Here is a 72,089-nt window from a genome sequence, read left to right on the forward strand (position 1 = left end):
TTTCACTCACCGATAAAAGTTCAACCCGATCAATGGAACTGGCAGGCTCGAGAACCTTCTATTCTCTAGTCAAAAGCGTAACGTGTGAAATAGAAAGTCTTCCTTTAGCTTAGCGAGAATATCTATACATCAAAAGGGAAAATTTAGTTCGTAATAATGAAACAAAATTTAATAATATTTTTGCAATATTAGCAAATATGAAAAAATGGCAACAAAAATGAAAATATGCTTATCATGCTACCAAATACAGGTTTCCTTCATTATAAATAGGGGAAGTGGGGGAGCTTCTTGTTTTATTTTTTCCCCCCAAGGTTCAAACAAGAAATGGGTGTGAATTTTGCTATAGAGCTACGGTTACAAATACACAATTATAATTTTGCTATCCAATACAATTTCTCTTCAAACAATAACCTTAAAAAACTCTTTGAAAGATTAAATTTAAGATTTATTAAAAATAAATGGATTAAAATTAGATATCTGGAAGTACATAGACTAAAATTAATTAAACTCCAAAATACAGGAATTAAAATAATATTTTAAAAAAGTCTTTTTTTTTTCTTTTTGCAAAGTTATTTTCATTCCTATTATTTTTGTTTATATCACATTTTGATTCTCGAATGTACTTTTGAAGTATATTAATGCATGTCTCAAAACACAAGGGAAAAGAATTATGTTAATGGAGGGTGAAAATCATAAATTGAAGCTTCAGGCTCCCCCAAATATTTAATCTCATTTCATTTGAGAAAATTACACCATCGATCTATTTGAGAGACCCAAAATGATAAATACCTAATTTTTAAAAAATTATTGTTAATTGACCTTTTATTGACATCATATATGTGTTAAACCATCAATTTGCCCTTCAAATTCTTTTCTTTTCTTCTTATTCATCCTCTTCTCCGACAAGCGATTTTTTTTCTGTTATCTCTCTCTTCTTCTCCGGCGAGCAACTTTGGCGAAACTGTTTTTTCTTTTTCCGTCTTCTTCATCTCTGATGTGACTAACTTTAACGAAAAACCACACACCAGCTCCATTTGTGAGAGAGGAGAGTGATTTGTGAGTGAAGAAAAAGAGAGAGAGAGAGAGCGAAAGAGAGAGGAGATGAGAGTGATTTGTGAGCGAAGAAATGAAGAGAGAGCGAGAGAGAGAGGAGATGAGAGTGATTTATGAGCGAGAAAACGAAGAGAGAGCGAGAGAGCCAGATGATTTTTCTGCATGTGCGAGTTTATTTTGGTAATTTCACTGGAATGTGACGTCAGCAGAAGATCGTTTGTCAACTTTTTCAAAAAAGATGGGTCATTTATCATTTTGGACCCAAATTTTAGTTATCCGTACGAATTTCCCATTTCATTTTAATACTTTTGTTCTATTAAATTTTATAAATTTTTAGCTTAAATCATAAATTTAATTTCTATAATTTTTTAAAATTAGAATTTAGCTCTTATGATTTTTAAAATTAGAATTTAATCTTTATAGTTTGATAAAATCTTATAAATCATAGGGACTAAAATTTTAACTTCTCTGATTCAGACCAAATTTGCAACCAAAAATTTATGTTTAAACTTAGCTTTCACAAAGATCAAAATAGATGTTGTAAAGTATAATAATCAAAATGAAAAAAAATTTAGAAATAAATATCAAAATAAAATTAAAGTAAGAACTATCGTAAAAAATGTTATGAATGTTTTAGATTAGTAGATTGGTGTATTATATAAATAAGGTTTCACAACCATATTTTAAAGTGAGAGATCAAACCATCAAACGGTAGAATGGTAATTATTTTTATCCACTTAATTGTCCGAATTGCGTCCTTGTAAGGATGTTTGTATAAAGGTAAGATTTTCTTCCATAGTTTGCTTTGCACAACAAGAAAAGAAAAGTTCACAAAAATGAAATACAACATACAATTCTCCTCCTATAACATTCAATTCGCCTATATTCTTGAGCATATAAGGTAAACAACTATAGCAACAGGGTGCTGATCATCCTGCTGAAGGCTAATTACTAGAGTGGCTCTTTGCTTTCTCCAGAACTTCCTTCAAAACTACAGCAATTCTTTGCCCCATATGCTGTTCCAGGAACATTTGCCTCACCCTCTCATATCCTTTCTTTCCGATGGTCAGCCTTCGTTCGACATGTGTCGCTAACTTTACGATGTTATGTGCCAGTGGAGTTACACCTTCTTTCCCTGCAGGATGCAGCAAACCTGTCGTCCCGTTCACTACGATCTCCATTGTTCCTCCAGCAGCGGTGCCCTTTATGTACATGGTGTGTATTGGAAAATGCACGTGAGAATCCATCAGATATGTAAAAGGGGTAATGATACTTCTAATTTCCAAGTGAGATGAAATTTCTTTTTATGATGGGACTATTTATTATGAGGTTTTATCAAACCATATGGAGTAAATTCTAGCTTTTAAAATCATAGGGACTAAATCTAACTTTCTCCAAACCATACAGTTTAACCAAAAACGTACAGTGAGAGGTAGACAACTTACCAGCACAGGTAGCTGAAACGCCATGGCTTCAATCGTTATCCTTCCAAAGCATTCTCCCCTACCCTACAGACATACGGTAAATTGCAGCTTTGAAGGCTAAGAAATATTGAATCTGATGGGTTTTACCAAAGGATAAGAAGAAAAGAGAAAAAGAAGACATATACCCCACTACACAAATATAAATCAAGATCCAGACATCAAATTATAATATACTTCATAAAAACAATTATAGTCTAGCCCTAAATTCACGTTCCATTGATAACTGAAGGTTTAGAAAGGTAGAAATAGTCAGTCATAATACTATATTAAGTAACTCTTGCAAAAGCTAACATTTGGAGAAGCAATATGGACGGTCTTCAAAAGAGAATGGGGAGAAAGAAAGAAAAGGGAAATAAGCATAGGCATAACTGTGATTAACCATCTAATCAAGGAAAGACTAGCAAATGAAACTAGCAGAAACATAAAAAAAGAATCTTGCATAGTTTCTCGTATGCATTCGGGTGTATGTTAAACAGTTATAGTACCTGAGAGTTTTGAACAAGAACATCAATAGACGCGAGATAAGGAGCCACAGACAGGGTTTTGTTGACAAAATGAACACGATCCTGAATTTTATTCTCATTTACAAAGTTGCGCAGTTCTGTTTCAAACTTTGTTTGAGCACTCATGTCACTGCCAACTACCACTGCATGTATTCTTGGTACGCGCAGCTTTTTGTCGTGGATCATTTGCAGGCTCTGATGAAAGGCTCGAAGAAATAAATCCTGACCTTTCCCACGTGAAACACCTGGGATCACATCGATCACGTGTTGCAATACATTTCATATAAATATACTTTATCAAGAAAGAACCGAACAAATATCAACTTAGTTCACAAATATGAAACTGCACAATTTCATAGAAGGACCAAAGGAGGCTTCATTCTATTTCATTATATAGGGAGCTGGAGGAAACAAGTTATTTGGGACATGAAGATTAGTCAACACAGAGCATCCTAAATACAGGAGGAAGTCCTATTATACTTGAGGGAAATTTTTATTTTTACAAGAGAGATTCTATATTCTAAAAACCGGTGACAGGCCTTGCAACTTCTCTTTCAATAGGTAACAGAACTTTGTATGATTTTCCCCGCAACTTCAAAAATCGTAGAGCTACACTTCAGTCAGATATTATATCAATAGCTGTTTTCTTTCCTAGAGAGCACTGGAGCTCGGGAAAAAAAAGGTAACAGCTAGAATTCAAATGATAGGACATGAAGGCGTTGGGAAAAAAAGAATGAGAAAAGGGTGCAGGCACGTGCCATTGAAATATACAGGCTCACCATGTGGATTAAAGAAAACAAAGAAATTTCGCTGATATTAACTTTATGAAAGCTGTAGTCAAAAGAATGCATAGAACCCAGATAAACTCTAAGGACAAAAAATGCTAACTAACGCAGTATACCCCAAAAGGGAGAGAAGGAAAAAAAGAACTTTAGGAATCAATAGACAAAATGAGCAGAAGTTTATCATCAGGAATATGAGCTTACTATTTATAATTGCAAACAATATATCTTCATTCCGAACTCCAAGGGACTCACGAATATGCTCTCGAAGAACCCTCTTGGCCACATTGTTCTCAGCCACTTCCATAAGGTCTTTACTATTTCCAAGATGCACGACATAAGTTTTAGGCATTTGAATCCTGAAAAGATAAATAGGAAAAACTTTATATTATAACCAAAGGATCTAGTAGAGTATACACGGTACATTGCAAAATAATAAAGATATTTAAATTTGGACTACAAAAACACGTGGGAAAAAGAAGAAGATCATCTGATATCTGAATTATAATTTGCACTGGATTTTTAAACAAAAGCATATGCCTCTATATCTCTGCCATATACCCAAGGGGGTTAATTCAGATTTGAAAAATGTTTAAATAGTAAGAGTTGACAATTAAATCACCAATGTTAAATTTTCCTCACAACTAGGGTAATTTTGAAAGGTATTTTGACCATGGAAAAAAGGTGGAATAGTGCCATTTCATAGCACGAATGTTGGAAAGTACCTAGTAGAACATTCAACTTTGAGATCAAACAACTAGATAGCAATAGAACATCTTTGTTTTGGAACTACTAAATAGTCAACATGAAATAGAAACGAAGCAACCAGCTAACTTACGATTATACTAGTAAAAAGAATCGGCTACATCTATATATGCACGCAGATTGTCATCATAATTGAAATCATACCCCAATCGTTCCCGTGTTCTGTTTTTCCAGTATTCTGCAGTTGTATGTGAGTCAATCATGGCACCTGCAACAAAAGGGAGGTGCTTCACATACTCAACTTTGAAATAATTCCCTCTCATCTCATGAATCCACCACAGAACCTTGGGAAGGACACGGGGAACATTCTCCTTAAGGACAGCATCCAACCATTTCCCAGCAACAGCGGTATTTAGAACAACCAAATGAGCCTTTAGAGCAATTTCAACAGCTTCTTGTCCCTTAGCAGATAAAACCTTGAGAAGGAAAATCTTACCCTCAGTCACCAATAATATAAAGAAAAGCAACATGTAGACCTTTTCAAGAAGAAAAGACAAAATACACTATCAACTTAAGAACATGTAGTATTTGCTACTATTCCGCTAATTTTACCCAAGTAGCTAGAATATAAATAACTGCATCATTAATTATGATATAATCAATAACATTTTAAAGGGTCACTACTTTGCCTCAGCAGCTAATTATGGAAGCCAAAACAATATGATTGAGAAAAATTTTCACTCCTGTAATTTCAAAACACATCAAGTAATTGATCATATACGAAGATTTACACTAAACTAACAAACTTATCACATGATTACATAATGACCCCAAAAGTGCATGAGACAAAAGTAAACTTATTCCCTTCAAACAGTAATTAAAGAGTTCCCAAAGTGCAGACAATTTAAAAGATTAATGTAACCTGCACTCCTCGATCTAACATCTTGCGCTCCAAACTGTATACTACTTCATCAGGCTCCGATCGCTTTTGATTTGTAATCCATACAACTTGAGTACCAACGCCTCTCAACAAAAATGCAAGCTCCATGAGTAGTAGAGGTCCACCTGTAGCCAAACTAAGAGCTCTCAGTCAAATTTCTATAAAATTCCCTTCCCAGTGGCAATGGCTAAGATTCCAATAATACCAGAAAGAGAAAGCTCATGTGAGACCAAGAGGACGAGCTTGGACTTCATGAAATCAAGAGGATTCGGAGCTTTTCTCTCGATTTGCGAGGAGCGAATCTGTGAGTCGATACCATTTTCTTCCACAAAACGTCTATTTCCATTACCACTACAGGTATCGAACGTAGTCCTCATAAAGAAAACCATTGCCGTGGAAATTGAAACCAATGCTAAGATCATCAACGGCCATCTCTTCTTCGCCATTGTAACAGTTAGAAAGGGGCGTTTCATCATGCGTATAACAGGAGATCAATGATTCAACAACGCGCATAAGCTAATCGCAATTCAACGAAAACCCTCGATTCACTAAACAAATTTGCGTAAAGGGGTGGGAACATGGAATGAAAAATTGAAGATCTTGCAAAAGGGGAAAGAACCCCATAAATTCAAACCGAGTAATATGAGAACCTGGAGAATTGGGAAGAACAAATCAGAGAAAATTGAAAAGGTGGAAGGAAGATACCTCAAACCTCCCCCACTTCGCGACAAAATTGCAGTGAAGTGGAAATAGTGATGAGGAGGAGGAGGAAGAAGAAGAAATGAGGAAAATCCAAAGAACAATGGCTCCGCCACTGCATGTGAAGGCAAGTTAGTTGAGTTTAGCTTAGTGGTTGATTTGGAAGAACGAGGCCGACACAGATCCAGGGCCAAAAATTATGGAATATATTTGTAATATAGGGAACAAATTATTACCCTAATAACTGAAAAAGTGAAATTAGCTTAGTGTAATTGGCAATGGTGACATGCACTCGTTTCTAAAGGTTTGATTTTCTATTCGTAATTATTGTACTTAAAAATAAGTTTAATCAATGTATAAACCAACCATTAAATAATTTTATCAAAATTCATAAATTTCAACCAGAAAAAAGTTCTGTTGTCATTTTTTCTAAAATTTTATCAATTTCATATCCTACATATGTTTTTATAATTCATTGAATGCATAAATGATAAGTCTTTTTTAATGATATTTGGAATGAGAAATTATTAGAATGTTAAAATTGTAATATCTTTTGAAGTTTACGATTAAGATTGCAACATTTGTCAAGTTCGAGATGTCATTTGATGAAATTGGAAGTTTATGATTAAAACTAATATAATTTGACAAATTTTGAGGTCAAAATTGATTTTTTTTAATCTAAATCTAAATTAATCTCTCGTTGCATAACTTGAGCATAACTCGACAACACAAGTTCTCAAATTATAAGTTAGACGTTCAATAATCTATCACCTTGATTTTGGTTTATTTTGGTACATCTAACTTTTATTTACCTTACAAAATGACTATTTTAGTCTACTTAGTATTTCAATAGTAACCATTTTAGTCCATGTTTATATTAACCAGATAAGAGTAGACAACTAAACATTATGGTTAGTAAAATAAGAATTCAAAAATTACAATTACTTTCTATTAGTATAAAAAGTTGGATTAAAGTGTTACATTACAACCCCTTCCTTATTTGGAAAAATCCAAACAAATTACACTTATTTGCAATTCTATCCACAATTTCCCAACCAAATCTATACCTTTAAACGTACAAGTTGGCTCCAAATGCCCTTATATATACATGTATATTAAAATTTTATCTTCTTCCATGAAGATTATCAAAGTTTTAAACTACAAAATCATGCAACATATTTGAACTTGTGAGCCTGCATTGATGATGCCTTTCTGGTTCCAAACATGGAAAATCTTGTGCCTCAAGCTCCACAGAACCAACCATTCTATTGTTACTCCCAAACATCCCAAATTCATCACCTTCACAATGCTTCAACTCCAGTGCAAGTGAAACATCACCTCCACCCACTGAGAAGTTACTCGAGTTGATCATGTCGTCGGTAGCACACGGGCGGTAGAGGACTCGTTCACTGTTATTTGCTGCAGATTTTGTGCTGTCGTGCAACTCGCCTTCTCCCCTATCTTCGGAGAATAGCGAATTGTTCCATGAAGCTTTGGATGCATTTTCTGGTGAGGATTTGATATCAATGTTGGAGTCTCCGAATTCTTCTTTGTACATCTCCTCTACCATTGGTTTCCATAGTCGAACACGCGCATTTATAAACCAGTTTGCAACCTAAACGAAACGAAACAAGACTAATATGAATATATACACGAATTTCGTTCAAATTTGCAAGCAGACGTTTGAGTTTAGAGGGTGAAAAATGAAGTTTACGGTTGAGGATTAACGACATTACTTGGTTTCTGGTCAGGCCAGTTTGTCTTGCTAGCTTAAGTTTCTCTGAATCCTTGGGATATCTATGGAAGTAGCAAAGAAAAAATGGAACATTAAGGCATTGGTAAACATAGCTAATCCAAATGTTGAGAATATGTACTAGTAGTTTAGAAGGCATACGGATGGAGGAAGTGTTCAAACAACCAAGCGCGAAGAATCGACACAGAGCTTTCAGGAAGCCCTCGTTGAGGCCTCCAACTATGTGGCGTGACACCAAGCTGCTGAAGGGCTCTCTGTTGCCTGAGGTGTTGGTCGACAAAGCGAAGACGGGGAATGCCCTCTTGACCAGAATGTAAAGCATCTTGCTCCCCCAAGGTTCTCCTGGTGACCTCAATCTGTGCATTGATAGCATCTCGCAAGCGGCGAAAGTGGCATGAAATAGTTTGGTGTGCGAGTGCAGTGTAGAACTCTGCAGCCCCTCGGCCTGCTACCATGTCAAAAGACGACGCCAAATATTGCAGCTGTTGGTAATATTGCTTGTATCTTCGATCCACCTGCAAAATGTTTGACATAGATATCGATCCATTTAAGAAACTAGTTGAATATATTCTTTAGCATCTGTAAATTGAAACACACCAAACAACTCGTACAGGAAAAACAATCCTCAACAGCAGATGGAAGAATAATAGAAATTTCTACATGTCAGCATGTTTTTATAGGAACAACAGGAATGAGCATCCAACAAACATAAACAAATTGAGAGAGAGAAACACAAAAACTGATGCTAGAACACATCAAGAAGCTGTTGGCTTACCTCACCCAACAAGGACAAAAGCTTTGAGTTTTTGTTCTTCAAGTCCTGACGTTCGGTAGGCGATAGATCACCCGACGGATTGGCAACTGACGACTCCTTCACATTACAACACATCTCCCCAGTCAGATCATTAGATCCCCCATCATTTTCTCTACAGGAATCAACACCCAAACCATTGGAAGCTTTGAGTTTCTTAGACTTCAGCTCTTTCAAAGCTTCCTGGATGCTAACCATTTCGTCAAGCAACTGCTGTGCAGCTTCAATGTATACCGAATTCAACACCGAATATCCAGAACCCACCGCTATATACATGCCATTTTTCGCATCAGGTTTCAAATTTGGCCTCTTCTCGAAGATCGAAGGAGGTGTATTGATGAATGAAGAAAGCATAGCAGGGTTCTGATATTGGTGAGGAAATGAAGACATAGAAACAACAGAGGGTGTGTGTGTGGAAAGACTAAGTGAAACACCTTGACACTGGAAATTTGAATCATCTAAAATTCCCACAACTGGTGGAATGAAAGCCATTTCACTATTACTTCTATTATCTCCCACAGTTTCAACATAGTTAGAAGAAACCCCAGAAAAAATCTCTGAATAATCTCTACAAGAAGGGTCTTGGTTCATGAACATCATCAAATTCCCAGAACAAAGAGGCTGTTCTTGGCAAGAAGAACCAAGTTTCTGATCACCTAACATGGAGTCTCTTTGATTACTTAAACCAGGAAAATATGTCATCTGAGAACCCTCAAAAGTTTTAGCCGCTGAGAACAAGACACAAACAGTTCTTAATCTTCCAAAATCACATAGTCTAATCAAACAGAGTGATCAAAACAAAAAGGATAAATCTGATGAAATAACAAAAGAGGCAAGAGAATCATAGAGTTCCCAAACAAAAGAATCAAACAAAATCCCACTTATTATTTGAAGAATCCCAATCAAAGAATCAAAGTTATAGAACAAAAACTGCTAAAAAGAACAAAAGAAGAAACTTATCATTACCCTGAAACCCCAATGATTCGATTGTGTAGTGGGAGGCAACCTCGAAAGCAGAAGAAATCAAAAGTATGTTAAGAAATAAGAAAGACCCAAATTCCCAAAATGGAGACAAACACTAATCCCAAGAGATTCAGGAAACACCATTAAATAAACAATGAAATCAATAATTACAAAACGCCCAAATAAAAAAGAACCACAGTTTTGTTTTCTTTTCTTCTCCTCTCTTCCTCATAATTGGAACAACGACTCCAACACCAACTCGACAAAAAAGCAATAAATTATTAAAAAGACATTAAAGAAAAGAGGTATATAATAACGAGAAACACAGCACCAACAACTTTAAAATATTTTTTATGGATTAAAAGTAAGAGAAAAAGTCATCGTCAATCCCAATCATTCAATGCCTTCTTCTCACGTGTGAAAAAAGCTACAAAATAAAAAGTCTTAAAACAAAAGGAAGAACAAGAACAAGAAGAAGATGAATAAGAAGATGAAGAAAATGGGTAGTGGTGGAAATGGTGGTTGGTTGCTTAAAAGGATTCTTTCAAAGCTTAACCACCAGTTGATAGACCTAAAACCCATTACTTAACCCTTCTTTTGAAGCATAAATTTGACACCAACCCTTCTCTGTTTTTCTCTCTCTTTCTGGTTAAGAGAATAACAGGGGAAATGAATCTAATCAAATATGATAAATGGGGATTTTCAATAACGTTTTGAAAAATTTGTTGGGGTTTCTTCTACTGATGGTTAAGAATTTGAGATCGATGGTTGGAGGGTCGATTTCAAGAGAAGGCAGATCTTGGAAACAAATCCATTGAAGAAGCTCCATATGCATATGGAATATGGATGTTGGTAAATTTCCTGTTATATATATATATATATATATAATTTGGAATTTGAAGTGGGTTTTGAATATAATCTTGGATTGAATGAAATTTGTAGCAACAGCCGACAGTTGGAATTTTTGGTAGGTTTAATTTTGAGTTCAATCTTGTCTTAAAACCATACCAATTTTCGTTGCCGTCTATAATTTTGATGGATGGTCCGTCGGCTTGTCAGCAAGAAGGAGTAAGAACTAAAGAAGTTGGTTGACGACACTAGAGAAGTTGGCGAGCCTGGGGAGTTTCATCACTAAAAAAACATCTAATTTCATAATTTATAAAAAAAATAAATCGATATTTAAAGACTTGTTTTTGGAGAAAATTTGAATCCAGAAATTTAAAAACAAATGATTCCAAATAAAATGGCATTTTATGTTTTCAAATAAGTATTTGATAATCGATTTAAAAATTGAATTCTAATTTAAACAATTATTTCAAATATGTTGGATCCGTATGAGAAAAAAATATATTATTTTACAAAAATCATTTTTATTAAACATTTTTGACAAAAAAATGTTGAAAATACTTTTCATAAACTATATTGATTGCCAAACTTTTTTTTTTTTAAAATAACTTATTTTTAAATTAAACATTTGAAAATGCAATCCAAACAAATCTTATAATATATTAGAAAGTGAGAATCTTAGAAGAACTTTTTTTGGACACTTTTGCCCTTCCCTAATTTACTTAATTACAAAAGATGCAATTAAGATTGAGTATAAATAGAATATAAATAATTAATTATTAGTTATCAATAAACTACATAATTAATTAATTATTAACTAATAAGTATACTAGAAACGCAAAGGTTAAAATATAAAACAAATTCTCCTACTTATTTTCTTACCTTTAATTTAATTCAAAACTGAAATTTTAATAGTTTTAGAATTTTTTGTAACTCTCAACTTGTACTACTATAAAAATGAGTTTTCTTCATCTCAATTCTTCATCATCACTTAAAGCTTCAATCTTTCTTTTTTGTTCTCTCTATACATTATTTCCCAAGACTCTTCGAGCTACAAAGCATCTCAAGATGTTGCTGTTGGGATTGATGCCCTAAATCTCGTAGTTTTATAGTTTGTAATTATATTGTACAAACATTTTTATTTATCTAATAAAATAAGAAGTATTTTGTTTGACATTTAGTTGCATTAGCCTATAAAAACCAATAAACTAAGATCTAAGGTTATCTTCTGTAACTTATACATGTATGTGGAGACATACAAGTGGATCACATTTAAATGATAACCTAAACAGTCTGTAATAGATGAATAAGGCCGAGTACCTAATTCTGGTGACACTACGAATACAACTCGTTTTGTAGTTGTTACAATTGTTGTAAAGGACTACAAATGATCTGATCTGATCATTCACGTGAAGACATGTGAGTTATATTCTTACAAAGAGTTTGTATAAGACGGGACCACGAAATGAATAGTCTCTCCATATAACACCGTTGCTAGAAGAGACTTACATTTCACAAGGATGACCATAGGGGACTCGACCTGAATCCTGGTTGAGTTATGAACTCCTGCCTATGAAGGCGATCATTTGATTTGCATGGGTGAGAGTGACCAGTTTCGTCGACTCAATATACCTACCATTTTGGAGATTCGTCTGATTGGAAAACTGGGAACGCAATTACACAGGAAGGAATTTACTCAATCCCCACTGTTAGGGCAAGTAGATAAATTGCTCCCTTAGGGGTCGTTTGGTTTAAGGATTTCTAGATGGGAATAAAGAATGTTTGGGAATAAGATATCTGGGAGGATGTTTGGAATAAAAAATGACTGTGTTTTGTTGTGCATGAGAATGCTATCAGAATTTTGTGAACAAAAATTGTGTTTGTGTTTAATTTATAAAATTAAGCATATAGATTAACAATTTAAAGAATAAATAATATTTAATATATCGATAAAAAAAAATTAATTATGAACGAATAATAATTTTATTATAAACATTTGAAGATTATAATTATAATTATAAATAGTCAGTATTTTAATTATAACTATAAATATTTAATTAAAATTAATCAGTTAATGCATTTAATGAATGTAATACTAATTATAATCTAATACTTAATCATTTTTATTATTAATTAAGCTCAGCATTAGTAATTTTACTTTTAATTGAATAATATAAGAAAATATATTTAAATGGACAATATATTATATAAAAGATGAAGAAAATGAGATAAAAATATGATATATTAATAACGAATACTAAAAGATATTTTATAAATATGATATGTTAATAATGAATGGAGTAATAAAAAAATAATCACAATAAATAATTAACTTCTTATAAATAATTAGGATGATTATATGTTCATAATGAATGATCAAATTAAAATTAATCTCCATAAATTACTTGATTATTAAAAAAACAATAAAGTAATAAATTATTATCATTGAAAATGAAATTTAATACTAACTAAATTTAACTAATCCTAATTTACTAATTAAATATATTTAAGATATTATTTGTTAATAAATTAATAATTTATGTTAAAAAATAATTCCATTCATTTAATAAATTTTTATTATAAAAATAAGTCAAGTAAATATTTTAATATATCATTATTGATATTCATTTTTATTAAATTAATATTAATTAATTAATTAATTAGTTAACTATATTCAAAGTGAAATTATATGTAAAATGAAAAACAGATAGAGAGAGGAAAAGAGAAAACCATAGTTTTGGAAGGGAATAGAAAACCCTAATATGTGGGAAATGAGAATGCATGAGAATAGCGTATTCCTAGGTAAAGAGGTGAAAACTGTGAAACAAACATGAGAATTGGATACCTATGGCAATTCCATGTAGAAAACCTCCCAACCAAACGACCCCTTAAGGGTTGATTCTGAGGCTTGAACAATGTGGCGCCACACACTCTCCTGGCCTGAGAGGGGTTCAGTTATAGTTGGGCTATAACTAATTGTTCATTAGAGGGATCAGTGGTATTTAAGAAGTTAGATGTAACTACAAGCGCAAAACAATAATTTTAGCCTAGCTGTATAGAAAGATATTTTCCTCTTCTTCTCCCTACATTCTTGAAGGCCTGTGAAAAGAAAAGAAAAAAAAAAAGTCTATCTACGATTTTTTGCTCTAAAAAATCAAATCTCTCTCTCATCCAAAATTAGTCTATTGAAACCCACAAACTCATAGCAATTCTCAACCTTGAGAATAATGGGGAAGACCGGGAGAAGGGTTTGAACTCTCATGGATTGGAGAGAATTCGTGAAGATTTTTTATCTTCAAGGGTAAATTGCCTTCATTCCTTATTTCGTCTCAATATTTAGTAACATGCATGCTTAATTAGAATGTTATATCTGAGTTTCTGTCCTCTATTTAATTAGAAGTGTAAAATTAAAATTGGGGCATGATCCTTCCACTACGGGTAATCACCTTCTCCTTTCACTTTGTATCAGAGCATGATTGAGTCTCAATTTTCTTTTTCAAAATCTAATAAGAGTTATGGTGGGTTTTGATTCTGCATCGATGAATGTTGAATGGGATTTTACACGCTTGGATGTTTTGGGGACTGACTTTGTAGAATTCTGCCGTTTAATTTTGATTCGGTATGTAAGGGTCCATTGTTTTTTAGCGTAATTTAATTGCTATCGAGTATGTAATTCATGTCCGGGTCGCTTATGATCAAGTTTCGACTTTGATTTGGTTGAAAACGGAGCAAGAATGGAGTTTTTTTTTGGATAATCAGGCGAGCAAAGCAAGTTTACTGCCTTGAAGTGTAAGTCTAGAGCGTAATTATGCTCGCCTTATGCTATAAGGCCGAAAGAGTAGTGTCGCTATGCTTCAGTCGTAGCATTATTATGTTGCGCAGAGCATCGCAATGTTGCAGGGTAGTGTAGTGCTACGCTACGATAAGCAAAAAGCCAGCATAACAATGCTGCAACCAAACGTTGTTACGCTCCGAATGTGAGGCATTGTGCATGAGGACCGATTCAGACTGGTGGTTCGAGCTTCCCAGCGGTTCAAGTAGCAGTTTTCTTTGTTTTTTTAAATTATTATTTGTAATAATTAAGGTTTTTTTGTTGTATTTTGCATTAATTGAATTAATATAAGGTGTTATATTAATTTAATTAATATTTTAGGAAGCCAATCTCGGTCCAAATGATGCTTTAATTATACATGTGATGTATGATTTTTCTTAAAAAATATATATAATATATATATATCACATTGTATGTCATATAGCAAAATTTCACCATAGGATAAACATTTATTTATGCATAATTTAATATAAATGTTATTTATAAAGTTACAAGATTCATTAAGCATGCTCATGCATCATATTGTATAATTGTTATAAAGATGATGGCATGCATAAATAACATTTTCACGCATCATTTATATTATAAATATGATAATATATAGTTTAGATGTATGGATGGATGTTGTTTATTTTTCATTACCTTATTATATAATCGTTATGTATGTGACGTAATAAAAAATGAAATGCATGATACATGACACCACTTTATTAAATTATAATTATTATAATTTTTAAAATATGTCATTAGATGCATTATTAGGTTTTAATTGTTTCATTTAATCTTTATAATTGTTCTAAGTTAGATGAAATTAGAATTAAAATCTATAATAAAAAGTTGTATGCTAACATAGGTCAAATCGATTTTAAATAGTTTAAAATTGAATTCACATTAAACCTATGTTCATAAAGTTTCTAATAAGATTAGAAATAGGTTTAATCTTTTCAATTCAGTTTAATAGGAATAATTTGGATTTGCATAAAAGATAAAATTTATAACAAAATTATCTATAAGGGACCTTTGTCTTAAGATGGTTTTGTCTAGGTTGAGTTATTTAAGCTGACGGAAATGGAACACCCCTACCTGGAAATCGACTTGGAAGGTGAATTAGATAAATTTTCTATAAGCATTCAATGAGTAATTAATGTTTACTAAAGTGTTTAATGGACATAAATCAACGTTATTAAACTATCCAAAGTAAATGTTACATTGGACAAAGTTAACAAACACTTAGTAAAAACTATTAGCCGAATTTTTCTAAGTTAATCAACCCTAGGTAAAACACTCAGTGTGAGGAAAATGAGGTATATGATACTTCATATTTTTCCTTTCACATTTTTGCCTAAAAATTCAACTGTGAGATCTATGCTCGACCTCAAGGAACCTTTGCTTGTGCCTTCTTACGAGTGGTGTCTGCATAGGTCAATAACAAGGTGAATGGAAAGAGTGTTTATAGTAAGTAGGAGAACACATCCCTCGGTCTCCTTCATTAGTTTGTAGTAAACTTTCATGCTCGACCTCGAGACACCTTTGTTTTTGTACCCTTACAGATAGTGTTTGCATGAATTTTTACTCAAACTCTAGAAATGGATAGGATTACTTTAGTTTTTGCCCTAATCAATTTTTACAACTCTAGAATTTAAAATGAAGGGTTACACTTACAAGAAATTGTTAAGTTAATAATTTCTAAACCAAACAATGGTAACTAATAATTATAGGAATACAAGTTATTTTGGCGTAATTATTAGTTGAGAATGTCTCAATTTAGTGAAGGGGTAACTGATCACCTTATGGTGGCTTTTACCCTGCTTCACTGAAGCATCATTGCAAAATATATGTCACATAGGGTACATTAGAATTTTGCTAAAATGATTGGTTGTAATTGGGTAATGCATTTAATAACTAATATAAATAAATTGTATGGTTTCAGCAATTTTATTACGACGAGCGTTACTCTTAATTTGCTTTCCGCTAATAAGCTTAATGACGATAATTATGTTGGGTTTTATGTCCTAAAACACGCAGTTTGTAAAATGATAAACATTTTCTATAATCAATAAACTTATTATTGATTTTATAAATTGTATGAAAGTCTAAATCCAATAAACTAAGACCCATGACTATTATATGAGTACTTGAACTTTATGTGGAGACATAAGAGTGGACCAGGTTCGAGTAAATAGTCAAAATGATCTATAGTACATGAATAAGGTTGGGTACCTTATTCTGGTAAGACTATTGGATGCGACCTACTCTATAGTTGTTAAAAAGAATTGTAAAGTGCTACATACGATGTGATCCTAATTCGTACATGTTATGACATTAGGAGTGGGGACGTCCTATGCAATGAGTTTGCATAAGATCGGACCAAGAAATAAGTCACTCTTACTTTATAACGCTGCTTACTGTATAAGACTGGCTATTTCATCTAGATGACCTAGATAACTCGATCTTAATCCTAAGCTAACTATGAACTCCTGTTTATTCGGGATTGCTCTTAGATTTGCATAGTTGAGGATTGGCTCAACTATGCCGGCTCAATAAGACTCCCATTTCAGGGGTAAGACCGGATAGATAGCTGGGGACATAAGGTGCAAGACGGAGTTCGCGCCTACCCGATTTAGGGGTAGGAGACAGGTTGTTCCCTCAAGTACTGAATCCAGGTCTTGAACAAGGGGCCCCACCCTCTCATTGGGCCGAGAGAGTTTGGTTTAGTGATTGGATCACAAACTAGTTTTTCATTAGAGTATCAATAGGAACTTGAGGAATAAGACATAATCTCGAGGGTAAAACAAATATTTGACCCAGCCGTTATTACGAACAACCTGTGAAAGGTCGATTTGCTGATTATGGTTAAATCATATGGACATAATATATCTACAGTGAGGGGAGTGCTACTATGGCCTTTAGTGGAGTGACCCATTAGTTAACGAATGAGGATTAATATGGTCTAATGAGTTTAGCCAATTAATATTGAACCGTTGGAGCCCATGATCTGTAGGTCCGTGAGGTCCCCTTACTAGCTCGTAAATGGACTAACTCTAGGATAACGTGATAAGTTAATTTGAAATGTTCAAATTAGAATTAAGGGAATTAGTAATTATATGAGATATAATTACGTGTTAATTTGAGAATTAAACGGAATAGGAGAATTTATATTTAAATATATAAAGATGGATGTGTGTAAAAATTAATTTAATATTTGATATTAAATTAATTAAGTTTTATTTAAAAATTAATTTTATTTTTTCAGTTTTTAAAATCAAAATAGATTTTTAAAATATCAAATTTTGATTTTGAGATAAAATTGGAAAATTGGAAAATGCAAAACACAAATGGAAAAACATGGTTTTCCATTATCCATCTCCTACTTGCTCACACAAAAGGCATCACTATTGTCTTGTCAAGCATGAACTGCAACTCATGCAACTCTCTCCCTTGCATGATGGTTGGTAATATATTGAAGAGTTTGGAATGAATTTCGGGTATGCAATCAAGAGAGAATTTTAGAGAAAAGTCGTGCTGAAGAAAGGGTTTTTCAACAAGATTGCTGCTGTGAGTAATTCTCCATAATCCCTTGATTCAAGCTTGATTTGAGTCCCACCACTTAATCTAGAGCATGAAGAGAATAGTGGGGAAGATCTTGAGGTGGTAACAAGATTCGGAGAAGATTGCAGCTGGAGAACAAGTTTTGAAGAAGTTTTACAAAGGTATGTCATGAAACTCACTTGTTTTTTGCAAGAGCATGCTTTATATTTTGCCAAAATTAATGAATTAAAGTGCTTAAATAATCCTTGTTGCTTCCATTGTTACTGATACATTCCTACAATTGATATCAGAGCATCATATAAGCATTCAATTCGGTTTAATTTTGGTTTGGTGAATGTTTTATATGAGAAATATGAAACTGATACACTGATATGATTTTTTGAGCTTTGGCATTTTTAATCCTCTTTAATTTCTCATTTAAATTTGTAATTGGCTCTTGTTTGATGAGCTTTTATGTGTTAGCAAAAGTCTGTAATTTATTTGGAGTTATTAGAGTTGAAATTAAGATGTAAATGAAGAAATAAGTGAAGGAGGCCGAGCTGCTATTCCAGTTTTCAGCTTCTGCTCAAAATCGTTGTTGAGGTTCAGTTGCTAAGCGATCGTCTAGTTCTAGGTATTACACGATGTGAAGAAAAGCTAGACGATCGTATAGAAATGGGCGCTGGTCATTGTGATGTTGAACGCTAAACGGTCGTGTACCTGCAGGAGCTAAACTATGCATTCAAATTTCTAAACGATAGCACTACGCGATCATTTAGCATTTGCGTGGGAACTAAACGATACGTTGGATTTGCTATACGATGGCACTACACGATCGTATAGCTGCAACGCGCACTAAGCGATGCGATGAAGTGCTATGCGATAGCGCTGAGCGATCGTCTAGATGCAGCGCTGAGCGATCGTGTAGATGCGGTGCTAAACGATGCGTTGAAGTTTCTATGTGATGGAACTAAACGATCGTTTAGCTACGATGCTGAACGACACGATGATGTTCTAGATAGAGTTAAGCGATCGTTTAGCTACGGCAAACACTAAGCGAACGACACGATGATGTTCTAGATAGAGCTAAACTGAACGACATGAAGTTGAATGACACGATGATGTTCTAGATAGAGCTAAACGATGACATGAAATGCTAGGCGATGATGTTAAGCGATCGTATAGTTCTATACGATAGAGCTAAGCGATCGTTTAGCTGTGGCAAACACTAAGTGATCGTGTACCACTTCTCAACACAAGGTAATGGTGTTAGACGATTGCTTTCAACACTACACGATCGGCCTTAGCAAGACTTTGAGGTTGGACTGAGAGCAGCCGATTTGACCGATTTTCTCAAGGTCCAATTCGGTCAGCCTCAAAATGTTTTTGGCTGGTCCAGTTCAGAATTTGTTGGTCCGATTCAGACTTAACCAGTCTGGTTCAAGATGCTTGGGTTCAGTTTGGAGCGGTTCGAGCAATTCAAAGATAGTTTTAAAGCTGTTTGTAATAGTTTTGCTTCTGTTTGCTTGTTTATGCCAAAACTAAAATCATATCAGTCTGTGTTTAATTATTTATGCATTTAATGTATATTATAATTAAATAAATATTGTATATGCATACAGTATGCCATTTAGATTTAAAAATCCCACCATAGGAAGCATGTTACATGCATTGAAAGTATGTTATAATCTGTTATAATATATAGTATGCATGTTAGGGTTTCTTGTATTTAATATAAGTATTATATTAAATATTGAATGCTTTTATGTATGTTATGGATGTTTAGCATGTCTAAAGTTTTATAAGTTGTTATAAAATAGGATTAGACATTTAAAATTCATAAACAACAGCTGCATGCTCACATAGGTTGACCACCTGTTTTAATAGTTAAAACTTATAAAACCCAGGTTACAAACTCAAGCAGTATATAATCCTGTCTAAGGCTGAGGGTACTTAGGTTGACGATTTACGGAACACCTCCTACCTGGAGATTATGGCCGAATTATTGAGTGTTGGTAACCGATTTTATGAGCATACGTGAGTGATGTGAGGTAATAAAATGGATTATCACCTAGACATCGTAGGTTAAAATCCAATTATAAGAGTTATACTTGGAAAAACCACATAGACTTAGGGTTGTTTTATTAGCCGAAAAAAACATGTATAAATCTACCAAATAGAACACTTCAGTGGCAGTTTAATAACTTCTATATGATAGAGTTATTAGAAAACTTTAGTGGGAAATTAATAACATAAGTGGTACTTCGTGTCACCCTGGTAGTGACCTCCCTACGAAAAGTATTATTTAGCTTAAATCTAGATTTCGGTGAATAAGAGGAAGTTGTTCAAACATAAATCAAATATTCAATATATAGATTTCAACTGCCACGTCTCCACATAGTTTACTCCGTGAGATTCATATGACGCTTCGTATCACCCTAGGAGTGACCTCCCTACGGAAAAGTGTTTTGTATGAGTCAATAACAAGGTAAACGGAGGAAGTAGTTCATAGTAAGTGGGTGAAGGATATGTGTGAATATATCCTAAGGTCTTCTTCTTTAGTCTGAACTGTGAGATTCCTATGTTGTGTCTGCTGGTTAGCTTTAAGCGGCCTTTGCTAGTTGTTTACCGACGGCTATCCCCATGAAGGGTTGTAACATAGGATTCGGAACAACCTAGGCTGGCTTCCGTAAAATGAATAGGGTCTAATAGTTTCGTTTTGGATATTGTCTTCTATTTTGGAGGCAAATTCATACTGTCCTATAAGATTTGAAAATGGCGGGTCACATTTACAAGAATTACTAAATTGTTAGTAAAGATCTTGACCGAACACGATAACTAAACGACTATAGGTAGCACATATTCTGACTCACTAAAGTATCGTTGCAAATAAATAATGGTTATGGATATATTATTATTTTTTTGCTAAAACTTAATTTTGGATTTAGTTACAATTTTCTAATTAGAAATTGTTTGAATTTTATCAGCATGTTGAATTCTTCTAGAATACTCACTTTTGATTTAAATAACAGTAAAATCAAATAAACAAACAAATTACTAGCGGTTGATTACACTAAAAGAGTTTTAATAGAGGATTATCTTCTATCTCCCAACTCATCTGAAATTTTGAATTATGTAGATGAGAGTGCAGATTTCGAACAACAAGATAAATATGATTTACTTATTATCAATGCATGTTTAGTGGAAAACAATAAAATATGGATAATTGGTTCAGGTGCCGCTAATCATGTTTGTACTATTTCACAGGAAATAAGTACCTAGAGATAGTTGATAGAAGGTGAAACAATCTTTAAGGTAGGGACCAGGGAGATTGTTTTAGCCAAAGCAGTGGGAGATATGAAGTTATTTATATGAGATAAGTACATTTATTTAAAAATTGTATATTATATTCCTTCTATGAAAAGGAATCTGATATCTATCTCTTGTTTGCTAGAACAAAATTATAAAGTTTATTTTGAAAATGATGAAGTGTTCATCAATATAGGAAGTAAACAGATTTGCTCTGCAAAATTAGAAAATAACTTCTATATGTTAAAACCAGCTAAGGTCAAAGCCGTATTGAACATAGAGATGTTTAAAACTGCTGGGGCTCATAAGAAAAGGAAGATTTCTCCAAATGCCTATGTTTTGCACTTGAGATTGGGTCACATAAATCTCAACAGGATTGAGAGATTGGTTAAGAATGGCAATCTAAATAAGTTGGAAGGCAGTTCATTACCACCATGTGAGTCCTGTCTCGAGGGTAAAATGACAAAAAGATCTTTTTTTGGAAAAGGTCTTAGAGCCAAAGAACCCCTAGAGCTGATTCACTCAAACCTTTGTGGGCCTTTAAATATTAAAGCAAGATGAGGGTATGAATATTTCATCAGTTTTATAGATGATTATTCCAGGTATGGGCATATTTACCTAATGCACCAAAAGTCTGAAACTTTTGAAAAGTTCAAAGAATATAAGACTGAGGTTGAAAACCAATTAGGTAAAAAGATTAAAACGCTTCAATCGGATCGAGGTGGTGAGTATATGGACTTAGAATTCCATAACTATTTGATAGAACATGGAATTTAGTCTCAACTCACAGCCTCTGGCACACCTCAGCAAAATAGTGTCGCAGAAAGGAGAAATAGAACCTTGTTGGACATGGTTCGTTCCATGATGAGTTACACTCAGTTACCAAATTCTTTTTGGGGTTACGCAGTTGAGACTGTGGTGTATATTTTAAACATAGTTCCCTCGAAAAGTGTTTTTGAAACGCCTTACGAGCTCTGGATAGGACGTAAATGCACTTCAGAATTTGGGGTTGTCCAGCACATGTGTTGGTACAAAATCCTAAAAAGTTGGAACACCATTCAAAAGTATGCCTATTTGTAGGCTACCCAAAAGAAACAAGATGTGGTTTTTATGATCCTCAGGAAGATAAGGTATTTGTATCGACAAATGCAATCTTCCTGGAGGAAGACTATATAAAGAATCATCAACATCGCAGTAACCTAGTATTAGAAGAAATGTCAAGAGAAACGACTAATTATCAACAAGAGTTGTTGATAGAGCAGGTCCTTCAACAAGAGTTGTTGATAGAGTAGGTCCATCAACAAGAGTTGTTGATGAAACTGAGACTTCACATCCTTCTCAAGAGTTGAGAATGCCTCGTCGTAGTGGGAGGGTTGTGCAACATCCTGACCGGTACATGGGTTTAACTGAAACTCAAGTCATCATACCAGATGATGGTTTAGAGGATCCATTGCTTTTCAACCAAGCAATGAATGATGTGGATAAAGACCAATGGATTAAAGCCATGGACTTTGAAATGGAATCTATATATTTCAATTCTATATGGGATCTTGTAGATAAACCTGAAGGGGTAAAACCCATCGGTTGCAAATAGATCTACGAGAGAAAACGAGACCAAGCTGATAAGGTACAGACCTACAAAGTTAGACTTGTGGCAAGATATTAGCACAGTATGTTCTTGGAATCCAAATAGATCGAAATCGCAAGAACAAAATATTAGCATTATCTCAAGCATCTTATATAGACAAAATGTTGTCTAGGTATAAAATACAAAATTCCAAGAAATGATTTTTACCTTTCAAACATGGAATTCACCTGTCTAAGGAACAAAATCTTAAGACACCTCAAGAGGTTGAGGAGATGAATCAAATTCCAGATGCATCAGCAGTTGGGAGTTTAATGTATGAAATGTTGTGTACTCGTCCCGATATATGCTATGCTGTAGGAATTGTCAACATATTTCAGTCCAATCCTGGACATGATCGTTGGGCTGCTGTTAAAAACATTCTCAAGTATCTTCGGAGAACGAGAGATTATATGCTCGTGCATGGTGCTAAGGATCTGATCCTTACTGGATACACTAATTCTGACTTTCAGACCGATATTGATTCAAGGAAATCAACTTCGGGGTCAATATTCACTCTGAACGGAGGAGTAGTTGTGTGGAGAAGAATCANACCGATATTGATTCAAGGAAATCAACTTCGGGGTCAATATTCACTCTGAACGGAGGAGTAGTTGTGTGGAGAAGAATCAAACAGAGTTGTATTGCTGACTCCACGATAGAAGCTGAGTATGTAGCTGCAAGTGAAGCAGCAAAAGAAGCAATATGGCTTAGAAAGTTCCTGACAGATCTGGAAGTAGTTCCTAATATGCACCTGCCTGTCACTCTCTATTGTGACAACAGGGGAAAAGTTGTAAATTCAAAGGAACCATGAAGCCAGAAAAGAGGAAAGCATATTGAGCGAAAGTACCATCTCATCAGGGAGATTGTACATAGAGAAGACGTAATCGTCACCCAGATTGCTTCCCAAGACAACTTAGCTGATCCATTTACAAAGGCCCTTTCGGCTAAAGTGTTCGAGGGTCACCTAGTAAGACTAGGACTACGAGTTTCGTATCACTAGGGCAAGTGGGAGAGTTTATGGGTATTGTAATGCCCTAGTTTATTGTATTTGTACATTTTATTCTCTCCATGTAAACTCAAAATTGTATATATTTGTATATATTGATCCACTGGAGTTTTAGTCCAAATGGGAGTATTGTTGGGTTTTATGTCCTAAAACATGCAGTTTGTGAAATGATAAACATTTTCTATAATCAATAAACTTATTATTGATTTTATAAATTGTATGAAATTCTAAATCCAATAAACTAAGGCCCATGACTATTATATGAATACTTGGACTTTATGTGGAGACATAAGAGTGGACTAGGTTCGAGTAAATAGTCAAAATGATCTATAGTACATGAATAAAGTTGGGTACCTTATTCTGGTAACACTATTGGATGCGGTCTACTTTGTAGTTGTTACAAAGAGTTGTAAAGTGCTCTATACGATGTGATCCTAATTCATACATGTTATGACATGAGGAGTGGAGGCATCCTATGCAATGAGTTTGCATAAGATCGGACTAAGAAATAAGTCAATCTTACTTTTTAACACTGTTTACTATATAAGACTGACTATTTCATCTAGATGACCTAGGTAACTCGATCTTAATCCTGAGCTAACTAAGAACTCCTGTTTATTTGGGATTATCTTTAGATTTTCATAGGTGAGGGTTGGCTCAACTATGTCGGCTCAATAAGACTCCCATTTCAGGGGTAAGACCGGATAAATAGTTGGGGACATAGAGTGCAAGACGGAGTTCGCACCTACTCGATTTGGGGATAGGAGAAAGGTTGTTCTCTCAAGTATTGAATCCAGGTCTTGAACAAGGGGTCCCACCCTCTCACTGGGCTGAGAGAGTTTGGTTTAGTGATTGAATCACAAACAAGTTGTTTATTAGAGGATCAGTAGGAACTTGAGGAATAAGACGTAATCTTAGGGGTAAAACAGGTATTTGACCCAGCCGTTATTACGAACAACCTATGAAAGGTCGACTTGCTGATTATGGTTAAATCATGTGGACATAATATATCTACAGTGTGGGGAGTGCAACTATAGGCTTTAATGGAGTGACCCATTAGTTAACGAATGAGGATTAATCTGGTCTAATAAGTTTAGCCAAGTAATCTCTAATCATTGGAGCCCATGATCTGTAGGTTCGCGAGGTCCCCCTACTAGCTCGTAAATGGACTTGCTCTAGAATAGCGTTATAAGTTAATTTGAAATGTTCAAATTAGAATTAAGGGAATTAATAATTATATGAGATATAATTACGTGTTTAATTTGAGAATTAAACGGAATAGGAGAATTTATATTTAAATATGATTTAAATATATAAAGATGGATGTGTGTAAAAATTAATTTATGAAATTAATTTTATTTTTTCAGTTTTTAAAATCAAAATGGATTTTGGAAATATCAAATTTTGATTTTGAGATAAAATTGGAAAATTGGCAAATGCAATACACAAATGGAAAAACATAAGTTTTCCATTATCCATCTCTTACTTGCTCACACAAAAGTCATCAATATTGTTTTGTGTTACTCCAAGCATGAGCTGCAACTCATACAACTCTCTTCCTTACATGATGGTCGGCAATATATTGAAGAGTTTGGAGTAAATTTCGGGCATGAAATCAAGAGATAATTTTAGAGAAAATTCATGCTGAAGAAAGGGTTCTTCAATAAGAGGCTGAGCTGCTGTTCCAATTTTCAGCTTCTGCTCAAAATCGTTGTTGAGGTTCAGTTGTTAAGCGATCGTCTAGTTCCAGGCGTTACACGATTTGAAGAAAAGCTAGACGATCGTATACCAATGAGTGCTGGTCGTTGTGATATTGAACGCTAAACGATCGTGTACCTGCGGGAGCTAAACAATGCGCTCAAATTCCTATACGATAGCACTACGTGATCGTTTAGCTTTTGCGTAGGAACTAAACGATACGTTGGATTTGCTATACGATGACACTACATGATCGTATAACTATGGCACGCGCTAAGTGATGCGATGAAGTGCTATGCGATAGTGTTGAGCGATCGCCTAGATGTGGCGCTGAGCGATCATGTAGATGCGGTGCTAAACAATGTGTTGAAGTTTCTATGTGATGGAACTAAATGATCGTTTAGCTACAATGCTGAACGACACGATGATGTTCTATACGATAAAGCTAAGCGATTGTTTAGCTGTGGCGGACACTAAAAGATGACATGAAGCACTAGGTGATGGTGTTAAGCGATCGTGTAGTTTTATACGATAGAGCTAAGTGATCGTTTAGCTGCGGAAAACACTAAGCGATCGTGTATCTCTTCTCAACACAAGGCGATGGTGTTAGACGATTGCCTTTAGAACTACACGATCGGCCTTAGCAAGACTTTTAGGTTCGACTGAGAGCAGTCGATTTGACTCGTTTTCTCAAGGTCCAATTCGGTTCAGCCTCAAAGTGTTTTTTACTGGTCCAGTTCAGACTTTGTTAGTCTAGTTCAGACTTATCCAGTCCGGTTCAAGATGCTTGGTTCAGTTTGGAGCGGTTCGAGCGGTTCAAAGATGGTTTCAAAGCTGTTTGTAATAGTTAGGCTTCTGTTTGCTTGTTTATGCCAAAACTAAAACCATATCAGTCTGTGTTTAATTATTTATGTATTTGATGTATGTTATAATTAAATAAATCTTGTATATGTATACAGTATGCCATTTAGATTTTAAAATCCCACCATAGGAAGCATGTTACATGCATAAAGTATGTTATAATCTATTATAATATATCGTATGCATGTTAGGGTTTCTTGTATTTAATATAAGTGTTATATTAAATATTGAATGCCTTTATGTATGTTATGGATGTTTAGTATGTCTAAAGTTTTATAAGTTGTTATAAAATTGGGTTAGACGTTTAAAATTCATAAACATCAACTACATGCTCACATAGGTTGACCACCCTTTTTAATAGTTAAAACTTATAGAACCCAGGTTACAAACTTAACCGGTATATAATCATCTCTAAGGCTGGGAGTACTTAGGTTGATGGTTTATGGAACACCTCTTGCCTTGAGATTATGGCCGAATTATTGAGCGTTGGTAACCGATTTTATGAGCATACGTGAGTGATGTGAGGTAATAAAATGGTTTATCACCTAGACATCGTAGGTTAAAATCCAAATATAAGAGTTATACTTGGATAAACCACATAGACTTAGGGTTGTTTTATTAGCCGAAAAGAACCTAAGTATAAATCTACCCAATAGAACACTTCAGTGGCAGTTTAATAACCTCTATATGATAGAGTTATTAGAAAACTTTAGTGGAAAATTAATAACATATACAATACGTTATTTTTAGCTCTCACGTCTCTAAGAGTTCACAATCCAGATTTAAGCGGTACTTCGTGTCACCTTGGGAGTGACCTCCCTACGGAAAGTATTTTTTTAACTTAAATCTAGATTTCGGTGAATAAGAGGAAGTTGTTCAAACATAAATCAAATATTCGATATATAGATTTCAACTGCCGCGTCTCTACATAGTTTACACCGTGAGATTCATATGATGCTTCGTGTAACCCTGGGAGTGACCTCCCTACGGAAAAGTGTTTTGTATGAGTCAATAACAAGGTAAACGGAGGAAGTAATTCATAGTAAGTGGGTGAAGGATATGTGTCAATATATCCTACGGCCTCCTCCATTAGTCTGAACCGTGAGATTTCTATGTTGCGCCTGCTGGTTAGCTTTAAACGACCCTTTTCTGGTCGTTTAGTGATGGCTATCCCCATGGAGGGTTGTAATATAGGATTCGGAACAACCCAGACTTCAGTAAAATGAATAAAGTCTTATAGTTTCGTCTTGGATATTGTCTTCTATTTTGGAGGCAAATTCATACCATCCTATAAGATCTAAAAATGGTGGGTCACATTTACAAGAATTACTAAATTGTTAGTAAAGATCTTGACCAAAAACGATAACTAAACGACTATAGGAATAAGAGTTATTCCGGAGACAATAGGAATAAGAGTTATTCCATAGATAGTGTTTTGTCAAAATTATTTGCTTTAGTGAAGGAATATCTAACTGCTCCTCGGTAGCACATATTCTGACTCACTAAAGTATCGTTGCACTCAATTTTGGTGGAAGAAGAAAAAGGTGAGATTTTTTTTTGTTTGTTTGAGAGAGCGTAGATAGCTCAATCAAGAAGAAGAAGAAAATTCTCTCTCTTTTAACTTCACGTAAAAAATTGAGAGAGAAATAGAAACTAACTCCCCTTAATTAATTTAAGAGAATAACTCCCAAAGGGAGTAATTTAAATCCAAATTCAAAATTTGAATTTAATTAATATATATTAACTATTTTAATATATATACATATTAAACCATAGGTTATCATATATAACCTATAACCTATAGTTTATGTTACATCACATATAATATAATATATAGTTTATTATTCTCTCAAATAACCTATGGTATTAATATGAATCATATTCATATTAATTTTAACCTATAGTATTATATGAATCACATTTATATAAATAATATTTGAATCACATTCAAATAATTATCTCTCTCATAAGACTATATAAATTTAATATGAATCACAATCACATTAATTTTAACCTATAGTTTCTATATGAATCGTATTCACATAATTAATATTTGAATCATATTCAAATATTTATTTTTCTCATAAATTATATAGATTTAATATGATATTCATATTAATACTAACATATAGTTTTTATATGAATTATATTCATATAATTAATATTTGAATCATATTCAAATATTTATTTCTCTCATAAATTTAATATAATGTATCAACATATATTATACTTTATAATGTATCAACATACATTATTTAATTATATCTTATACAATTAATTTCCTTTAATTAATTTGAACAATTCAAATTAAACCAAAATTAATTTGATTCTCATTTTTTTTTATTAAGCTAACAAGGGGACCTTATGGACCTATAGATTGAAACTCCGATGATACTTGATTAATTAATTAAACTCTTTAATTAAATTATTCAACCTTCATTAACTGTTGGTCACTCCACTAAAGACTGACAACTGCACTTTTCGCACTATAAATATATTTCTGTGTCTGTTGAATATAACCAATCAACAGTACATTGACCATTCACAAATTGCTTATAACTAGAGCTAGACCAAAATTACCGTTTTGCCTCTATAGTTACATCTAACTCTTTGAGTACCATCGATCCCTCTAATAAACAATTAGTCATAGTCCAATTATAATTGAACCCCTCTCGGGCCAGGAGAAGGTGAGGCCTCTCATTGTTCAAGTGCTAGTTACAACCCTTAGGGAAGTAATTTATCTACTTACCTAAACAATAGGAAAAGAGTGAATTCCTTCTTGTGTAGCTATGTTCCCAACTCCCCAATCAGACGAATCTCTAAAATGTATGCCTCTATGGTCATCCTAGTAAAATGTACGCTTCTTTTAACAACGACATTATAAAGAGATACTATGCATTTCGTGGTCCGGTCTTATACAAACTCTTTGTATAGGATACCTTTATTCACATGTCTCCACATGAATGATCAGGATCAGATCATTTGTAGTACTTTACAACAATTGTAACAATTACAAAGTGGGTCGTATCAGTAGTGTTTCCATGGTAAGACACCCAATCTTATCCATTTACTACATACCATTTAGATTATCACTTAAACATGATCCACTGTATGTCTCCACATATATGTTTAAGTCACATAAGATAATCTTGGATCTTTATATACTGATTTATTGCATATAAAACTAATTAACTATTGATTAAAATAATATATAACTACGAGGCTTTAGGGCATACATCCAACAATCTCTCACTTGCACTAAAGTTGGGGAAACGTAAGTCAGTGAGACATGTATCCTAGGGCATACTCTATACTTTACATGCTCTCCCACTTCTCCTAGCAGACTAGAGACATGTCTTGTAGTCCCAGAGAGTGTAGAAGATCCTCTCACATTTTAGCATAGAGAACCTTTTTAATAATTTAAACTGTTATATCAACAAAAACCATATGTTCACTAACAATATGTTTCTCTTATTCTACTTTATTCCTACAACTTGGTGGTTACATATGTCCTCAAATTCAATTCTCGCACCACATTATCTCAATAAGTGGACAGATTAAGATATAACTAAAACAACTTTCAAATAGCTTTGGACATACTTGACTTATGCAATTATTGCTTCACAATCAAAAGATTGCCTTATTGTCCAATATACACCAACTAGGATAAAACATGAATTTCTCTAAATCTAATATGAAACAGTGTATCCCGTAAAAGATCAAATCTTAAAGTATATACACCCACGTCTCATTACCATTCCATTTGAAGTAATTTCATTGAACATTAAACAACTACTTTGAAAGATCATGTCCTAAACATCTACATGCACGTTTAAGATACAAAAACATTTCAAATCAACTATTTGAAATTTGTTAATAGTCAAACTTTCATACAAATTTCTACTTCATTAATAATGAGCAAATATTAATATAAAACAGATAAATACCCATGTTTTATTTTCTTGATTTATTTTCTTGATTCTATACAAGAACATCGTCATCGTTCAAAGTCATTGATTATGATACTATATCTAAACCTTATTCTCAAAGATCCCAATTGTGAAGTTCATTTCTCAAATGAAGATCACAATTTTGCAAACCTTTTGCAATTCAATATTTGAAAACTTTCTTAAAAAATGTAAAGATTCATTGACTCACGGTTCATTTTCACCCAACAGTTTTAGCACTGGTTTTCACTTGACGCAAAGAGTCTTATTTTGAAGATTTTTATCTCTAAGTACTACACTTTCAAGTCTCCCTTTTTGTAAATCTATTCACATCCTTTGAAGTTGCCCCCATCAATGAAAATCTACAAAAAGCTGACTAAGATTAAGTATATTACTTCATCTCAAATTTATGACCTAAACAAAATTTCTCTGTCAACTTCCTTCAATTCTTGTCATGCAGTATTACAACTTTGACTTCCAATAAGTCACAGTGATGGTTGAGTTTATCGCATAACTCTCTAACTACTGAAAGGTTTATAAGTTTTCATCTTGTCATCTTATATGAAAATGAAGACTTCAAGTAGGCCTTTACGTATGTTAATGTTAGTATTTGTGTCCTAAATCTCCTTGTAATCTTGTAGTTTGTAAACTTTGAATAAACATATTGTTGTTAATAAAATAAGTGTTATTTTATAAGCATATACTCAATCTAATAAACCAACATCCTAGGTTATTTTATGTAATTTAGAAAAGTATGTAGAGACATACAAGTGGATCTTGTTTAAATAATAACCTAAACGGTCTGTAGTAGATGAATAAGGTTGGGTACCTTATCCTTGTGACGCTACGGATATGACCCACTTTATAGGTATTACAAGTGTTGTAAAGTGCTATAAATGATATGATCCTGATCATTCATGTGGAGACATATGAGCAGAGGTATCCTATACAAAGAGTTTGTATAAGACTGGACCATGGAATGATTAGTCTCTTTATATAACATCGTTAATAATAGAGACTTACATTTTACTAGGATGACCATAGGTGACATGACCTGAATCCTGAGTGAGTTATGAATTCCTGCTCATGAAGGTGGTCCTTTGATTTGTATGGGTGAGAGTGGCTAGATTGCCAATACCATTTTCGGGATTTGTCTGACTGGGGAGTTGGGAACACAGCTACACGAGACGAAATTCACTCCTTCCAATTCAACCAAATCGGGGTTGATGACAATGACACTAGTAATGTCAGTTCCCAAGATAAACTACAGTCTATATTGAATGTCAAGGGACTAACAGAGAAAGCAATCGTTGCCAACTCTGATGAAGTTCACTAGCGAGGATTGTCCTCTGAGATGAAACTTAGAGTTTATGACTTAGGATGTGGTGTTAATTCAACTACTTTCCAGAAAAGGAAGAACTCCAAAATAATAATAATAATAATAATAAATCTGATTTATAGTCTTGGAGACGTGCTTAGTAGAAAATGATGATTCTACCTGGATAGTTGATTCAGGAGCTACTAACCACTCGTGTTCTTCCCATCAAGGATTTAATTTCTAGAAACAGTTGGAAGCTGAAGAGATGACTCTTAGAATCGGTACTAGTGAGGTCGTTTCAACTCTGTAGTTCCTCATATCAAGAGGAACCTAATTTCTGTTTCCTGTCTAATTGAACAAAAATATTTCATATCCTTCTCTAAGAATAAAGTTTTTTTTTTTTAAGAATATAATGGAGTTAGGTTTTGGTTCAATGGAAAATAACTTATATGTACTAAGATCGTTAGTCATAAAAGCCATGCTCAATACTAAAATGTTCGAAACAACAACAATTGTAAAAAGACTGAGAATTTCTCCTAAAGAAAATTATCATCTTTGGCATCTAATGTTAGGTCACATCAACCTCAATAAGATTGAGAGGTTGATGAAAAATGGATTTCTAAATGGTTTAGAAAAAAACTCTTTACCAGTATGTGAGTCATGCCTTGAAATCAAAATGATCAAACGATCTTTTACTGGAAAAGGTTATAGAGCCAAAGAAACCTTGGAGCTTATACATTCAGACCTCTGTGATCCAATGAATATAAGAGCACAAGGTGGGTATGAATATTTCATCTCTTTCATAGATGATTATTCTAGATTTGGGTATCTATACATAATGCAATATAAGTCTGAAGCTCTTGAAAAGTTCAAGGAGTACAAGACTGAAGTTGAAAACTTATTAGGTAAAAAGATAAAAATACTATGATCTGATCATGGTGGAGAGTATGGACTTAAGATTCTAAAATTGTATGATTGAACATGGAATCACGTCTCAACTCTCAGCCCCAGGTACACCTCAACAGAATGGTGTATCAGAAAGGAGAAACAGAACCTTGTTAAATATGGTTCGGTCTATGATGAGTTATGCTCATCTTCTTGACTTGTTTTAGAGATATGCAGTAGAGACTGCAATTTATATTTTAAACAACATTCCCTCAAAGAGTGTTTCTAAAACATCTTTTGAGTTATGGAGAGGTCGTAAAGATAGTTTATGCCACTTCAGAATTTGGGGATGTCCAGCTCATGTACTAATGGCAAATCCCAAAAAGTTGGAACCTCGTTCAAAAGTATGACTATTTGTAGGCTACCCTAAGAAAACGAGAGGTGGATACTTCTATAATCCAAGTGAGAATAAAGTGTTTGTATCGAAAAATGCTACCTTCTTGGAAGAAGACCACATGAGAGATCATAAACCATGAAGTAAACTGGTTTTAAGTGAGATTTCAATGAGTCTACTGAGACTTCAACAAGAGTTGTTGAACAGGCTGATACATCAACAAGGGTTGCTGATGTTAGTTCATTTAGTCATCCATCTCAAGAGTTGAGATTGTCTCAACGTAGTGGGAGGGTTATGAACCCACCTGTACACTACATGGGTTTAATAGAAGCCCAAAACAACATAATTAATGATGGAGTTGAGGATCCATTGTCTTATAAACAAGCAGTAGAAGATGTTGACAAGGATGAATGGATTAAAGCCATGAATCAAGAAATGGAGTCCATGTACTTCAATTTTGTCTAGGAGCTTGTAGATCAACCTGATGGGATAAAAACTATAGGTTGTAAATGGATCTACAAGAGGAAAAAAGGTGTAGATGGAAAGGTATAGACCTTTAAAGCTAGACTTGTGGCAAAGGGTTATACCCAAGTTGAAGGAGTGAACTATGAAGAAACTTTCTCACCTGTTGTCATGTTAAAGTCTATCAAGATTTTCTTGTCCATAGCTATATATTATGACTATGAAATATGGCAAATGAACATCAAAACTTCCTGAATGGTAATCTTGAAGAGACCATCTACATGAATCAACTAAAAGGATTCATTGAACAAGATCAAGAGCAAAATGTTTGCAAGCTTAATCGGTCCATTTAGGGACTGAAACAAGTATCTCGATCTTGGAATATAAGATTTGATGCAGCGATCAAATCTTATGGCTTTGATCAGAATGTTGATGAGCCTTGTGTTTACAAGAAAATCATCAACAACTCAGTAGCTTTCCTCGTGCTGTATGTGGATGATATCCTACTCATTGGGAATGATGTAGGTTTTCTAACTGATGTAAAGAAATAGCTAGCCGCCCAATTCCAAATGATAGGTTAAGGAGAGGCGCAGTTTGTTATAGGGATCCAGATTATAAGGGATTGTAAGAATAAAAGGTTGGCCTTGTCTCAGGCATCGTATATTGAAAAGATGCTTGTCAGATATTCGATCCACAATTCCAAGAAGGGTTTATTACCTTTTAGGCATGAAACTGTATTGTCTAAGGAACAATGTCCTAAGACTTCTTAAGAGGTTGAGAAAATGAGAAAAATTCCCTAAGCATCGGCTATTGGTAGCCTTATATATGCAATATTATGTACTAAATCATTCCCAATGAGTAGGATTTGACATTCAATATGAGCTGAAGATTATCTTGGGAACTGACACTACTGGTTTCATTGTCATCAATCCCGTTTTGCATGAATCATGAGAACTTTCGTTCAAATAATTCTCGCATTGATTGCATGATCTCATATGTAATGACCATGTTCTCAAACCTCTTGGCCAACGCATCAGGTATGCTTGCCAAAATTTGAACTCGACCCTCAAATTAGCCTTCATCTACACCTCATATGCATTACAAACATTTTGTGGTGCATCAAGGGTTGGGACTTGAGAACAATCCTCAGTCATGAGAATTTCGAGGTCATTTACCACAAAATACTTTTAATGGATTATTTCCACGTTGTGTAATTGAAATTGGTCAAACTAGAAAAGGCAACTAACGAAAAAACGCTATTTGACATATTTTCTGAAAAATAAACACACTGATCTACATTAGATTTTAGCATAACTCTTAAAAAATCCGATCAGTTTTAGCAAGATCTAAATGTACCCCAATTACATCTAATTTTGCAATGATGCTTCAGTAATCTAGGACAAAGCCACGAAGGGTAGTCTGTTGTCCCTTCACTGAATTGAGACACTCTCAACCAATCATTATACCAGAATAACTCTTATTCCTATAACAATCAGTCATCATTTATTTGGTCAAGAAATCATTAACTTGCTTAATACTTTCCTGTAAGTGTGACCCTCCATTTTAGATCCTAGAATTCCGGCCCAATGAGCCAACCGAAGGGAAAAATCGATTGAGGCAAAAACTAAAGTGATCCTATCCATATCTGGAGTTTGCCTTGATATTGACCTACTGCGCAAACCATCTGAAGGGGGACGCTCCGAGGGCGCCTCAAGGCCATACAAGAAGGTCTCATGATGCAAACCAATGAAAGAGACCGTAGGACATGTTGACACACATCCCTGTCCCACTTACTATAAATACTCTCTCCATTCACCTTGATATTGACCCATGCAAACACCATCCGAAGGAGGACGGTCCCAGGGCGGCTCGAGGCCAAGCATGAGTCTCAGGGTGTGAATATTAAGGAAGAAACGTGAGTGAAAAAATGACGTATCATATACATATTTTCCTCCCACTGAGTATTCTAACAAGCTAGGGTTTAATTTACTTAGAAAAAATACGGCTAATTATTTTTACTAAGTGGTTATTTAAGTTTGCCCAAAAATAACATTTACTTTGGAAAGTTAATAATTTTGATTAATATTCAAACACTTTAACAAATTTTAATCAACAATTGCATGTTTATAGTAAATCTATCTAATTCACCTTTCCAGGTAAGTTCCCAGGTAGGGGTGCGATGTTTTTGTCATCTTAAGTATCCCAGTCTAGCCAGAACATGCGTTAGACAAAAGGTCCCTTATAGATATGTTTGCTACAAATTTAATCTTTTATTGAAATTAATTTAATCTTATTAAACTGATTAAAAAAATTAATCTAATTTATAATCTCATTAGAAATTTGTGAACTTAGGTCTACGTGAACCGTACTTTCAAACTCTTTTAAAAAAAAATGATTTTACCTAAGTTTGCATGCAATTCTTAGTTATTGATTTTAATTTATAATTTCATTTATTTATAACTCTTATAAATTAAATTAAATAAATTAAAACCTACATTGCATTGATTGACATACTTTATAAAATTATAACGTTTATAAGATTACCTAAAGTAATGTCATGCATCATGCAATGTTCATTTCATTACTACATATACATAACACTTATATGTAACAAAGTAATGAAATTAAATAACATACATTACATGCATACATTCAAACTATATATTATAATGATTATAATATAAATGATGCATGACTATGTTATTTATGCATGCAAGCATATAGTATAACACTTATATTATATGATGCGTGAGCATGCTATAAAATTAAATCATGCATATACATATATTATAATACTTAAAATATAATTGATGCATGAAATTAAATGCATAACCTATGGTGTAACACCCCACACATTTTTTTAGTAATAATGCAATTTCAATAACTTTATTATTTTGAATTTCAGTAATTGTTTAGTTGGAGGGCATTTTTGAAATTTTGGACTTCAAGTATAAGTGCGGGAATTTAATTGTTGGAGTGAAATTATTTAAATTGGAAATTAATGGCAGAAATTAATTTTCTTTTGAAACGGAAAGGAATTGAATAGAATAAAATGGAAAGGAATTAAATTTAATTAAATTTATTTACTTTTTTGTTTTATTATTATTATTATTTATAAAAAGTGAAACCCCACATTTCCCTTTCTTCCTCACACATCCGTCGGCACCCCCCCCCCCCCCCTAATTTCTTCTTCCTCTAGCCGAGACTCTAGCCGCTGCCCAAAGCTGCCACGTCAGTTTCTTCTTCATGACCTCCGTCCACCACTGCTCAAGCGTCGTTCACTTTTTCCGTCACTGGATCTATTGATATGGGTAAGATTTCTACCGTTTGGGTTGTTTTCGGTTGATTCTTGAATACTCATTTACTTTTGACATCAATTGATTGATACCCAATGTGTTTCAACTTTGGATTTAAGTTTGTGAAGGTATTGAGGTGTTGTTAAGTGAAGTTGGAGTTTGTTTTAGCGTGTTGATAAGTTTTATGCTTTGATTACCCTCTTGTGGATTAATTTTGGTTGTTGAGAAATTTTGGTAAAGTCATTTGGAAGTGATTTTTTGACAAGCTACATATGGATAATTTATTTGAGACATTGGTAGTAAAGTATGTATTTGATTCAAGCTTTAATCATGTAAGCCTAATTTCAAATTATGATTAGGGGGTTGATTCAAGAATTTCATTCAAGATGAAGAAGAGTTTTATTTGCTAATTTTTTGGACTTAAAATTGGAGGTTTTGAAGGTGAATTCGAATTGGACCACACCTTAGATAAGGTATCTAGAAATATTTTGTAATATTTGGGTGTTTGGAATTTGGCCTTAACTATTAATTTTAAAGCTTGGTTTATGTTTAGACTTGATTAAGGATTCAAGAATTTCACAAAGATTCAATTACTTTTTGGTTTGACTAATATCAAGGTAAGTAATCTTACTACTGGAACTGCCCACGGGCCAGACATTAGATGTATGGTAGCATGTTAAATGAAGGTTATGGCAGAATGACAACATGAAAGATTGATAGTATAACATGATTAAAGTATGTTCTGTTACGAGATCCAAATTATTTATTTATGCACATAGACACTTGAATGCTAGTATGAGATGGTATTGCTTCCATGGTTGTATTTGATCTGATGATGTTGAGATATACATGTATGTTGTAGAACCATGATGTTGAGGTATATGTGTATGATGTTGAGGATTATATGTATGCCATAGATTCGTAAAGTGATGATTATGATGTTGAGACTGTGCAAATGTCATTACTGATTAGTTAGATGCCTATTAGATTTTGTGTTTCCTTCGGGATTCACCAGTTCGTGTCTCCTTTGGGATTCACTAGAGGTTGTGGGCATACTTAACTACAGTAGGATAGGACTCAGTCTTCTTCTTGTTTCATGTGCATATGTGTCCCATGAGGACTAGAGCAGTTTACATGTTTCACCAGAGGTGAGTATCTAGAGAACATAGATGCCCAACCTGACCCTAGTAGTGGGGTTACTTACTGAGTATTTTATACTCATTCTTTCTCATGTTGTTGTTTCATATAAGGGTAGAGATGCACCGGTGATGGACAAGCGAAATTCGTGATCGAGCCACTGGGACTAGTTTTTACGCTTCCGCATCATGAAATTTAGAGTTCTTTTCATGTTTCTCTTAACTTTTAGTTTTGATGCTTAAAACTTACTTTAAGAATCATTTTTCAGACTCATTTACAATTTGCCGATGTGGATTGAAAGGAAGTTGGGGATAGATATAGATCCTTCCGGATAGGGTAGAACATCAATAGACAATAGACCAAGGAGCGAAAGCCACTCAGTTGCTTGCTATCCTTTATGATTTATGGGTACCCTATTATTGTTTTAATATTTGAATTTAATGAAAGTCTTTTGAACTTACCTTATTTAATTAGCATTTATTTCGTCATAACCGAGTGTCGTTTTAAGTTCCATGCATGCATGTATTTAGTAACGGCCTAACTTAAGTCCTAGGGATCGGGTTGTTACATATGGTGGGTTTTGATTCTATATGACATACAATATGACATATCAGAAAAAAACATACATCATATGTATATTTTATATAAAAAGTTAATAGACCGAGATAGGACACCTAAGAGGAAAGTTAAAAGGTAACTATTACAACATAAGAGTCATTTGGTTCGAAACAAATGAATCAGGCCTTGAACCCCTCAAACCGAACTGCCCTTCAACGAACTCTCTATAGTGATCGTGTAGCAAACTTGTTGTGCGATCTTGTAGCTGAAGGAACTCGTTTATAAAGAGATCCATGAGCAGAAGCGGATCGTCTAAATTCCATTTTGATTGAAAACATACATTTACAATAAAACAAACAGTTTATGCATTCTAAGTAAAATTACAACATGCTTTTTAAAACAACAAATAGGGTTCAAGTGATTATATCTTTGAAGAACACCTCTTCTTGTACAACCCTTAAACTGTCACAAATTCCTCGAACGAAAACAAAACTCGAACGAAAAATGTGAAGACACTACCACGGGGAGTCCTCGGTATTCTTATGGTGAGCGTTGAGATTGGTGTCCTAATTCTTTCGGAGTTTCATTGTTTGTAATCTATACACATTGTTATGAATAAAATAAGAGTTATTTTATCTGGCATTTACTCATATCTAATAAACAAAGCTCCAAGGTATTGTATGTAAACTTAAGCATGTATATGAGATATACAAGTGGATCATGCCTTAAGTGATAACCTAAAAAGGTCTGTAGTTTAAGGATTAATAAGGGATACCTGATCCTCGTGACACTATGGATACGACCCGCTTTGTAGAGGTTTGTAAGTGTTGTGATCTACTATAGATGGTAGATCCTGACCATTCAAAGAGTTTGTATACAAAGAGTTTGTATAAGACCGGATCACGAGATGACTAGTCTCTGTATATAACGCCGTTGATACTGGAGACTTACATCTCACGTAAATGACCATAGGTGACATGACCTCAATCCTGAGTGTTTTAGGAACTCCTGCCTTTGAGGGTGGTTTTTTTATTAGTATGGGTGAGAGTGGCCAAATTGCCAACTCAACATGCTTACCTTTTTGGAGATTTGTCTGATTTGGGAGCTGGGAACTCAGTTACACAAGATGGAATTCACTCCTTCCCTGAAGCAGGGGTAAGTAGATAGATTGCTCCCTTAAGGGCTGATTTCGGGTCATGAACATAGTGGCCACAACGGTACTATGACTTATGTTTATTAGAGGGATCAATGGTACTTAAGGAGTTAGATGTAACTACAGGGGCATAACGGTTATTGCCCCAGTTGTACTTACGAGTGATCTGTGAAGGGTTATCGCACTATTGATTGGTTGATATGGACACATAATATATCTGTAGTAAGGAGAGTTCAGTTTTCAATTTTTAGTGGAGTGCCTGGTGGTTAACGGATGGTGGATCCCATGACTAAAGAGTTTAGTTAGTTATTCACGTAGCATTGGAGCTTCAAGCTACAGGTCCATAAGGTTCTTTTGGTAGCTCAATGGATTCAAGTTGAGAATCAGTTCTTGGTGTTGATTTGAAATGTTCAAATTGACAAGAGGGAATTCGATTATATATGATATGATCGGTGTGATGTATGAGATACATCAAGTGGAGGTTTAATGTAAATGAGATTTACATTAAGTACCATGAAATAGAAAAAGAACTATAGTTTACATGTTTCATGAGATGAAATATTAAAACTATAGGTTATAAATATAGTATGGTAAGTTAGTTATCATATATATTTATAATAATATTAATTGTTGGATAATTATATTTTTTTCTCCAATAACCAATTGAGTGGGAGGTTATTGGTGGTTTCATGGTAACCGTGAGATAAAAGGAAAAATGTTTTCCTAAATTAAGTAGTTGATATGAGATTTTTAATTCTCCAAATTACTCACGGTTGGTTGTCAAGTGGATTAGATTCACTAAACGATAGTTGAAGAGAGACTAAACAATCGTGGAGTGACACTACACGGTATTTCACTCAGTTGGCCATTAGTTAAACGATCGCAGAGCTTTTGCTAAACGATTGCATAGCATTTGTTAAATGATTGGACATTGTCTATACGATAGACCTTTGTCATCTCCCTCTTGCTCAATCGTTTACACGATTGTTCTTCCTTCAGTCTTTTCCTTTAACCAAGTTCACCAGAGCCCACACTTTTGGATTCTCACACCGAGAATACCAAGGTAGCCATTGTGGTGGTGTCATACTCAACTCACATAGTTCGAGGTTTTTGGAGGCCGTTCGTTGAGTTTGTGGTGTTCGTGTGCTGGTCGTTGTGATCGTTCTGTGTTGTAGTTGAAGTGTTTGAGTGTCAAGATTGCTGTCTTGCTGATTGCACGAGCGTTCATGATCAAGGGAGTTTGAAGATGAGTCTTCAAAGGTGTGTATAATTTTATCCCCTAATCTTATAAAAAATCATGCCATAATTTCGTTGTATGCATGACCAGTTAGTTTCTATTTATGTATTGTAATTGATTGTTCAAATATGAATGGAATTTGGAATGATCATTTTGCTGCTCATGGAAATCCTCATGTCTTATTCCCTTTATTGAGAACTCAAGAGTGGTGGGCTCTGACTATTTTAGATAGGAGGGAGTTCGTGAGTTTGGAAGAGGAAGACGATTGAGGAAGAACTATCATATAGCTTTTTCTTCAATCATGTAGTATATAGACTCCTAAGGTATAGGCTATGTGTTTGTCGTGTATCTCTGTTCTGAAAAAAATAAAATCATATTTTATTCCATTTGCCATAAAAAGTTGCTTAACCACCCACTAAGGTAGTTAGAGAGAAAAAGGAGATTATTATTTTAAATAATAAATATATAAATAATGTTAGGTTTTATGTCTTAAAACTTGCAGTTTGTAAAAGTTAAACATATTCTATAGTCAATAAACTTATAATTGATTCTATAAACTGCATACGTAAAGTCTAAATCCAATAAACTAAGATTCAGAGCTATTACATGAATACTTGAACTTTATGTAGAGACATAAAAATGGATCAAGTTCGAGTAAATAACCAAAATGGTCTATAGAATATGATTAAGGTTGGGTACCTTATTCTGGTAACACTATTGGATGTGGCCTACTCTGTAGTTGGTACAAGTTGCTGTAAAGATACTACAAACAAAGTGATCCAGATTCGTTCATGTATTGACATGAGGAGTGGGGGCATCCTATACAATGAGTTTGCATAAGATTGGACCAAGAAATAAGTCACTCTTACTTTTTAACGTTGTTCACTATTTAAGACTGACTATTTCACTTAGATGACCTAGGTAACTCGATCTTAATCCTGAGCTAACTATGAACTCCTGTTTATTCAGGGTTATCTTTAGATTTGCATAGGTGAGGGTTGGCTCAATAGTGTCGGCTCAATAAGCCTCCCATTCCAGGGGTAAGACCTGGTAGATAGCTTGAAACATAGGGTGGAAGACGGAATTCAAGCCTATCCGAATTAGGGATAGGAGAAAGATTGTTCTCTTAAATGCTGAATCTAGGTCTTGAACAAAGGACGCCACCCTCTCACTGGCCCGAGAGAGATCTGGTTTAGTAGTTAGATAATAAACCAATTATTCGTTAGAGGATCAATTGGAACTTAAGGAACAAGACATAATATCGAGTGTAAAACAACATATTGACCCAACCGTTATTAGGAACAACCTGTGAAGGGTCGACTTATTGGTTATGGTTAAATCATGTGGATATAAATATATCTATAGTGAGGAAAGTGCAACTATCAAGCTATAGTGGTGTGACTGGATAGTTAACGAATACTGATTAATTCGGTCTAAAGAGTTTAGCCAATTAATCTTAATCGTTGGAGCTCATAATCTGTAGGTCCATCAAGTCCCTCTACTATCGTAAAACATGAACACCTTGAATTATTAAATTGAGTGAATTTGGAACGATGTCAATTTGAATTGTTCAAATTGAATTTCAATTTGAAAATGTCCGATTGAAATTAGGGTTTCGAGTTTGAATTAGTTCAAATTCAAATTAGGGTTTGCACAATTATATTTGATATAATTAAATATTAATTTGTTGAAATTAAATAAAATTGGAGAGTTTATAATATATAAATATTGATTTAAATATCAATTACATGAATAGGATTCATATTTAAAATTGGGTATGTGATTAATTTAATATTTAATATTAAATTAATTAATTAATTAAATTTGTTTAATTAATTAAAAATCAAGTTAATTTGCAATTTCAATTCATTTTAAGAAATTGGATTGGGAAAGTTTGATTTTGATCAAATTGGAAATTAAGTTTTGAAAAAATATAAAAAAAATGTTTTTTTGTTTTCTGAATTTTCAAACTGGAAACTGTTGAGATTGGTGTCCTAATTCTCCCGGAGTCTCATTGTTTTTCTAAAGATACACATTGTTCAATGAATAAAATAAGTGTTATTTAATTCTGAAATTTACTCATATCCAATAAACAAAGCTCCTTGGTTATGTTATGTGAACTTAAGCATGTATATGTGATATACAAGTGGATCATGCCTTAAGTGATAACCTAAATAGGTCTATAGTATAAGGATTAAGGTGGGATACCTGATCCTGGTAACACTACAGATACAACCCGCTTTGTAGAGGTTTGAAAGTGTTGTAAACTACTACAGATGGTTGATCCTGACCATTCATGTGGAGACGTAGAGCGGGGGTGTCCTATACAAAGAGTTCGTATAAGACCTAGACTATGAGATGACTAGACTGTGTATATAACGCCGTTGATACTAGAGACTTGCATCTCACCTAAACGACCATAGGTGACACAACCTCAATCTTGAGTGTTTTGGGAACTCATACCTTTGAGGGCAGTCCTTTGATTAGTATGGGTGAGAGTGGCCAGATTGCCAACTCAACATGTCTACCTTTTTGGGGAGTTGTCTGATCTGGGAGCTGGGAACTCAATCCACAAGATGGAATTCACTTCTTTCCCAAAGCAGGGATAAATAGAGAGATTGCTTCCTTAAGGGCTGATTCCGAGGCTTGAACATAGTGGCCACAACTTCTCTTTAGAAGAGAAGACTCAGTCATAGTAGGACTATGATTTATGTTCATTAGAGGGATCAGTGGTACTTAAGGAGACAGATGTAACTACAGGGGTATAACGGTTATTGGTCCAGCTGTACTTACGAGTGATCTATGAAGGTTTGTCACACTATTGATTGGTTAAGATGGACACATAATATATCTGTGGTAAAGAGAGTTCAGCTGTCAGTCTTTAGTAGAGTGCCTAGCAGTTAACGGATAGTGGATCCCGTGACTAAAGAGTTTAGTTAGTTATTCACATACCGTTGGAGCTTCGAGCTATGGGTCCATGAGGTCCCCTTGATAACTCAATGGATTCAGTTGAGGATCAATTCTTGGTGTCGATTTGAAATGTTCAAATTGACAAGAGGTATTTTGATTATATATGATATAATTGATATGATGTATGAGATACATTTAATGGAGAATTGATGTAAATGAGATTTATATTAAGTACCATGGAATAGAAAAAGAACTATGGTTTATATGTTTCATGAGATGAAATATTAAAACTATAGGTTATAAATATAGTATGATAAATTAGTTATCATTTATGTTTATAATAATATTAATTATTGGATAATTAATTCTTTTTCTTTCAAATAACCAAATTAGTGGGAGGTTATTGAATCATGGTAACCGTGAGTTTAAAAGGAAAGTGGTTTCCTATTTTGAAAAAGGAGTTTTTGTCACACCCCGCACCAAATTACCCTCCTAACCTGGATGGAATGGTGACTGCAGCAGTTACCAATCCTTTTGCTGGCACTTACTGCCTATCTTATCTGTTAAATTTTGCTCAAACCCTGAATACATACATATTAACTCAGAACTTAACACATGTACATTACAGGGTTTCGTAGCATTGTTTATACATGGATATTACAACTTAGTGAGCCCCATTAAGAATACTAGTCTCTAGACATACACATGTGTACTAACTAATACAAGTCTTCAATTATGCTCCCTTCAACCTGTTTCTTTGAGTGGCAGAGCAGCAACAGAAAAGTCTTTGGGAACTGACCGCTACCTGAAAAGGAAAACATTTGAAAACGTAAGCTAGAAGCCAGTGAGTGACTTAATAAAAACGTAAATCTCATGCTTAAATTGAAAGCTCGAAAACATAATACTGGAACTAAAATATACCAAGCAAATGTGTACATAAAACCTTTAAAACTATTGTATCTGAAACCTGAATCTTAGCTGAGAATGAACATTCATCGCTCTAATTCCCAAAGCCAAGCCATGGCCAAATGAGACCTCTACTTCGATCTCTTCATACTGAACTATGGCTAGGAGAGATCCCTACGTCAATTTCTTTATATATACTGATGGGCATCTCAAGCAACTTCTTTTAAACGTCAACATTAATAACTACTCTTAAACACCATTAAACATCATTATTCCTTAGTTGAGAATGAGCATACATCGCTTTAGCTCTCAATGTCTGTTATCAGCCACGAAACCTATGCTTCGGCCTTTCTTTGCTGGTTTATGGCCTAGGAGACCCATACTTCGGCATCTCCTTCAGAACTACCTACGTGCACGTGGAGGTTTCTATGTATCGTCAACACCTTAGGTACATTTATTCAGATACCTTTCTTACGTTTAGTATTCCTTTTGATTGTGTTTATGAATATTAACCTTAGATATTCAAAACATAGTACATCTAGCTTCATTCAACCTTAGCTTTAACCCTAACGCATGCTTCATACTTTGTGAAATAAGTTGGCTTAAACCATATTGAACTAGCTTGTAAAAACCATAAGCATGCGTTAGACATGGAAAACATACTTGGAAAACTCATACACTAGTAAACATCATGCGTTGATCATGCTTTCAATCATAGAAATAAGTTGTTTGGAATCACATAAAATTTAGCATGAAAATAACCTTGCTCAATCCCTCGACGTCGTGTTACTTACATGCACGTGCATATAACTGAGTACCGTCATACCTTAGGTACTTGACCAGGATACCTTCTCATTGTCCTTCAGTATCCTTAGGATACCTTCTCATTGTCCTTCAGTATCTGTCATATAACTAGTCATAACCATTTAGTTTGAACACTAAGGTTTAGTGCTCAAATCATCATACTAGTTCATCATGAAAATGGAGTTACTAAAACATACTGAAAGTATTTGGACAAGATAACATGCTTAGATCATGTCAATTTCCATGGAAAACATGCTTTACTTAGCATGAGAAATAGCTTCAAACATACGTTGCTTAGCACTTCATTTAAACACTTAGCATAAGAAATAACTTCAAAGAAATAGTAGTTTTTAAATCATTAAAACATTAAATCATCGCATAATCACTCACAGCTTGTCGGGGCTCTTAGCGGGTTATATGCCTCTCTTAGCTCTGCTTGGCCTGAAAGGACATAATTCCTAGTTAAATTCCTTAGATATCTTGGCAAAATACCTTAAAATTTCAGCCCAAAACTCCTTATGATTTGGCCTGAAGCTTCCAATCTTCACTTCGGGCCCTGATTAATCCAAGATTCTACCTCTTCTGCAAATTCCTCACTTTTTGTTCTTCTTCTCTTGCAATCTTTTTCCGGCAAGACAACCTAGAAAACTAGATTCTCCCAGCTTTCAAATGGCACCGATTTTACTAAATTTGCTCATGTAGATTGCCAAAACCAAACTTTCGAAGTTCCTTTGCTTTTTAATCTTCCTGTCGCCTCCCGAGTTCAAGGATTACCCGCCATGTCACCCTATATGTAGTGCCTCTAGCCAAACCAACAAGTGATATTCCCTATTTAATATGTTTTCCTTTTCCTTTCTCCACAACTCCTATAAATAACATGGATTTTCACTTATTAGATATTTAATATAACATTCCTTTGGCTAACATGCTTATCTAGGAAACTTAGAGTTCGGGACTTACATTCACCTCCCCCTTAAAAGAAATTTGGTCCTCGAAATTTGCTCGGACTTATTTATAACTAGAGTTTCATAACATCCTTTGGTCATAAATTTTACAACCTTCTTCTTTTCTTTCTTCTTTTCTCTATTTTTTTTACTACGCTTTCGCTGCGCTACTCTGATATTAACTTTGTTCATATTAAATAATACCAGTAGGTATGAACAACTTGATCATCATGGTTCACTGTATTTGTCACATCCTCTGGTGACTCATCCATTCTCCATTGACTCATAGTACTCATTTATTACTAGGGTGGTCCTTTTCCATTTCCCAACAATACCACTGGAATATTCTTTTCCAGTTATCATACCTTTGAATTAATTGCAAGCTGTGAAATCAATATTTAGGTTAACTAGACTTCTCAACCTAACCAAGGACACTCTTCTTAGAATGTCCTTTCTATCCATACTTGGGAGAAGACATTTTTTTTACTATAACATTTCCCAACTATGACTTACCATACTATATACATAAGGTTTTCTCAACTGTACTAGTCCCTAGCTCAGTCACAATTCAAACTTCGAGCTATTACCTGGATATCAGCAGATCTGGACCTTTTCCTTTTTGTCTTCTGCTGACCATTTTGTTCCTTATTTTTATATTCAACGTACCCCTGGTACATTTCGAGCTCACTGTTACTCATCTTTTTCCTCCTCTTAGGGTTAGTCTGACTAGGACTTTCTCTAGATTACACTTTTTCCTCTGAATTCACTAGAATAGACTTCACGTTTGCCATTAACCTCTGAACAAACTTGCTATACATTCTATTTCTAGTGAAAAGTGTATGTTTACCTGCGTGGCTCCCGACTTCCACTTAGGTACCAGTAGTGGATTGAGTAATCCTACCGGTCTCTGCCTTCTAGGTTTCACTTGTTGACAAATCAAACATCACATAGTACTTTTCTTATCTTGCTAGACTATGCCTTACTCTATTAGTCTAGAGTGGTCGTTCTTCTCACTCCTTATCATTCTTTACTGCGTTACTACTTAACCGGGAAGGAACCCCTTTTGTTCACTTCCTAAAACATAATTTGCATCCTTAGTTGAGAGAGAGCCTTTACTCAATTCCTCAACGTCAATCCATAGTTAGTGTGGAGTGATCTCGACACTACCAATAACAACTTTTCTTTCGTCATGTGATTCTAGTTTGAGTATCGTCATGCCTTAGGTACTATTGCTCAGATACCTTCTCCATGTCCTTTAGTATCGAACTATTCAATTTCTAAGACTGAGCTTCAATACCTTCTCCATGTACTTCAATACTGAGCCACTCACACTCAACTTGCATATTCTCATCTTTCAACGACTTAGTTGCCCAAAAGCATTCTATACTAACACATCCTCATGGTCATTGAAAAGCATGGCATAAATATAACATTAATGTGAGATGCATTGCTTGAGAATAGTTTCATAAATAGCTTTCAGTAAACATGCATTGTTAAACATTCATAAGCTTTAGCAATTTACTTAAAACATTTAAAGCATTTAAAGTCACTCACTCCTGCTGCTAGAACCATATGACCAAGAAATACAACCTGGTCTCACCAGAAATCACATTTGCTGAACGTGGCATACAACTGTTTCTCTCGCAGCGTCTGCAAAACTATCCTCAAATGGTTCCTGTAATCTTCCCTACTGCTTGAATACACCAATATGTCTTCAATGAAGATTATCATGAACTAATCCGAGTAGGGATGAAATATCCTATTTATCAAGTCCATAAATACTACAGGGGCATTCGTTAGTCCAAATGGCATTACTAGGAACTCGTAATGTCCATACCTCGTCCTGAATGCAGTTTTTGGAACATCCGCCTCTACCTTCAACTGATGGTAACCTGATCTCAAATCTATTTTAGAGAAAATCGTCGTTCCTTTTAACTGATCAAAGAGATCACCTATACTAGGCAATGGGTACTTGTTCCTGATTGTCACCTTGTCCAACTGCCTATAATCTATACATAACTGAGAGTATCGTCTTTCTTCTTGATAGAAGATTGGTGCTTCCCAAAGTGACACACTAGATCTGATGTAACCCTTATTTATTAATTCCTGTAACTGAACTTTCAACTTCTTAAGTTCCTCTGGCACCAACCTGAAAAATAGATGTTGTATCTAGAATTAAATCGATAGTAAACTCAACTTCCCTGTCAGGTTGTAAATCTGATAACTTTTCAGGGAAAACATCCAGGAACTCTTGTACAACTGGTACACCCTCAGGTTTCAGTTTCTCATCCCATAAACCGTCACATGGGCTAAATAGGCTTCACATATTTGTTGCGGTCGTGTAGATCGAGCGCTCGTGGTTGCTATTATCGATCAGAGTTATGCAACGGAACGTGGAGACGCATCCTCATATGTGCGTAGAGTTTGATCTCTGTTCATTTGAGTTTATTCATGCTGTAATTTCTCTGTATGAATTGTATAACCGTTTGTATTGAAGTCGACTATAAATATATGTTCATTCATGATTTAATTTGGAATAGTCTTGTTCTACTGCTCATGGAAATCTCAGATTCGATTTCCTTCAGAAACACCCCACTTCTTTGAAGTAAGAGATGTTTCCACATTAAACACCTACAAATCCCACATTCTTGAAGACTTGGAAGTGGCATTTGACCAAGTTATTGATAATCTGCATGTAGAAGATCAATAAAACCTTCCCAATTATTTAGATAGAGTAGAGAGGCTGCAGAAAAAATAGTTTTCTGCAACTCTCCATCTTCTTCCTGTCAAACCCAGAAAAACCTTCACAAGTTCACTCAAATTCGTGTTCCACCACTCAAATTCAAGGCTCAGAATAGTAGAAAAGATCTACTGGTGGTTCACGGTTGATTTGGAGCTGAATTGGAGGGAAGGGCAGCTTAGAATTTGAAGAATTCATCAAGAGGTATGTAACATGAAACCCACTTGTGTTTTTCTGAAAGTGCATGCTTTAAAACTCAAATTAAATGTAATTGGAGTGCTTATTGATTCAATTTGCTTCCATTGCATGCTAGTATATCCTATCAAATAAATATGATAACCAACTTATCATATTATATTTATATCCTATAGTTTTAATATTGCATCTCATACAAAAAAAAAAAAAAAAAAAAACTATAGTTCTTTTTCTCTATTTTATGATATTTATATTAAATTAAACAACTATTTGAATCTTCTTCAAATATTTATTCCTCCAATTAAACTATAATGTATCAAATACACTATAACAATTATATCATATATAATTGAATCAATTTAATTATATCATATATAAATAAATTTCCTCTTATTAATTTGAACATTTCAAATTAACCCAAAAACTGATTCTCAACTAAATCCTTTTGAGCTATCAAGGAGACTTTATGGACCTATAGCTTGAAGCTCCAACAGTACGTGAATAATTAATCAAACTCTTTAATTACATTATCCACCATTCGTTAACTGTCGGACACTCCACTAAAAACCGACAACTGCATTCTTCGCACTACAGATATATTTCTGTGTCCATTGGATATAACCAATCAACAGTACGAGGACCCTTCACAAATTGCTCGTAAGTACAGATGGGCCGAAATACCGTTTTGCCTCTATAGTTACATCTCACTCCTTAAGTACCACTGATTCCTCTAATGAACAATAGATCATAGTCCTACTATGACTAAACCTCTGGGGCTGAGAGTTGAGATGTGATTCCATGTTCTATCATATAGTTCTAGAATTCTAAGTCCATATACTCTCCACCATAATCAGATCGTAATGTTTTTATCTTTTTACCTATTAAGTTTCCAACTTCAGTCTTATACTCCTTGAACTTTTCAAGAGCGTTAGACTTATGTTGCATTAGATACCCATATCTAGAATGATCATCTATGAAAGAGATGAAATATTCATACCCACCTCGAGCTCTTACACTCATCAAACCACAGAGGTTTGAATGTATCAACTCCAAGGTTTCCTTGGCTCTATAACCTTTTCTAGTAAAAGGTCATTTGGTCATTTCGCCTTCAAGGTAAGATTCACATACTGGCATAGAGTTTTCTTCAAAACTATTTAGAAGTGCACATTTCACCAACTTCTCGATCCTATTGAGATTGATGTGACCTAACCTTAGATTCCAACGATAGGAATTTTCTTTAGGAGAAACTATTATTCTTTTTACAGTTGTTGTTGTTTTGAACATTTCAGTATTAAGTAAGGCTTTTATGACTAACGACCTTAGTACATACAAGTTATTTTCCATTGTACCAAAACCAATCTCCATATCATTCCAAAAAATAAACACTTTATTCTCAGAAAAGAAGATGGAATAACTTTGTTTAATCAGACAAGAAACTAAAATTAAGTTCCTCTTGATATGAGGAACTACATAAACATTATCCAGTAATAGATAATGTTTCTTGTCCAAAAATAACTTAAGCCTACCTAGAGCAACAGATGAAATGGCCTCACCAGTATCGACTCTAAGAGTTAACTCTCCAGTCAACATTTTCCAGAAACCAAATTCTTGATGAGAAGAACATACGTGGTTAGTAGCACCTGAATCAAGTATCCAGGCAGAATTATCATTCTCTACCAAACACGTCTCCAAGACAAACAAATCACATTTATCGTCTTCAGATTTCTTCCTTTTTTGGAGAGTAGTGGAATCAGTATCAGAACCTCGATTATAAACTCCAAGTTCCATTTCAGAGAACAATTCTCGTTGATGAACTTCATCAGAATCGGCAACAATTTCTTTCTGTGTTAGTCCCTTGACATTCAAGAAAGACTGGAGATTATCTTGGGAACTAACACCACGAGTTTTATTGTCATCAATCCCATTTTTCTCAAAAAGTGAGAACTTACGTTCAAATAATTTTTGCAACGAGTCCATGATCTCAGGTGAAATGATCATGTTCTCAACCCTTTTGGCCAATGCATCAGGTATTCTTACCAAAATGTGAAGTCGGGCCTTAGAATTAGCCTTCATCCACACCTCATATGCATTACGAACAATTCGCAGTGCAACAGGATTTGAAACTTGAGGACACCCCTCAAACATGAAAAAATCGAGGTTGTTTGCCATGAAATATGTTTTAATAGACTATTTCCGACGTATGTAATCGGTCAAAGTAGAAAAGGCGACTAACGGAAAATCAAGCATTGACATGTTGCTAAAAAAACAAACATATTGATTCACGTTAGATTGTAGCAATTACTCTTTAAAATCAAATCCAATCAGGTATAGCAAAATCTAAATGAATCCCATAACACATCTAGTTTTGCAATGACACTTCAGTGGTTTAGAACAAATGCCACCGAAGGGTAGTCAATTTATCACTCCTCTGAATTGAAACACTCTCAACCAATCATTACACCATAAAAACTCTTGTTCCTATAACGACTAGCCATCATTGATTTGGTCAAGAAATCATTAATTTGCTTAACAATTTCCCGTAAGTGTGACCCTTCATTTTAGATCCTAAAGTTCTGTCCAAGCAGCCAATTCGAGGGGAAAAAATCGATTGGAGCAAAAACTAAAGTGACCCTATCCATTTCTGGAGTTTGCCTTGATATTTACCAACTTCATAAACCATCCGAAGGGGGACGCTCCCAGAGCGCCCCGAGGCCATGTAAGAAGGTCTCATAATGCAAACCAATGAAGGAGACCGCAAGACATGTTGACACACATCCTTCTCCCACTTACTATAAATACTCTCTCCATTCACCTTGATATTGACTCATGCAAACACCATCCGAAGGGGGATGCTCCCAAGGCGCCACAAGGCCAAGCATGAATCTCACGATGTGAACATTAAGGGAGAAACGTGAGTGAAATCGACATATCACATATATCTTTTCCTCTCACTGTGTATTTTAGCAACCTAGGATTTAGTTTACTTAGAAAAAATACGGCTAATTATTTTTACTAAGTGACTATATAGGTATGCCCAAAAGTAATACTTACTTTGGAAATTAAACAACTTTTTATCAACATTTATTCAACACTTTAACGAACTATGATCAATTGTTGCATGCTTGTAGCAAATCTATCTAATTCACCTTTCTGAGTAGGTTCCCAGTTAGGGGTGTTCCGTTTCCGCTAGCTTAAATACCCCAGCTTAGCAAGAACCCGCCTTAGACCGAAGGTCTCTTATAAATAAATTTATTACAAATTTAATCTTTTATTCAAATCAATTTAATCCTATTAAACTGATTTAAAAGATTAAACTTAGGTTTCTAATCTCATTATAACCGTCATCTTAAGTCTATCTCAATCAAAATTTTAAAACTCTTTTAAAACATGATTAAAGCCTAAGTTTGCATGCAACTCTTTCTTATTGATTTTAATTCTAATTTCATTAATTATAACACTTATAAAAAAATGAAACAATCAAAATCAACCACATTGCTAAGCTAGACATCCACAAGGTGTTTATAACTCTTATAAATAAACCTAAGTATCATGCTTCATGTAATGTTCATTCTTACTACTTTATAGTATAAGGTTGTGTGAGGGCATATATAACATACATGCCCTCACACAACCTTATACTATAACACTTATAATATAAAGATGATGCATGGATATGCTTCATGCATGTATATATTATAACTCTTATATTATATGATACATGAGCATTCTTTAAGATAATTTAATCTCACAAACTACTATATTATAACTCTTATAATATAAAGATGATGCATGAATAAAATGCATAACATATGGTGGGTTTTAAATCTATATCTCATACAATATGGCATATAAACAAATATACATCTCATGTGCATTAAATAAAAGTTGATGGACTGGGATAATTAGCCTGAAAACCGAAAATAAAAGTTAACTATTACAAAGAACATTGAGTCAACCGGTTCAAATAAGCGAACCAAGTCTTGAATTGCCCGGGCGAATCCTCGTCCCTTAATCGTGCAACAGCTCCTTATGATCGTCGAGAAATGCTGATCGAGTATAAATGATCATGTAGCATGGATCGAGTGCCTTTGACTATGCGATAAAGCATGAAGGCCATGTGATCGTGCAACGCACATCGAGCCATGCCTAAATGATCGAGTAGACGACAACTATGCGAACATGATCGTCTAGACGATCGAGGAGCAAGCGTCGAGTATCTTATACCGAGTGATCGAGTAGCCAGTGACTATGCGATGAAGCATGCTGGCCTACGCGATCGTTGAGTGCATGTGCCATGCGTCGAGTATCATATACTTTATGCGATCGTTTACCCCAAGCATCTATGTGATTGAGTAGCCAATGCAACATGATCGAGTGAACTCTTTACTCGATCGTTTAGCATCAGCCATGCGATCGTTTAGTAAATACTACACGATCGAGTAGAACTTTTCTACATGATCATTTAGCCTGGGCTACACGATGTGACCAACCTTCGTCTTCTTCCTCGAAGTGAACAACATCTTCATGCATCTTTGAAGCTTCATCATGAACGACTCAAACAAAAATAAAAACTTGAATACAAACTCAATTGCTTTTAATTATGCCCAAAAACGCAGAGGCCCTTACAAATTAACATTTGAAATGTAAAGAAAGCTTTAAACGGAGGCAATCATACTGTAAACATCCGTCAACACATTTAACTTTTAAACACATTGTAGACTACTTAAAACCCACTAAGATTGTAAGAGAAGTTCAATACAAAAACGAAATTTGGAATATCAGAACAACCTGACTCTGATACCAATTGAAGGAACTCTAAAATAGAGAACCAATGAGTAGAAACGGATCGTTCCAAATTCTATTAAGAAAGAACACAAACATTTACAGTCAAGAAAAACAGATTATGCATAATGAATAAATTACAGCATGCTTCTTAAAGAACAAATAAGGGATCGAGTATGCAATACCTTAGAAGAACCCTTTCTTCAAGTATCCCTCGATTGTTCAGTAACGCGTCCAACAGTAGGAACTCGAACACAATGATCATAACTCGATCTCAACAAGCAACTGGATGAACCTCGATCACAATTGAGTATAACTCGATCTTTGACCCTCGAACAAAACAATAACAACACCACAAGAGTTACCTTTGTATTATCGGTGTGAGAATCCAAGAGTTGTGGGCTTTGTATGACTTTGGATAGAGGAATGGAGAAGGTAAACAATCGAGTAGACGATCGAGTATGTGACAGAAGAAGGAAGTCTATCATATAGACTTAATACTCAATCGTGTAGTAACGAGTAACTATCGTATAGAATACTCGACACTTGATCATTTAGGCTGTGTAATACTATCATTTAGTAAAACTTTTTTTCTCGATAGTTTTTCTTTTGTGAGACGATTAGAATGAATGATCTGAAGATTTGGAAAACTATTTTCTTTTTTATCTCACAGTTACCATAAACCGCAAATAACCGCTCACACAAGTCAATTATTAAGAAAAAGAATAATTAATTATCGCATAATTAATATATTATAAATAAAAATAATAACTAACTTATCATATTATATTTATAACCTATAGTTTTAATATTGCATCATATGCAACATATAAACCATAATTCTTTTTCTATTTTATAGAATTTAATATAAATCATATTTATATTAATTCCACCAATCAAATAATGTATCAAATACATCATATCAATTATATCACATATAATTGAATCAATTTAATTATATCATAAATAATCAATTTTTCTCTTGTTAATTTGAACACTTCAAACTAACCCAAAATCTGATTCTCAACTTGAACTCATTGAACTACCAAGGGGACCTTATGGACTTGTAGCTTGAAGCTCCAACGGTACGTGAATAGCTGACAAAACTCTTTAATCACGATATCCACCATCCGTTAACTGTCGGGTACTCCACTAAAGACCGACAGCTGCACTTTTTGCACTACAGATATATTTCTATGTCCATATAACTAATCAACAGTGCGATAACCCTTCACAAATTGTTCGTAAGTACAGTTGGGTCAATTTACCGTTTTGCCCTTTAGTTACATCTAACTTCTTAAGTACCACTGATTCATCTAATGAACAATAAGTCATAGTCCCACTATGACTGAGTCCTCTCTTTCCAAGAGAGGACGTGGCCACTATATTCAAGACCCGAAATTAGCCCTTAAGGGAGCAATTTATCTATTTACCCTTGCTTCGAGGAAGGAGTGAATTCCGTTTTGTGTAGCTGAGTTCTAACCTCTCCAATCAGATGAATCCCCAAAATGGTAGGCTTGTTGAGTTGGGAATCTGGCCACTCTCACCCATACAAATTAAAGGACCGCCCTCATAGGTAGGACTTTCCAACTCACTCAGGATTAAAGTCATGTCACCTATGGTCATCCTAGTGAAATGTAAGTTGTTATTATCAATGGCGTTATATAAAGAGAAATCATTTCGTGGTCCGGTCTTATATAAACTCTTTGTATAGGATACCTCTGCTCGCGTTTCCATATGAATGATTTGGATCAGATCATTTGAAGCACTTTACAACACTTGTAACATCTATAAAGCGGGTTGCATCCGTAATGTCACCAAGATAATGTATCTCTCCTTTATCCATCTACTACAGACCATTTAGGTTATTATTTAAGGCATAATCCACTTTTATGTCTCCACATACATGCATAAGTTACATAAAATAACCATGGATATTAGTTTATTGGATTGAGTAAATACTTATAAAATAACACTTATTTTATTAATAACAATATGTTTACAGAATGTTTACAAACTACGGGACTATCCGAAGATTTAGGAAACCATTCCCAACAAATGAAACATGTCTGCCAAGAAGGTCAGACTCTCGGTTGAATCTGGGCCAGTGGTGAAGATTGGAGATTTTCGAACAAACCAAGAGGGTTTTAGAGCTCAAATTTTAAGGTAAGCAAGCTAAGACATTTTCAAACAAGTTCGTAAAAGGAAATTTTCCAAGATATAGTCTGGGAAATAAGTTATTCGAGCTCAAAGTTCAATCTAGAATTTTGGTTTGAATAAGTAGGCAGTTACTTAGGATGAACAAGCAAGCAGCATGAACAGCCAGGCAGAGGCACCGGTGAGTGGGGGCACGAGGGCTAGTTGACGCAAGGCATTGCGTGGGTAAGGGCACTTGATTGTGCATGAGAGGAGGTGTAAGTGTGCGTGCAAGGCACTAGGCGCAAAGGCCACATAGAGTGTGCATTGGCGCGTGGCTGGGCGAGCGCATTAGGCAAGCGATGGGCGCATGGATTGTCTTATGGTTGCATAGGCATTGCTCTTCACCACCTTAATGATGAGGCAACATTAAATTCCATACCCTAGTCAACCGCCTGACACTCAGTCACTTTTCAGACGCCGCTAGTCAGTTGGCCATGCTTGCTAGTGGTGATTTGACACAAACAGCCTAAGTCAATGAACCTTTGCTACGTTAAAATCCCTCTGACGCATGTCCATGCATTAGTTTCGCCTGCGACACTTAGAATCTTCGTTGAAATCCTATGATAATATGCGTTAGTGGCACAACTTTTAGCAATAAACATTCTTTTGTAAAAGTTTAGTAGTGTTTGAGTAATTCCATGCGTTTTCTCTAAGATTGATGAGATTTTATCATTAAAAGTCCTAATTGTTCCAACTTTTGAAAGATAATAACTTGTATTTCTACAAGTTATCACCTAGAATCATAACTCAAGAAAATTCTAAGTGTTGAATGCATAAGGAAGGTATGCATTGAGCTAAAATGTGATGTTCAAAGTTAAATGTTAAGCTCTTTATGAAAGATAGTCTCACAAGGAGACTAATGGCTTTGGCTAAACATGTTATTCTTGTCCATAGGGTTAACATCAATAAGTAAAGCTTATCAACCATAGGAGGAACGCTCAAGGATTTGAGTGACAAAACTAAGAGTTTTCTAAATGTTTTAGTAACCCGTGCTTTACTTAAAAGTTTAAACTCATGCTTGCTTATCTTAAAAGAATGTTTAAGATAGTTTCCAAGTAAACTAAGTTTTAAAGGGCTATTAATGCATTATAGTTTAAAAGGAAGTTTATGGAAGCATGTTTTAAGCATTTATGTGCTTTATGATCACAAACATATGTTTGAAGTTTAAGTTTATATGATAATGATGTTAAAGCTCATGTTTCATGTTATTAAGCTTCCAAGTATACATGCTTCAATGACTAAGTTTTTATGATGTATATGTTGAGTCGATACTGAAGGACTATGAGAAGGTATCTAGGTAGTAGTACCTAAGGTATGACGGTATTTAGTTATTACCATGTGCACATAGGTAGAGTTTACATTGGTAGTATTGAGATTACTTTCACACCAACTAAGGATTGGCGTTGAAGGATTGAGAAAAAGGGTTCTCTCCCAACTAAGGATACAAATGTTTACTGTTTTCTAGTAGTTTCATGTTTTAAAGTTTTGAGTATGAGTTTGCTTTGCAGTCTTTAGATTAAAGCATGATGTTTATGTTTAATGGGTCACTCATTGGGCTAGTAACTCATTCATTGGGCTAGTTAACTGCACTGCTGCTCTGCCACTCTAGGACTCTAGTTAAAGCTCAAGTTTCAGAGAAGTTTTAGGTGTTTACATGTAAATGTTTATACGTATGTGCGTTCATGTTAGGGACTAGTGATAAGTGTTGGGACCCACTGAACTTTATTTTTATATATATGTTGTAATTATGTTGTTTGTTAAACCTTAGGTGTTGTTGAAGCTGTTTTAGGTTCTATTAGCACATTGAATGTTGAGTATGTATTTCCAAGATTTTCTAAGTAGGTTAAGGATGTTAATTAGGCAGTAAGAGTCACAAAGGGTTAGTAACTGTTGTCGTCACATTCTTTTCTGGATTAAGAGGGTAATCTTTGACGGGTGTGATAAGTTGAACCTGGCTCTGATACCAACTATCTTAAATATTTGGTATGTGTTTACTTAGATGCTATTCCTAACACATGCTCACATAAGTTTGGATGTATGATTCCTCAACTTAGCCTCTAACTCATCCCATAGTCTCATAATTAGGGTTTGCATCCAAGGCATGCATCTAAGTTCCTTTAGTATGTGTTTACCTAGGGTTTTTGGGCTTCCTTGTAGTAACTCTCTCCCAAGGATTTGCCCTATATTTCCATCTTGCTCTTTTTAAAGTCCTACTGGAATGTATAAGTCCTCCCATGCGCCCTTCACCTCTCTATGCGCCAATCATTCTCTTTGTTTCTTCTTTCTTAGCTTCCTTTTTCCTCTTCAACGCATAGTCCATGTTCTAACCACAAAGAAAGTCATTTTCTCTCAAAGCATGCATCCACATGGCTTTTGTTGCTCCCAAGGCTCCACCTATGCATTCAACTCTTTCTTTTTAGGGTTTCTCCTCTTGTGATGCCCTATGTGTTAGGTTTCATGTCCTAAAAACTCACAGTTTGTAAAATGATAAACATTTTCTATTATACTTGTTATGATCTCATAAATTGTATGAAAGTCTAAATCCAATTAACTAAGACCCATGATTATTGTATGAGTACTTGAACTTTATGTGGAGACATAAGAGTGGATCGGGTTCGAGTAAATATTCAAAATGATCTATGGTACATGAATGAGGCTGGGTACCTTATTCTGGTAACACCATTGGATGCGGCCTACTCTGTAGTTGTTACAAAGAGTTGTAAAGTGCTACATACAATGTGATCCTAATTCGTACATGTTATGACATGAAAAGTGGGGGCGTCCTATGCAATGAGTTTGCATAAGATTTGAACCAAGAAATAAGTCACTCTTACTTTATAACGTTGTTTACTGTTTAAGACTGACTATTTCACCTAGATGACCTAGGTAACTCGATCTTAATCCTGAGTTAACTATGAACTCCCGTTTATTCAGGATTGCCCTTAGATTTGCATAGTTGAGGGTTGGCTCAACAGCGCCGGCTCAATAAGACTCCTATTTCAGGGGTAAGACTGGATAGATAGCTGGGGACATAGGGTGCAAGACGGAGTTCACACCTACCTGATTTAGGGATAGGAGAAAGGTTGTTCTCTCAAGTACGGAATCCAGGTCTTGAACAAGGGGTCCCACCCTCTCACTGGGCTGAGAGAGTTTGGTTTGGTGATTGGATCACAAACCAGTTGTTCATTAGAGGATCAATAGGGGCTTGAGGAATAAGACGTAATCTCGAGGGTAAAACAGATATTTGACCCAACCATTATTACGAACAACCTGTGAAGGGTTGACTTGCTGATTATGGTTAAATCATGTGAACATAATATATCTACAGTGAGGGGAGTGCAACTATGGGCTTTAGTGGAATGACTCATTAGTTAACGAATAGAGATTAATCTGGTCTAATGAGTTTAGCCAATTAATCTCGGATCATTGGAGCCCATGATTTGTAGGTCCGTGAGGTCCCCCTACTAGCTCGTAACGAACTAGCTCTAGAATAGCGTGATAAATTAATTTGAAATGTTCAAATTAGAATTAAGGGAATTAGTAATTATATGAGATATAATTATGTTTAATTTTAGAATTAAATGGTCTAGGAGAATTTATATATTTAAATATGATTTAAATATATAAAGATGGATATGTGTTAAAAATTAATTTAATATTTGATATTAAATTAATTAAGTTTTATTAATTAATTAATTTATGAAATTAATTGTTTTTTTTTTCATTTTCTAAAATAAAATAGATTTATTAAATCAAAATTTGATTTTTAGATAAAAATTGAAAAAGAAAACAAAAACACATTTAAATGGAAAAATGGATTTTTCCATTATCCATCACTTAACTACGATTGATATAATCCTACACTATGCCAAAATTAGTGAATTTGAATGCTTAGATGATCCTTGTTCTTCCACTACGATTGATATAATCCTACACTATGTTCTCGAACACTTAGCCAATTTCCCTTCTTCCAAGTGTTATATGCATCCACAAGCCTTCCCTATGCGTCCATGAAGTTCTCCTATGCGTCCATTTAGGGTTCAACGCATGGTTCACTTCAATTCCCCTCATAACATAACTTTCTTCATCCCCTAAACATCCAAGGTTATCCTAATCTCCCTTTAGGATGCATTCATGAAGCTCCTATGCATCCAAAGCCTACATCTACTCCCATGCTATAGACTCAACTCTTACTTCCATAGCATAGTTTAGACACTTAGTCAAAATTTTGGCTCCAAACCTCCTAGGCCTTCAACACTTAGAAAGTTTTCTTCCTCCATAGTTTAGAGACTTAGCCAAGCTTCAAAGCTTGCACTATAAGCTACTTTTACTTCTAAGGGAATCCTATAAGGAGTAGGGTATTATAAGAGTAGATGGATAAGGCTGGGTACCTTTTCCTAGCGACACTATGAATATGGCCCGCTTTATAATTATTACAATTATTGTAAAGTGCTACAAATGATCTGATTCTGATAATTCATGTGGAGACATGTGAGCAAGGATATTCTATACAAAGAGCTTGTATAAGATCGAACCACGAAATGAATAGTCTCTCTTTATAACACCGTTGTTAGAAGAGACTTACATTTCACCAAGATGACCATAGGTGACTTGACCTGAATCCTAAGTGACTTGTGAACTCTTGCCTATGAATGCAGTCCTTTAATATGCATGAGTGAGTGTGACCAGATTCACCGATTCAATTTTTCTAACATTTTGGAGATTCATCTGATTTTGGAGTTGGGAACGCAACTACACAAGAAGGAATTTACTCATTCCCTACTGTTAGGGCAAATAGATAAATTTATCCTTTAAAGACTAAATCTAAGACTTGAACAATGTTGCGACACACCCTCTCCTGGCCCTAGAGGAGTTCGGTTATAGTTGGATTATAACTAATTATTCATTAGAGGGATTAGTGGTACTTAAGAAGTTAGATATAACTACAGGAGCAAAACGGTAATTTTGGCCTAGCTATACTTACAAGCAATTTGTGAAGGGTCAATCCACTATTGATTGCTTATATTCAATGGACACAAAAATATATCTATAGTGTAAAGAGTGCAACTGTCGGTCTTTAATAGAAAGACCGTTAGTTAATGGAGATTAATTAATTTAATTGGAGAGTTTAATTAATTAATCAAGTACCATTTGAACTTCAATTTATAGATCCCATAAGGTCCCTTGTTAGCTCGATTGGGATTAATGAGAATCGAATTAATCTTTGGATTAATTTGAATTGTTCAAATTAATTAAAGGGAACTAATTAAATAAGATATAATTAATATAATGTATGTGATACATTATAATATAAATTAGATAATATATAATGTATGTTGAGAGAAACAAATATTTGAATATGATTCAAATATTAATTATGTAAATGAGATTCATATAGATACTATAAGTTAAAATTAATATGAATATGATTCATATTAAATACTATAGGTTAAATGAGAGAATAATAACTATGAGTTATATTATATGTGATATAATATAAACTATAGGTTATGTGTTATATTAGATATAACATATGATATTTATATGTACTACATTAGTTTACATATATATATCTATTTATATTAATTATTAATTAAAATTAAAAAAACTTGAATTTTTTTAATTTTAAAACTAAAATTCCTTTTGATTTTATAATCGAGGAGGCCTCAACCCATTATCTCTAATAACCAATGTGAAATTGGTTTCACGTATAGAAAGAGATTTTCCTTTCCTTCTTCTCCCTACATTCTTGAAGGCCTGTGAAAAAGAAAAGAAAAAGGAGTCTCCCTGTAATTTTTTGCTCTAAAAAATCAAACCTCTCCCTCATCCAAAATTAATTTATTGAAGCCCACAAACTTTCAGTGATTCTCTGCCTTGAGAACAATGGGGAAGAGCTCTGGATGATGTCCATTTTTATTGTTTTCTATTGGGTGTTCGTGAGAGGGGGAGAAGGGTATGAATTGTACGTGGATTGAAGAGGATTCGTGAAGATTTTTGGTCTTCAAGGATAAATTGTCTTCATCCCTTCTTTCCTCTCGGTATTCAATAAAATGCATGCTTAATTAGAATGTTATATATGAGTTTCTGTCCTTTGTTTAATTAGAAGTTTTGTAAAATTAAAATTGGGGCACGATCCTTCCACTGCGGGTAGTCGCATACTCCTTTCGGTTGGTAGATTCAAGTTGCAAATAATGCACCTCAACTTTGATGGATTTGAATAAGAGTGTTTGTCTACCTATTCTTTGAAAAGCCAATTGTGTAGCTAAGGTTTTTCTTTCTTCTTTTTTTCCATTACTTTTCTTTTTTATTTGGGTCTTTTATATTGAAGGTATTTTGTTTAAATATTTGGTAAATAAAAAGTAAAAATTCATTGGTCTATCTATTCGGAAGAATGTGTATAGCTAGCATCTTGAATTTTCTTGTTTGGAAAAATAATAGATCAATCTCTCTTTTTTTGTTTTAGTATACAAATAAGGTTGGGGGATTAGAACCAAGGATCTTTTGGTTCTCAACACATACGGAATCCAGTTGAGATAATCACTTGTTGGCAATAAATCAATCTCTCACATGCTTATATTCCTTTTGTTTTGAATAAAAAAAACCATGTAATCTTATGCCTGAAGAAAATTTTAATAATTATTAATAAATTAGTTAAATGTCGACAATAGATTAAAATATTAAAAAATTGTAATTAAGAATTAAAATGATGAAACACAAGAATTTTTATTACTTTATTCACAAATAATTTAAATAATTTTTCTTTAGAATTAATTTGAGCAGAATATGAAATCAAATTATTAAATTAATTTTATTGGGTTTGAAAAGTTCTATTATATTACAAAAAAAAAAAAAAAAAAAAAATAGCATAAGAATCTATATAATTTTTAATAAACAAACAAAGTAATTAAAAAATTTAATGGTTCAAAAGTCATTTAAGAGATTTCTTTTCTTATCTTATCTTATCTTATTTTATCTTTTTTTTTTTTAATGAGAGAACTATATATGATTTTTTCTAATTTATACTAAAAACAAAAGATACTACCTAAAATTCATTAAAGAATGTGGTATGAGATAAATTAATGTGATTTTAATAAACCTATAAATTAATTATTAATCAGTTTTTGATGTATTCTATTTAATTATAATATATGAAAACCTTGGTATATCAAAAACGTTTATAATTTTTCCCATTTATTGAGCCTAATTTTTTTATTACATTTATTTTCACAAAAGTTTTAAAACTTTATTTCCCGGTTATGGTAGAATTAAAGCATGTGATGATAGCATTTTTTTTTTTTTAAATTGACCAATTAAAAAATCACATCCTAAATGTTTCTACCATTATAAAAAAATTTCATATAATTACTCATATATAAACTAAAGTACTAGATATTTTTAAATTTTAAAATTTCAATATATCACTAATAACGTATATGAAAGCTAATGAAAAAGGTTATAATAGATCTTTTATAGTTTTCTTTTTAAGGTTCTAACTTTTTATAGCTTTTTTTTAGCTATGTTGAATGCTATTAAAGACCATAAAAATATAGCATATTTATCTTGCTATTGAAACATATTATAGCATTAATTATCAAAACTATAATAAGTTTCTATAGCTAATAAAAAGAGCTATTATAATTTTGTGATAGCATTTCTTGAGGCTATTATAAGTTTTTATATGTCATTTTTATGCACTATTATGAGATTTTTATAGCTTTTCTTTACATTACTAAAAGTTTTTATAGTCTTTTATTGTCAATCATATATTACCAATTAGTATTTTTTTCTTACAAAATCTGAATGATAGCTACAAAACACACATGGATTATATATATATCATATCATGACACTTAAAATATAACAAGACACATCTCATAATTGAAACTTTTTCATTCATTACATAACACACTTAAGGAGTATCCAATACAATGAAAGAAAGTCACAAAGTAATTCCTACAAAGTGAGTAGACAAAATACAAGATTCACCAAGTTTTGAAAACTAAAGTAACGAGTACAAAACTCAAGGGCCAAGCTGAGTTGTCGTGTCCACCATATGCAAAGCCTCACCCCATCCACCTACAAAAACAAAGAAGTACAAAGCAAGTACGAATTTTTTCAACCATCAAAGTTATAAGCTAAAAACTCGTTGAATTGAAATGTTCAAAAAGATCAAAGTCATTTAAATCATCCCATGTTTCATCCATTTGTTTTGGTAAGGGAAGACTATTACACATCAAAGCTTTCATTTGTTAGTAGGGGAGGAAGACCATCAACCTAGAAGAAAGAAACCAGTCTTCAAACCTCTTGTAAACAACCAGAAAGTAAAATATTAAGTATAGTTTTACCTTGAGAAAGTTTACTGATGGAACCTCTTGAAGTTGGTCTTCACTTTTTTTCCTACAAATGAAATAAAGATAATGAACTCACATACAATGTAAAAGTAGAATTAAACTATAGTAATAATGATTCTTTAGCCAAGTGAGAATATCCTTTCCTACTACATGTAGAGGAAGTTGTTCATACTCCATGGCTCTATATATTTTTACTTTTCAACTACTCACACGAAGACATATCCAATATTTATATCAAAGTAATAATATGAAGATGTATATTATTAAACTTTTCTAAGTAGAGGTTTTTCCTATCATGAAGTTTGCTCAAGTCTTTTTATTGACAAAATCTATCCAGTCATATCCACCTTCTATGTATTGTGTGTTTCAAGTTGTGTTTTTTGAATTGACTCCAATAAAAGATTGGATTGTTGAAAATTGTATGTGGTCACTGGCAGAGCCACACATTACAACTCCTCTGACAAATGCCCTATAAACATACTTGTAAGCACACCATAAGCTTGGATTTCCATTTCAGCTTAATATAGGTGAATCCATTATTCAATTGCCTTCACAATCAATACATTTATCAATAAAAATAAAAGAATCAAATTCCCGTGGAAGCGTGTGAACGTCTTGCATTTAGACATTCGATTTTTATGGAAACAAAAATAGTAAAATAAAACATGCATTTATAGGATAAACATTCAAAGAAAACTATAAGTAATAACTGGCAGAAATGCCAGTTATTATAAGCCTTTTATTTAGAATTACGAGGGGTAACAGGTAGAAAACGCAGTGATAATACTTAGAATTTGTGAAAAATTGAGTTTTGCGTCGATAAGCACCTAAAACCTTACTGACCCAATATTATGCATTATTTCATACCAAAGTATCTATTTTTATAGCTATCGCAGAATCAAACGCATGCGTTTGTAATAAGCAATCACAGACAAACGCATGCGCTGAAGCCAGGTGACCGCAAAAGACGAACGTAGACGACAACCCCATGTGTCCAACGCATGGAAGTTACAGTAATCGCATGCGTACAATGCATGGAGAATGCGGTGAACAAATAGAGATTGCGACCACGGATTGAAAACCATAATAGAAGATCGCAAGATGGGTAGAACACGTTGATAACCTCAGCTAAATTCATCTCGGACGCATACCTTGGGAGTATCAATAAGATAAGGCGATGTGACAATGCCCATACCGCGATAAAAGCAGCAGTGAGCCATATCTTCATCATTACAGTTATCGGCGTCCAAACTCTATAAATAGCCCTTGAGACCTTCATTTTAAGACATCCGAGCTTCTATCTCAAGGCAGAAGTTTGTGATCACAGATGAGAGCCTGAAAGAGATTTCCAGTGAGAATTCTTCATCTCCACAACCCAGACCGAGTGACGATCAGAGCATTCGCCGGAGATAGAGCTCGAGAGAGACATCTCCACCATTCAATCATGGTACCACCGGCAGCCTTGACGCAGAGTCCTTCATCTTCCTTCTAATCTCTGTATTGTATTACATTTTAGCTTGAGATATTAAGATATTTTGTGATCAATGCAAATCTTCATTCCTTCATTGTCGTCTTCTTCATCATCTCTATCTTTATCATAGTTTATCTTCAGCATTTATTTATNCCTTGGGAGTATCAATAAGATAAGGCGATGTGACAATGCCCATACCGCGATAAAAGCAGCAGTGAACCATACCTTCATCATTACAACTGTCAGTGTCCAAATTCTATAAATAGCCCTTGAGACCTTCATTTTGAGACATTCGAGCTTCTGCCTCAAGGCAGAAGTTTGTGTTCACAGATGAGAGCTTGAAAGAGATTTCCAGTGAGAATTCTTCATCTCCACAACCTAGACCGAGTGAGGATCGGAGCATTCACCGGAGATAGAGCTCGAGAGAGACATCTCCACCATTTAACCATGACACCACCGGCAGCCTTGACATAGAGTTCTTCATCTCCCTTCTAATCTCTGTATTATATTACATTTTAGCTTGAGATATTAAGATATTTTGTGATCAATGCAAATCTTAATTTCTTCATTATCGTCTTCTTCATCATCTTCATCTCTATCATAGTTTATCTTCAGTATTTATTTATCAAAGTCAATCGCATGCTTAATCGTGCAGCCTAGAGATAGGACGCATGTAACAACCCACTGAGAGGTGTGCGTTGTGCGAGTATATTGAGTTAATCCTCTTTGCTTGGTAAAAGGTTGTGGCAATGCCTGTCTATGGGATGTGCATTGCTTGTCTATAAGTTAAGTAGCTGCGTCTAACTGCCTGAGAAGGTAAGGGATGGAACGCACTAAGCAAGATTCGTATTGTTCCTAGAGATAGGCATAATCTTATGCTCGACGCAACCATGCACTATAGAGATATAGTCATGCAGCTGACCACCGAAAGGTGTGATGCTTTAGTGCAACGAACTGGGATTACTAGGGTGATTTAAGATAGTAACCATTACTATGCGTTATTGGTTGTTGTGTCTCTACTTATTCTCATTGCAAGTCTTCTATTGCTCAATCTGTTTAGTTAGGAGTAGGAATAGTGTGTAAAACATTTAAACCTTATTTTCTTTATTTTTATTCTTATTCATCGCCTCAAACGCATCACCTCACAAATATTATTGAGTAACAAGTCCCAGTGTTCGACTTCGGATTACCCGAGAAACTTGCATTTGTGTTATACTTGGCGCAAGCGTAAGAAAACTTGTGATAGGAACGCGTGATCATTGCATGCTAAGATTAACGCATCATCATTCCGACTCATGACCTCAGACGCATGGGAGCAAACGCATCAGTTATGTCTAACGCATGATTTCATGTTCAAATCCATCCGTCCTTAAATGATAAAAATAAAACAAAACAAAAGCGTCCCTAAATTATCCCAACAAGTTTTTGGCGTCGTTGCAAGGGACTTGGCAGCTAATGTTTTGTGAAGTTTTTGTGTTTTTGATGGCACCTTTTCAATCTTAGGCATATTGTAGATTATGCGACCAAGCTGCAAATAATATTTGAAGTATAGGCGATGCGTCGAAAGTCAAATATTGACCCCAAGATAGAAAGGCTATCTGTCGCTTGAGCTGGAAGCAGTCTTAGACGCATGTCAACCATCATGCGTCCAACAATTGCTTGAAGCTCCAATAGGTCAGGGAAAGCCCTTGACCCAAGCAATTGAGAGCCATCTTCTGTATGGGAGACTCCTTGCGGTGACAAACACTTCAATTTCTCCAGGGACGTCTTCTACTCTATCTTTTACATTGCTTTCCTAGTTTAGTTTATTATTTTTATTTATTGTTATTTTGGATATACGGTTGCTTCCCTTGTTGTCTGGTGCATATGCTCCTTGTAGGTGTAATAATAACTTTCCTCGGGTGCGCCAGTTACAACGAAGAAGAATGCCTCACATCCTTCGACGCATGGCTTCAATCGCATGAACTCCAACACATTGTCGCATGCATTCTTCTACTTAAGGTTCTTTTCTTGTTATCTTTTATGCATTATCCTTTTGGAATTCTCCTTGTCTGACTGCGGTTCTTTGCGATGCGTCTATAATGGTACAAATAATTCACCGCGTCCTCTAATTAGTATCGCAATGCAACCCTTACTTTTAATAGCCTCTTCAAATTGTGAAAGTTTATAGTTTTATTATGTGCAAACCTTTGCTCAAGCATTTTTTATCACATTCCTGTTGAGTTTTCTTTTAGCTTGCAGTGAGAATGCTGCCACCCTATAAGTGTGGGGGGTGGCAGCGGTCTCGGAGAATTGCATTCATCACATTGCAGTCATTTCATTCAAAAAATTTTTTTTGAAAATAACAACTCCACTGTCAACGCAATGGGAAAATCCATGTTGATAAGAGTTAAGTTGTGAAAGGCATTTACCCATAGTTAGATGTTTGCATGACACCTGTGGGGGCAAGCCAAAACGAAGGTAAATTGCCAGGATCGACGCATCAGCGTAACTTCTCTGTCTGGCGCAAGCCAAATTAAGCAAGACATGAGTTGACTTGAATATGGAACGCAACCGAAGTTGGATGCCCGCATGACACACGTGGGGGTAAGCCAAAACGAAGAGCATATCCAGGTTCAACGCCGCATTCGAATAAGTAAACGCATAAGCTTGAATTGTTTTAAACGAACGCATTCTTATGAGCAGAACGCAAAGTTGTGGAGAATGAATAAAAAGTTTTTAAGCAAGGGCTTGCCAAATTTCAACTTAGAAAAGATATCTTTGAAGAAGCAACCAAAGTAGAGGAGAGCATTGCAGCCATGGTTAAAGGTACGAGTTAATTATATTCTGAAAAGCTGGTCATCGCAAAAGGAACACCGAAAGGTGAGTTAAGAATTTCTTGAATGTAACACATGCTTGAGGACAAGCATGATTCTAAGTTTGGGGGCGTGATAACTAGCAGAAATGCCAGATATTATAAGCTTTTTATTTAGAATTATGAAGGCTAACAGATAGAAAACGCAGTGATAATACTTATAATTTGTGAAAAATTGAGTTTTGCGTCGATAAGCACCTAAAACCTCACTGACCCAATATTATGCGTTATTCCGTGCCAAAGTGTCTATTTTTGTAGCTATCACAAGAATCAAACGCATGCATTTGTAATTAGTAGTAACAGAAAAAAGCATGCGTTGAAGCCAGGCGACCGTAAAAGACGAACGCAGACGGCAACCCCATGCATCCAACGCATGGAAGTTGCAGTAATCGCATGCGTCCAACGCATGGAGAATGCGGTGAACAAATAGAGATTGTGGCCACTGATTGACAGCTATAATAGAAGATCACAAGATGGGTAGAACGCATTGATAACTTCAGCTAAATTCAGCTCGGACGCATACCTTGAGAGTATCAACAAGATAAGGCGATGTGGCAATGCCCATACCGCGACAAAAGTAGCAGTGAGCCATACTTTCATCATTACAGCTGTCGGCGTCCAAATTCTATAAATAGCCCTTGAGACCTTCATTTTGAGACATCTGAGCTTCTACCTCAAGGTAGAAGTTTGTGATCACAGATGAGAGCTTGAAAGAGATTTCCAGTGAGAATTCTTCATCTCCACAACCCAGACCGAGTGACGATCAGAGCATTCGTCGGAGATAGAGCTCGAGAGAGACATCTCCACCATTCAACCATGGCACCACCGACAGCCTTGACACAGAGTTCTTCATCTCCCTTCTAATCTTTGTATTATATTACATTTTAGCTTGAGATATTAAGATATTTTGTGCTCAATGCAAATCTTAATTCCTTCATTACCGTCTTCTTCATCATCTTCATCTCTGTCATAGTTTAACAATAGCATATGATCCTTCTGACGACCCTCGTGCGAACACCGATCCATATTCTCTAGTGCGATAAGCCCTCTCGTAACTTATGTTCACTCCATAATCTCATCGGATGTCTTCAATTATATCCCTCGGGCGATAGTTCGACCAACTTGTTCATATTTGGACTTGATTAAGTATCTAATAATCCAACTTTTTGTTTGTCGATGATTACTCATTCTCATTTCAAAAGAACATGTATGTTTGCAGGGATATTTCGTAACTTTGAAGGAATCACTTTCTTTCTTTCTTTCTTTTTTGTTTTTTTTTTTTTTTTTTGTGCACGGACCCTCCGCTTGCATTCCTCAACCAAACATCAGATATTTAGCAATTCTTTGTTGACTGTTTTTACACGGTAGTCAAAGTTCTTTCTTATTGCGAGCATCAATAATTTAACTGGCAAATAATAGTTCAAAAAGAAAATTTGACCGACCTTTATATCCGTGTCATTCAGACGTTCATGAGATATTGTGATGAGGTCATCATACGAAAGGTCCTTTAATGGTCTGGGTATATCTATAAATGGTTGGATTGGAATGGTGGAATGCATCATAACTAGTGGGACGGGAACAGGTGAGGTTGGAACATGGATGTAAGGTGTTGGAGAAGTTTTTGTTCCTGAAGATTGTCCATATCCATGTTTAGTATCAAACTGTGAAGTACATCTGGGTTCACTGTTGTGACCAAACCAAGCTTCACTTCCGTCATCTTCCCAAGTTACATGGCTCAATATGGTCATCCAGTGAAGACATGGTGTGAATATTACGTGTTGGAATGGTTGCAAACCCAAAGTTTTGAGTGGTTGAAATGGGTTGATGGGTTGGATTGCAATGTTGGTACATATCGTCTATGTGCACTCCATGACTTTTTTAAGGTGTAACTATTACAAATAACGACATTCGGAATGCATCACTTCCTTCTAAAAAAAAGCTAAGGTCTTCATCATCGATTATGTTAATCGGGAGAGTTGGGACCAATAAATTGTAACAATATTTGATGTGTATATCAAACATATCCGGATCAATATTCAGTCGTTGGTGCATAATACTTACTAATTCACTGATTGTAGTATCATTTCTGACTTTCAGACCTTTCATATGACCTCTAACATAATTTCTTCCAGATTCATCCAAATCCCACTATATCGTACAAAGATGCGAAGTGCCGTCATTAATCTGCAATGAGATAAGCAAATCTTAAGCAATGTCCCATAAAAGTTTTAGAAATTGCCTAGTAATTGATAAGTGATCGTCCAACTATTTATAAGTATTTGCTTAGTATTGTATATGCGATCATATAAATTTTTTAACGATTGTTTATATAGTACTATATGATCGTTTATACAGTATTACACAATTGTTTATACAATACTACACAACCGCTTATACAGTACTACACGATTGTTTATAAATTACTACACGATCCTTTATAAATTACTACATGATCGTTTATAAATTACTACACGATCATTTATAACTTACTACATGATTGTTTATAACTTACTATATGATCATCTAGTAATTCATGAACGATCGTTTATATTGTAATGAACGATTGTGTATATATTACTATACGATCTGACGATGAAAGCGATCGACAAGGATGTTGGACTGAAACTCTCAGATAACACTCCGAGAGAATAGTGGGAGAATTTCATGAGAAGTTCGACAGAAAGTGAATACTGAGAGTGACCTTCAATTGGTAGAATATTATTGGGAATAACTGTTATTGGTAGAATATTAGTTGGGAATAAATTCTTCGGTGGAATGTTGGTGTTGCATTGTATACATATTGAATACTTGAGAAATGGTTGAAGGAAGAAGATGGAAGACTTTGTACCAAAGGCTTTTTAAAATTGGGGGTAATTTTGGAATTTCGCATGGCACTACAAGAATTTTGAGCTTTAATATCGGTTGAAAAAAGTGAAATCGGATGTATAATGTCAGTTTTGTTTATTTTTTTTTAAAGCGGATCTTTAATGTCGGTTTTAAACCAATATTGTAGGGGTACCTTTAATGTCGGTTTTAAACCGGCATTAAAGACCCGCTTAATTTTTTCCTCTTTACTCTCCCCCTATTTTCTATTTTCCCCCATTTTTTTCATTTTTCCCTCTTCACTCTCCTCTATTTTCTTTTTC

General features: G+C 34.5%; 2 protein-coding genes across 3 annotated transcripts; both read right to left on the reverse strand.

Annotated features, from left to right (window-relative positions):
• Positions 1–1,765: 1,765 nt before the first annotated feature.
• LOC120086472 (lipopolysaccharide core biosynthesis mannosyltransferase LpsB-like) lies at positions 1,766–6,362 on the reverse strand. 2 transcript variants are annotated; one of them, XM_039043145.1, is made up of 7 exons: positions 5,673–6,362; positions 5,450–5,592; positions 4,732–5,003; positions 4,027–4,181; positions 3,023–3,285; positions 2,499–2,561; positions 1,766–2,255 (listed from the first exon to the last, which is right to left on the reverse strand). In XM_039043145.1, the coding sequence occupies exons 1-7, from the start codon at positions 5,941–5,943 to the stop codon at positions 1,998–2,000; spliced, it is 1,425 nt and encodes a 474-aa protein (XP_038899073.1). In that variant the 5' UTR covers positions 5,944–6,362; the 3' UTR covers positions 1,766–1,997. The 2 variants fall into 2 exon arrangements, with proteins under 2 accessions (XP_038899073.1, XP_038899074.1); XM_039043146.1 differs by having other exon boundaries at positions 5,450–5,603; positions 5,673–5,814.
• Positions 6,363–7,087: 725 nt separating this feature from the next.
• LOC120084414 (BEL1-like homeodomain protein 7) lies at positions 7,088–10,775 on the reverse strand. Its single transcript, XM_039040189.1, has 5 exons — positions 9,697–10,775; positions 8,695–9,458; positions 8,061–8,434; positions 7,903–7,963; positions 7,088–7,781 (listed from the first exon to the last, which is right to left on the reverse strand). Exons 2-5 carry the CDS (start codon positions 9,430–9,432, stop codon positions 7,320–7,322), a joined length of 1,635 nt encoding a protein of 544 aa, XP_038896117.1. The 5' UTR covers positions 9,433–9,458; positions 9,697–10,775; the 3' UTR covers positions 7,088–7,319.
• Between the last annotated feature and the right edge of the window lie 61,314 nt (positions 10,776–72,089).

This window comes from Benincasa hispida, chromosome 9, assembly GCF_009727055.1.
Source record: "Benincasa hispida cultivar B227 chromosome 9, ASM972705v1, whole genome shotgun sequence".
Lineage (NCBI taxonomy): Eukaryota > Viridiplantae > Streptophyta > Magnoliopsida > Cucurbitales > Cucurbitaceae > Benincasa > Benincasa hispida.

Coding starts and splice junctions, on each gene's coding strand:
- LOC120086472 (XM_039043145.1), bottom strand. CDS start 5,943: ATGATGAAACGCCCCTTTCTAACTGTTACAATGGCGAAGAAGAGATGG. Junction 5,593..5,672: donor ACATGAGCTTTCTCTTTCTG/GTATTATTGGAA, acceptor GTTTGGCTACAG/GTGGACCTCTACTACTCATG. Junction 2,256..2,498: donor CGTTTCAGCTACCTGTGCTG/GTAAGTTGTCTA, acceptor ATGTACATAAAG/GGCACCGCTGCTGGAGGAAC.
- LOC120084414 (XM_039040189.1), bottom strand. CDS start 9,432: ATGACATATTTTCCTGGTTTAAGTAATCAAAGAGACTCCATGTTAGGT. Junction 8,435..8,694: donor TTTTGTCCTTGTTGGGTGAG/GTAAGCCAACAG, acceptor AACATTTTGCAG/GTGGATCGAAGATACAAGCA. Junction 7,964..8,060: donor TTTGAACACTTCCTCCATCC/GTATGCCTTCTA, acceptor CTACTTCCATAG/ATATCCCAAGGATTCAGAGA.